Source organism: Protopterus annectens, chromosome 1.part1 (genome assembly GCF_019279795.1).
Source record: "Protopterus annectens isolate FY-2018-M chromosome 1.part1, PAN1.0, whole genome shotgun sequence".
Taxonomy (NCBI): Eukaryota; Metazoa; Chordata; order Ceratodontiformes; family Protopteridae; genus Protopterus; species Protopterus annectens.
The window spans coordinates 160,789,581-160,861,669 of NC_056726.1; positions in this window are offsets into that span (position 1 = coordinate 160,789,581).

Sequence of the window (72,089 nt, forward strand, 5' to 3'; positions counted from 1 at the left end):
ATCATAGGCATCATCATACCTGTAGATACAGAATCAGTACAGATTGCCCCAGTCCAAGAAGGACACAGGCAGACACCCTGTGTTGAGATGATGGTCACCCACCTAATCAGACAGATGTCATGTGCTGAGGTGCATTGAGATGCTCTGTGTGGCATTAGGTTGAGTTCTCTTCCAAGGGTGTGTTTCAGTCTGCTAGACAAATCTCTCCCACAAGCATGTAGTACTAATGTCACATACTAGGTTAATGTCCTTATAGTGAGTCATCCAGCTACTATGCTTCCTACAGATAGGCAGCATATGCAAACAAGCAGGGTCATACATTGCCTTGTATGCAAGGCATAGATCACCACCAATTAGTCTTTATGCCACAGGCAACAATGACACTCATTGCAGACAATCCCCATTGAACATATACTGAAGACATGAAGTGTTCTTATGAGGGACCATACTGTTGTGTGCAATTGCCTATACTGCTTGGAAAGGTACATCAACAACTGGCCATTGATCTCAGATATTGGCAGACTGAGGGAAGGGTACATAGAGATTACGAGTATGTCACTTACTGGTGACTGTGGCCTCAGCTATGCCATATGATCCCTGCCATACCATTATAGAGACATGGTGATCTGAGGTACATTAGGTGTAAACCGGTGTGGCCAGGTCTGTGTACCCAGTTCTTTCACTCCTTAGTATGAACGTCTACTTAGAGGTGAATCATCTACTTAGAGGTGATCTCTGCTTGACTTACAAAGCCATGTCTGACCCAGTCCTACTTGAAATGCTATACCTAAAGAAATCCCAATCCCCCAAGCCACATGCTCCAAAGGTCACAACCTCATTACCACAATTAACAGAACATGCTGGAGGGACAGGTTCATCTCCCAAAGTCTGCCCATACTCTGGAATAAGCTTTCCATTCATGTCAAGCAGAGTACCTCGCTGGCCTTCTTCAAGAGAAATCTTAATGAGTGAATGGGTAATAGAAAGTTTACTCCAGGGATCATTCCAGTTGCCCTACTGGATAGGGGCACTGTAAACTAACATAGGGTGGCATGGTGCCTGGGCAATTTTTTTGGGCTAGGCTTGTATAGGCTCCAGGGCCATTAGCCTAGTACACACCTATGAACCTATGAACATGTTGCGACTGATATGCTACTTACCAGGAACATAGGGATACCTGATGGACATGATGCCACATATCTATATTCGCTTGGGGATTTTGGCCATTAGTATGTCAACAGACATTTGTTCATCAGTACCCTCTTGTAGATCATTGACATAGCTCATAGACTCTATGAGTGCTCACAATGTGCAGGCATCAGTCAACATTGTTCACCACAGTCATTCAGTAGTCGCATGCATTGTGGTTACATGGACTCCAAGCAGTGGAGGACCCAGGAATGCACCCTGTTGAGCACTGCTGCTTACAGATCAGCTTTTGGAAGCAGATGCCCCTATGTTGTATATGTGTGCCATCAATGGGCCACCAGTGACCCCTACAATGACAGTATCATAGATGCCTAAGTGGGTGCTTTGTAAATGTTGCCTGAGTGGGGGATATAGACAAATGGCTTGCCTCCATCTGGGAGTTGTACATCCTGATGTACCCTCACCCAGGTCCTTGGCAACTGCCTCAGAAATGCCCAACACCTGTAACAGTTATGCAGCCCCGTCACACATCCAAACTGTGTACAGTAAATAGGGTGTAGATCACATATATGTGTGCTGAGCAGCTCCATGATGATTGCCCCTATGGTCATACAGATATGTATACTTAGACAAAGAGATCTATAATTATGTTGGTCGATGGATGCACCACCTCTGTGCAAAGGTGGAACAGTTGCCATTGTCCACTCAGCTGGTGTGCAGCCAGTGGTGTCAGCATGATTGCAAGGGTTTCCCAATGGTGTTAGTAATATTTGTGAGATCACATGTGGTAAGCAGCCTGGAATGTTAGCATGTGCAATAGATGCTGTGTATGGTCCATTGAGAGGCCAGTTACAAACTGTTCTGTACATATGGGAGTTATTGGACTGGCTCTAGGAATGTCATGTGTCACATGTGGTGGGGACAAGGGAGTGTAGTTGATGCAGACAGTGTAGGAGTACAGGTTAGGTATGAGTACAGACCCATCACATGTGCCATCATGATGTCTGAGGTCAGTGACATTCTGGGCCTGTCCTTTGAAGTTACACATGTAACTACACTGTGTGTTGTGGTTCTGCTTTGTGTGGGTGGCTAATGTTGTCACTTACCATTTCTACACAACATCACAACAACACAATGTGCTTCATTTATCTCAGGAGGTTGTGCCTGCATGTTAGGGAGCACCCTCACCCCAACTGTCACACAGTAATGTCCACCTGTTATTGCACAGCCTGCTAATGGTAGTTATCCACTGCTCACGGTGTAGTGAGCCATAACAAGCCTGTATCCCACCTGCCCCATATAGCCAAGCTCATGCAGTTGCAATGTTGCTGACATAATGCATGGGTGTAGAGCCCAGCATACCTGCCTGTCCCATCTAAAGGGGGATGTTAGGTCACACTATGTCAAGCATCCCATAGGAGGTCATACGTGGTTTTCTTCACATATATGTCTGTATTGTCTGCAAGGGGGGGTACATGGTGGTAGTTCTAAAGAACATGATCTGTGGCCAGATCCCACTAGGTAGGAATTCACATTGGAGGGGGCTGCAGTGGTCACCCATATTGGTAAACACATGATGCAATATGTTGGTTCCCCATATGGGGATGTCATGGCACTGCTCCAGGGCATTGTAGGTAAGCACCTGGACCATCTTTTGGGCAAGTGAGCCACAGCATGACTAAGCAGCACAGTGTGTACATATTACACTTCTCTAATGTGTTTGTGCTCTCTAGAGACACCTTGCATGACTCTCTTCCTGCAACATGCTGGAAGTAACTGCAATATTTACATGCACGGAAGACAGCTAGCATGTAGTGCAAAGCAGTGTCCCCAGATCTCTGAGTCCAGTCACCTGAAATGCCATGATAGGGATTAGCATGGATATGAACACTATCACTGTCATATACCTACTGACACTGGACCAAACACTGTTTCCTTTGATGAAGGCCAGATCTTGCCTACCAACTGTAACCAGCAGAGCCCATTGACTGTTACACTATACAATGGATGTCAGGCATATATCCCATCCCACCAACCATGTCCTGACAATGTGTATGACAATATTAGGCCAGCAGGCCATGCTGGAAACTGTGTATGTCATGTACAGAGTGTTATATCAGCTGGTGGGTAGGCAAGTGTCTGACAGTCATACTCAGGGAACATCGCAGTTGGAGACCTATGCTGCAACAATGCCATTCACCAGTGAAGTTCATTATTGGTATACCCTTCTACCTATTCCCTCTCTGCAGTCACAGCCACTGTCACTGACCTAACAGGTGAGTGCATATCAGGAGCTGTCACAAAATCCCACAGAGAACCAACAGTTATTCAGGATATCCTAAGACACAGTCAGTTGTTGTCTGAGCCACTGACAACTAAATGCCAACAACTGCACCATACTATCCTGTGGGGATTCATCGACCCCTGTAAAATATTGTAGTCTCCACACACCACATACAGTTGAGCCATTACACATGGAGTTATAGACACAGAGAATAATGTAGCCTTTGACTGTCAATGGTCAGACAGATGTGGATGCATTCACTGTTGTACAACCAATACCAACAAGTTTCACTGGTATACTGAATGTGGCAGTCATCATACCCATCATTGCCTGCAATAGCACCCTTGCCATGTCACTACACAGGTATATTGTACAACTGTAGCAGCCACACAGATTCCACAGTACACCAATACACAGTGTAGATAACATGTCCTATGGAGTCCATGTCAAAACTGTACATGTGTAGTCTGTCTCTGAAATGCTTTGGAAGGAATGTGTATGGCTCCATACAGGGAGGTGTCAGTTCCCACTGTGTACTTCCTGCGTATCCATGACAGGACTAACAAATGTCCCACCTGTTCTACACACTGACAACATCAGTGTGGTATGCATAGTACATGCTGGTGAGACAGGTATGTAACACAGGCTGTACAGCCTACATGAAACTGGCCCCCTATGCATGTAAAGCACACATCTGCTGTGACACACATCATGTGCAGGTTACACATTGGGATGCAGAACATGACAATCATAACTGTTGTCAGACAACTGTTAGTACTGGACACAGGATATATGTAGATAGGTCATCTCCATCAGCACAGCTTGTAGATGTGTTAGTTCCCAAAATCCTGGTGGCACTTATCAATGATAGCAGACCTTCTCACAGATTAGAGATGCATGAGTATGCTGAATGCTGCCATTCTCCTTGTTATTATGTTATACATCTATAAACATATGGAACCATGCATGCATAGTGATGTACCTTGCTGATGAAATATTACTGCTGTGCTGACATGCCATCCTGTGCTGCTGTACATCAACTGTGTATCCATAGATTATCCCAAAAAACTCCTGTAACAGAAACATAAACAAGTCCAGGACACACCTGCCATTGTGTAACTATACAGTCAATACAACATAAGGTACACAAATATATGTGGTGCACACATGACAAATGCCAGCATACAGTATATGTTGGTGACCACTACAAGTGGCATGGTGAACCAACACTGCATTACACAGGTAGATGTTTACTAAGATAGTCACCCTGTACACCAGATACATAGCTTCATTTCCCTGCATTGATGGCGAGGATGACAGGGATGTGGAACAGGTATCACCACTTGTGCAGGGTGCTGTGTGGGGGTGAAGGAGCCTTAGGCTGGCCCAAAAGTAAGACAGCATGTGTGTGAGTCAGGACAGGAGCATGTAAGATGGACCATGGAGAGGTGCTGTGTGTGTCTGTAGATGACCTGCATTTGACAGTGGTGTGTGAGCGTGTGCATGTACACAGTCAAGCTCAGTGTAGCCCTACATGTCTGTATGTTGGGAGGTTTTGACCATACACAGTAGAGTTTACAGTTCATTGTCTCCAGTCCCAAACACAGGAACTGGCTCTCCCAGGAGTTCCACTGGTGCCTCCATGCCCAAGGTCAGAAGCGGTTTTATTACCTGATGGAGACTGCTGTCTGCTGGGACTGTGTTCCCCCAGGACCACCCAGGACCATAAGCCCATGCCCTTCCACATCATGGTGTGGACAGCACACTCCTGTCTGTAGCACTGGATGTACTGCTACTACAGGAGCATGAGTGTGCATGGCTACATGGACTCTCAGCAGATGGGGTTGCTGACCTATGTCCAGAGGTCTGAAGCTCAACTCTAACCACCCAATGTGCAGTCCAAGACAGACACATTCTCAGCCTACCATCTGTCCACTGCATCAGTGAACTGTTTCAGGGTGTCTCCAGTGTGGTAGAGGTGGTCATAGATGTCAGTCTGTACTACATCCATAACCCTAAGCATACATCTGGTGTTCTGTTCAGAATGTGCCTGTGCCTCCATGATGGACTGAAACACGCGTCGAGTGACCAGTGATGTGACACTTGCAACAGGTGGTGGACAGACAGCAGGCCTCCTACAAGCACCCCTGTCAATCTGCCTGTGTGGAACCTCACCAGTTCTCTGGCCATGGCCAGTGTCTACACTCACTAGAGCCATAGTTGCTACACTTTCCTCTTCAATGTCCCCATCCCCTGACTGTCCAATATCTGTGGCCTCTGGGGATGGGGTATGTGTGGGCATACAGACTGCGTGTGGTGACAATGGAGGCAGAAGGGTCTATATTATCATGTTGACAGGGCTGTTCATTGAACACCCATAGGTTGGCACATGTACACTGAAATACCTAAATGCTGAATGGCCACAAAAGCGATTTTTTTCCCAGGGAAAATAAATCGCTGGGCCATTGTCAGGAATTTACAATTTCCACTGTACAGTGTTCTTGGAGTTGGTATATTTAAGTAGGGGGGTGTGGGAGGTGAAGCTCTCCACTTCATTGTGTCTGTCTGCTTGTTTTGTTTTTCTGGCCCAGTGATTTTTTTCCCCTGCGAAAAAAAAATCACTTTTGTGGCCATTCGAAATTTAGGTGTTTTGGTGTACATCTGTTGAAGTAAGGACATTCAATAAACAGCCCTGTCGACATGGTAATATAGTTCTGGGCAGAAGAGGGATGTCTATCTGTGGGACAGATTCAGCCTCTGACACCCCCACCTGTGCCTCAGTGTGGCCACCATCATCATCAGAGTCTGAAGTGACACTGACATCAGGTTGCGTAGGGGATAGACATCAACCGCCACAGTCACCTGCAATAAGAAAGAAAAAAGCAGTACATTAATACCTGCACTACTGTGTATGAAAAGCCTCCAAGACTCATAACAACAAAGACCCACAACTGGATTAGCAGTCAGACAACTTTCTTCTCCGCTTTCATCCAAAAAACACTTCCTAGGAACAAAATACAAATTCAACTCAGGACCTTTATAACAATCACTAGAAGTAAATCAAGTAAAACATGACCAGTGATATTTACCTTTTAATTAATTAGTATGACACTATACTTGAAAAAACAACACATAAAATCTCAGTACAACTCTTTTAACAAATATATGGAAATACATATTTCACTGCCTAATGTATTTACTTTCAACTTGTATTTTAAGAGACATTTTTAGATTCCTTGTCTCATTTAAACCAGGTGCTTTATCTGGTGTTAACTGTAACTGCCAAAGTGTATCTGTTTATTGAACTACACTTCTGTGACTATCCCTTTTAGAAACCTTAGGTACCTGTTCCAGACTGGTATTTAAAAATATTTTATGCTGTTTACACACATAGTTATGTTTACATAGGACATTATTCTGGCCCTTAACCTTAACAAAACAAGTGCCATACCTACCAGGAGCAGGACCATGGCCTTGGGCAATATCTGATGGACCTGTGAAAAGTTGAGAGTGGGGCAATGTCAGTACCACCACATGGTGCGGCACAACAGGGTAATATGTCCATATATCTCAAATTTACATTAGCTACTGTGTTACTTGTTGTATGTGTCACAATCTGAGTATGAGTATACAGCTGATTTAACCCCCCCAAAGTACAAAGACCTGCCACCCACATAAATGTATCAACAGCCTCACACACTGATTGCTACAGTATTACAATGCTGATCACAGCATGCTTACCTGCACGCTCTTCAGGTGTGGAAACTGTGGCATCCACCTCCATGATGTATGGTGTGATGAATGCCTGGGAGCTATTGTGTGTGCCTATGTATGCCAGGAATTCCTCAGTGGCTGAGAGTGGTTGTTCCACTGCAGGCCCTCCACTGGTTACAACAATATCCCTGGTTACATCTGCTGCCCTACATCTTGCAGCATTTATCATGCCAGTTGCCTGGTGTCGAACCTGCCCATATGTCCTGCCCTGCTGGCCCATGCCATTCAAACTACAAACAAGGTCTGCCCACGATGTGCCCTCTATTCCCTGATTTGTCTCCCCCTGGATAGTAGGATGTGATGACATTGCCTTAGTGCTTGCACTATAATTTCATTCTCTGATTCTGAGAAGGGTGCATGGCATCTATAGTACATAATTCCTAAAAGACAATAAAAGGGGAACACGTTACAGGATCACATATGTGGCCATACGCTATGTACAGATACAGCAAGGCAAAAATGGCTGGCACTAATCACTGCTTGCTCACACATATCATACTCCACAATGCGCAAACAAACAATGTGTGGATACAACTGAGATAGTAGCAATAGTCAGGTATTCCCATGTTCGCCATGACAGCTACTGCTGTATTATCATACACCAAACACTTAGGTCTACTGTGGTGTGTCCCCTATGGGCAGTCCCTCGATAATATGTCATATGAACAATGCTACATGAATAGCAGTGTGTTATTAAAAGCACTATAAAGGGACAGGCCAACTAGACCAGTGTGCCACAGTGTTAAAAGACAATGCATCCTTGATGTTTTGTATATCCTGTGTAGGTGCAGGAGGTCACTGAAATGTCATTATCACAGGTCTAAGACAGGCTTAATGCTGTAATCACTATTCCCTGTAAGTCTATTCACCCATCTTCACCCTATTGTACACAAAGACATTTACATACCTGATTGAGTGCAGTACTACTCTGTTGATAGGTGTTAATATTATAGTTGTCACAATGGCATGCTCTGTGTGAGGAAGGTCTCATATAGAATGATTCCCCATAGCCAGTTGCTTGCCTTTTAAACATGCTTCCCAGCAGCAGGTGATTACCTCTAAACCAGTATGTGGTTCTGAAATGCTAATTGCAGCCAATGCAGATTATTTGCACTATCATCAACCAATGACATGCAACCACTGTAGAATATATAAGCCTTCATGTAGATTAGGGCCCCTTTCTGATATGTTGTGCTCGAAATTACTGGGGTGAGGAGGCTACATCGTCACAGAGGGTAGGTCTGCAGTAGACACTTTACATAGAGCTGGGTGTGCTACAGGCTGCAGCTACTAATAGACATAGGCAGAAAGTGTGAAAACTTTGGAGGGCAACAAGCTGTAGGAATAACTGTGTGAACTGTGTCAGCCTTGTTGTAGAGCCAGGCCCAGAGTGAGAGTACCCTCTACACTCCAGTGAAGGCATGTGTTTAAGGTAAGTATGTTAGGCAACAGTATCAATAACAGAGTACTAGGCAACATGTTTGGTGTATCCTTGAGCAAGGTGGTGTGTGTGTGTGTGTGTGTGTGTGTGTGTGTGTGTGTGTGTGTGTGTGTGTGTGTGTGTGTGTGTATTTGGATATGTCTACCATTTGGTCATGTGCCAGACCATGTATTACAGTCTAGTAGTAATTTGCAGCATGTATGAGGGCAGTCCTTGTTACAAGCAGGGTCTTCAGATGTGTATGCTCATTATTCAGCTGTGGTAATCTGCACTGTGACTCTGAAAGGATTGTGTGGTGCACTCTGATGTTAGTGACCCTCTTTCACAGTACCTGAGTTGACTTTCTCTGTGAATTCATATTACTGCATGACATGACAATTTATGCGCATATACATTTGCTATAGTGAAATGTGAAGTGCGTTCTTACCTGCAGGCCTGTGACTTCCATCAGATAAAAGCAATCAATTCATTTGACATATATTGTGTGGATAAAGAGTGCATGACACTGTCAATAATTGCTGGCTTCACAATACTGAAAATTCAGTGCAACACACCACTGGATTTGAACCCAAGACTGTGTGTATGGCAAAAATTTGCTGCTTATGAGGCATTTAATAGACTGAGCTACTGAGTCACTGCTGCAGCAGGTGTATTTGCAAGACATGTATTTGCAAGACATATGTGCACATCTACAGACTGTGACAGTCATGTTCTACACCCATCAGTATGTGCAAGGCTTTATATGGAGATATTTCTGCACCAGGGTCCCATTTGCACATGTATTATGCCATTAATGCCTTAGCAGGTATCTTTCTACATATTGCTGATAAAAGGGTGCATGTACCTGTTATCAGAAGCCTCACTTACATCCATTCTTATGTCTTTGGCTTTGTAGTTTTGTACTATTTCACCAGACTCCCAGGAACACTCCCATGGTTTCCATTAAGTTTTATTCAAGCTTGCACGGCATGACACACAGATACACTGAAACGTACTTGACTGTAACTGGCAACTACTATGTTTTTTTTAAAGCACCTGTTTTAAGGAAGAGTTGTGTGGTGTAGCAGGTTAATGCACTGACCTGTAGGTGTGATGGTCTTGGATACGAAACATGGGGCAGGTATTTATTTTGTAAATGTGTAATAGAATTTTAAAGACATATATAATCAATATAGCTCTATTTAGCTGAGTTTTGTGAAGCTGCTCGGCATGTTGTGCAAAAAAAATATAAAGAAAAGAAAAATGGGGAGATAGGAAAGTGGTGAAATGGGGTGCAAGCAGGGGGAAAAACATAGTGGAAAGCAGGTAGGGATGTGCAGGAAGGGTGTAGGAAAGAACCATAGCTATTGATTTCTTGTACAGCAACAAAATGTGCACCTTGACAGAATATGTGCATGGATTTGAACTCTCACCCATAGAAAGAGGGGTGAGGACAACGTAACTGCATTGTCAAACCAATTGGACCAAATTACCTGTGTCCAGTGGACATGTGGGTGAAATGAAGAGCTATGTATGCGATGATATTTTTTTTGGGGGGGGGACGTGCCCTTTTTTTTTTTAAAAGTGTGAGTGGAATGCTGGGGAAGGGTGATAGGTACGTGTGGGGGAGGTAAGTTGGATAGGTGAGGATGCATTTGCAGACAGACAAGACAGACAGAACAGCAGACAGGGACAGTGTGTGACACATGAGGAGGGGGAACACCTTGGACAGGGAGGGTGTTGTGGAATCCAAGTCTCATGAGCCTCCAGATGGCAGCATTGTGACTGACATCCCCACCCATGGGACTGTCAGCACTGCTCCTTCACTGCTTGAAGGGTGGCAGTGCTGGAGGCTGGGCACTGGGGCAAGGCTGCCCCAGCAGGTCATCCAGCATTCCCTCAATCCAGTGTGGGCAGCGGTCAAACCCAAGGTAGACTATCCTGTGCACCAAGACCAGCAGCTCATCCTGGGTGACAACACCCCCACCACCACTGCTCCCAGAGGGGGTCCAGACCCCATCCTGTGGGGCGGTAGTACCCAACACTGCAGGTAGTGCAGGGGCAGCAGAAGGGGCACCACTGGTCTGAGACCTGGTGCCATGGCTGGTTGAGGCAAGGTAGGGGGATCTGTCAAAGCTGGCCTACCCTGATCTGCTGTGGTGATGGAGATATAGCAATACTTAAGTTTAGTAATAACCAAACCATTATAAGTACTAAGGGAATGCAACATCATTTTACTTCATACAAATACATATTAATATATAGTGTGTATAACACAACACTAAATAACATAACAGTCAGTATGGTTACAGCATGCCAATAAGAAGTAAGCCATAAGGGCAAGAAAGGGTGATAGGTACATGTGGGGGAGGTAAGTTGGATAGGTGAGGATGCATTTGCAGACAGACAAGACAGACAGAACAGCAGAAAGTATGTTAGTAGCGAATCATAATAACACATAACAATATTACATCACATTTTTCAAAAATATAGTTAGTTTAACAGGTCCATATTATCTAACTGAAGAAGCATTACAGCAAATGCCTCTTCATTGACCCCTAAAGAGTGAACTGCCAATTATGCGAATGGCCAAATCAGCAATTTTTTTTCCTATGGAAAAAATCACTGTTCTGGCCAGAAACAAAACATTACTAACAACACCTGAAAGTGGGGGGCTTTACCCCAGACACCCCACAATGTGGGGGGCTTTGCTACCCATGCCCATTAACTAAATATACCAACTCTGAGATTGCACTACAGTGGGGAAAGGGGCAAATTCATGCTGATGGCCAAGTGATTTTTTTCCCTAGGAAAAAGAATCACTGATTTGGCCATTCACATAACTGATGCTTCACTCTTTAAGGGTCGATGAAAAGCCATCTGGTGTAATGCCTCTTCGATTAGATAATACAGACACAGTTTAACAACATATGCTAGTATTAAACCATAATAATAAATAACAATAATAAATAAATGAAGATAAGTGGTGGGGGGAGAGAGAAGAAAATTCCATTAGTGGCATTGCAGATTATATTCAAGAAAGCCCTGATAATAAATACTCTACAAGTGTGTCGTGTCAGTTTTCGTACAGTGACTACAATTCTTCTATAGCTAATGTGGCATGTACACACCTCTCAAGCTGTTATCATGTGTCAGTATGGGCCAAGCAATGATAAATGCAGGTATGCAACTACAGGGAACAGTTTTACATAATGTGGACTTATATAACTACTAAGGTGTTCTGTAAGCAGATTTTGTAATATATTGCATTCCAGGTAGTCTTTCTCTGGTAATCCTGTGACAGACAGATTAGGCAGTTTTAATTACATTATGAGAAACTGTGACAGTTGAGAGGTATGTTTGCGTACAGTACATAAACTAGACAGTTGCTATGGCTAAGATGGGAGGAATGGGGATAGAGCCCAATAGCTATGATTGCAGGGGACATCTGCAAATAATGCAATAATTGACTGCAGCACCTTAGTACAGACATGCAAGGAATGCAGCTGTAATGCAAATAAACAGATTTATTTATGAATCAACAATGCTGGTGGACACTTTCTTACTATTGATTTGAAAAATCTGTGAAATATAAACACAATATCTACTTATAATAAGGGCTACCTCACCTTTTTGGTAATCGGGAGAGAGAAAATGTGAGCATTATGTGACTGATACTGAAGATGTAATGCATTACACCACTGGATTTGAACCCAGGGCTGTTTGTGGAAAATGCACTGTGTATAAGGCATTTAACAGACTGAGCTACTGATAATGACTGAGTGACTGATATTATCCTAGAGATAACCTGGAGCCATATTATGACCTCCGCAGTACAGGTTACAGGACATTCTTCTTGCATTCTAGAACTATTACAGTGCTATAATTGATTGCAGTGACTGTAGAACATACATGCATGAAATACAACTGTACAGCATATATTTAATACAGCTTTATTTTATAATCAGCAATGCTTTTGAACACTTTTTATTGGTATTTCTTTGAAATATCCGTGAAGTCCACACACAATATTTGCCCATGGAGTGGACTACCTCACCCATATACCTTTATTACCTGAAGTAGGAAGAAAAGAGAGCATTGTGTGACCGATATTGGCCTGGAGACAGCCTTGGGCAGTATTATGACTTAAGCAATACAGTTTCAGGCCATTAGTTTTGCATTCTACAGCTATTACAGTATTACAACAGGCACCCAGCATGGGACATGACATTGCACATTGCAAGCCCTCTCAGCTGCAGCTGTTGGGAGAGAAGCAAACCATTATGCATAACATTTTTGCAGACAGTCTTGCTTATTGGTAAAATAGAGGAAAAACTACTTAGAAATTTGTGGGGCATTCCCTGCTCTAGCTTCTTGGACCTAGGTGTTCAAGGTTCTTCTCTATCTCCTCTTTAGGTCATGATAATGGTGATAACACTGCTCACCTGTATGGGGGATACCAGTAACACTGGTGAGTTCCCTGGCCAATTGGTCCCAGGCCTCTGCCTTACACTCCGATCCCTTGAAGCCACCCTGTAGCAGCTTAGGTTCATGTTTTTTTACCAGGAGCCCAACCATGACTCTGGACTCCTGAATACCCCACTTTTGCACTTGAAAGCGCACACCTTCATCAGTACCACCTGCCATATCAACAGTCAATTGAACTCCAGTGAATGGTGCAGAATTCCCACCTATTGCACTTAATATAAGCTGTGTTCCTGCCCTTACACATTATTGGCCAACATTCAAATAAGTGCCATGTCACTTAGCAGCATGCAAACCAGCTTAGCAGAGCTAAGCAGCACGAAAACTCGTACAACCAAAGTTTTAACTAAGCTTGGCATCATGCAAACAAAAGTAGCCATTAGCATGTTTATGCAGTGCTTAACATGGGTGAGCAAAGCATAGCAGAGTGCAGCAGTGCCATATTTCTCAATTTTGTTATTAAAAAAAATGTACATTAAATTAAAACATGTTCTGTCTGCTTTGGACTTGAACCCAGAGCCTACTACAGATAAGGGCATAACTCTACTCATTTAGCTACTTGGATATTATGAAAACTAGTATACCTTCACATATACTACTAAGGTTACTGCCAGCATTGCTGAGTTCTGTGCCACACCATGCAAACACATGTAAACAAACCTATAAATGAACAATTAATTACATCTAGTTTCTATTTTTAGATGTCTGGCTGGTGTCAGCTATGCATGTATAAGCGGTGCTCAGCTCTGTGGTGCTCCATGCCATGTGGCGCAAACTGCAATTACAAAAAAATTACAACCTGCAAATAAAATAATTAATTATGATAATTGATAACGTCTGATTTCTATTTTTACACGTGTAGCAGGTGTCAGCTGTCTCTATGCAAGTGCAGCTTGGCATTGCTGTGGTCCATGCTGCGCCTCACAAATATGCATAAAAATAATAAAAAATATAAAAATAAAACTATATAAGTTATATATTACACATTTAACATAATTCACATCATTTCAACAGTGGCAGGGTGCATTACAGGGAGCCACATCCTATACATAACATCTGACCATGCATCCACAACCACAGGTAGCCTCTATACATCTCCCTACACTGATTCAATATCTCTCTTCCTATGCTCTCCCTCAGCAGCATGCCATCATTAATATGCACGGCACGCTACCTAGGAGGAACCATGGCCATATACATGGATACATTCCATGTAGGCTCTACATTGTGCCTACATGGAGCTTCTTAAATCCTAGAGTATTTATATTGTTATAAAGTTCACTTCAGATTTTGTTGCGTATTCTTCACCAACTTGCTAATAAAAATCAAGTTCAGTATTTTAGCTGGTGAGATGATAGACTAAAAATGTACCCTCAGAGACTGAATTTATAAAATAAGATCTGAAAGCTCTGTACAAATGCTGCTCACAGAGTAGAAGTCATTTTATAATCCTACATTATAGATTTCTGAATGTAAGCAGTCTATTATAAGTTTTAGAGATATCTGTCAAAACATCCATATGATTTTCTAGAATACATTTATTTATTTATTTGGCATTTGGTTACCAGGGTGGTCTTACTGGGTTTACAGAACCCATTTTCAGCAGAGGCCCAGGGAGAAAAGCTCCACATACAGTACAATACAAATACAGTATAATCCAATACAATAAAGATTGCATTAGAAATACTATACAAAAAATAAGTTAAAAGAACAAACTGCTACAAGATGTTGTAATATATTACTGCACATCTAAACAGTTCTATACAGTTAAAACATTACAGATGATAATAGTCACTCTCATCATACATGATGTAGAAATAGCAGCCATAAAGTTAGTGATGCAGACATACAACGATAGAGAGTTAAGAAGGATAGATATCAAAACAATCCTGTCTTGATTTGTGATTTGTTGTAGAATTGACTGGGTTGTGTCAGGTTTTGATTCTGTGTTACAAAAGGACTGATAAAAAACATTTGACTGAATTTTAATGGATCTTCTTTGGATAATTAATTTATGATGTCATTTATTTTTGAGTATTTAACATGATGAGTTATGCTTCAGCCCACATCTGATGAAGTTGTTGAAACAAAAACGAATTTTTCACTACGTTAATGGTGTTTTTTTATACTTCAATCAAAGTGTTTTGCTACATTAATTCCCTCCAACGCTTTATTGTTTCACTTTGCGAGGTAGTTCTCTGCTTCCTTGTTTTGATTTAATCACCTCGTTTTTGCCTTACTTTGGTTTAATGCTGCATATAGTATTTTTGGCAATAAGACCATTTTTATTAATTACAATCTGTCTTCAAAAGTTAATATAATTTTGTTCCACTTTTCTATATATATTTTTATTGTTTCAATAATGTTTTTATAATTTATTAATATTGTTTTGTTTATATTTTTGCATAACACTATTCCTAAATAATTTAGCTAAGTTCTTGTTTTCCTATGATGGATTTATCTGTAACTTGTAGTTCTTTTTTCTTATTTAAAAATAGAAATTTTGATTTTGATTTATTAAAGTGTAGACCTGAAATCTTATAAAATTTCTCCATTACTTCTTCTAGCTCTCCTAATGACTCTCTGGAGTTTGATAGGGTTAATAAAATATCATCAGCAAAAAGCATTATTTTAGATATGTACTGGTCACAGACTTCTATTCCTTTTATTCTTCGATTATTGGTATTATTTCTGCAAGTATTTCTATAGCCAAAGCAAATAAAATAGGAGAAAGGGGGCATCCTTGTTTAGTACCTTTCATTATATGGATAGATTCTGAGGCGAAAGGACCTAATTTAATGTAGGCTAAGTTATTAATCTATATGTTGTTTAGTAATAAGATGAAGGAAGGAGGAAATTCAAATAATGCTAAAGTTTTAAATAGATATTCCCAGTTGAGGGAATCAAAGGCTTTTTCTATGTCTTATCCAATTACAAATGTTTCTCTGTTTTCTTTATTCACATAATCTATAAGAGTACGTAACCTTTTAATGTTATCATGTGTGTGCCTGTTATATAAAACCCCAATTTGATCATTATTAATTGTCTTTGAAAGTGGGATTTTCATTCTGTTAGCTAGGATTGACATGAATATTTTGTAATCATTATTCAGTAATGATATAGGTCTGTATGAGGTGCAAAGGTCTGATGGTTTATTATCTTTTAGAATTGGTGCTATGAGAGAATATTTCCATGAGGGTGGTATTTTTGCTTCTGATTGAACTTCTAGTAAAGTTTTATGAAAAAGGGAGATTACTGTTGAAGGGAAGAGTATGTAAATTTCCGTAATTATATCATTTATCCCTGGAGCTTTGTTAAATTTACTTTCTTTTATCTTGCCAACAATTTCTTTGTAGGATATAGGTTTTTGTAGGTCTAGTTTTAAGTTTTTGGGATTTTTTTTATATTGATAAGGTTTGTATCTAAGTTTATTTGGTTGATATCTAAATCTTCTTTTTTGAAGTGTTCCATATAATGGAACTGCAATGCTTCAAGGATGTCTCCTATATCTGAAACTTTTTCCCTCTCTTTTCATGATATATTCTACCAATGTTATTTGCTTTAGATTGTATTTTAATTCTTGTAGATAAGTTATGTAGATATCTGGGGGGGTGGCTAATGAGTTTATTTTAAATTTTTCCAAGGCTAGACACGTTTTGTGTGTTAGAATTTCATTTTATTTTTTATTTAATTCATCTATTTCTTTTTTGACTTCTGGACAATTCTGATTTTTTTTTAGATTTTGCTGTCAAGAGTTTGGCTTACAAGTCTAATGATTCAGTTTCCCATTCTCTAACTTTGTTTTTGTACCAGCTAAGGGTCTTACCAAACAAATACCCTTTTAATGAGTCCCAAACCGTGACTCTACTGATTTCTGTTGTATTATTAATTTCAAGAAATAATTGTAGTTCTGACAACATCCAGGGTCTGAATTCTTTAATTTTCGTGATATATGATGGAATTCTAGTTGAGAGGATTAAAGGTTTAAACTCTATTTGGAGCTTCATTATCAGAGAGTCATGATCTGAGAAGGGGCATGGAACTATTGAGAAATTGAGGATTTTTGTTTGTAAATCTTGAACTACGAATAATTTGTCTATTCTGGTTTGTGTTCCAAATCTATGGTCTTTATGGGAAAATAATAAGGATTTATCATCTTTTACTTTAAAAGTGTCTATTAAATGAAATGAATCAATCCATCATTTTAAGGATTTTGAAATAGTTGCTATGCGAAAAGACTTCTTGGTGGTCTCAGAAGCTTCTAAGGTACAATTAAAGTCTCCTCCAAGTATAAGATTTCCTTTATAATTGTTGGAAATAAAATCTAGGTGTTTTTTTAACCGTTTTTGCTCCAATTCCTGGGAACCAATATAGATTAACTAAGGTCCATATTCAGTTATTAAATTTAATTATAACAAATGCTAGTAGACCTTCTTTGTCTTCATATTTATAAATAACTTTTGGAGTGATTATGTTTTTCTTCCAGGGAATTGATACTCCTTTTGTCGTTGTTCTATAGGAGGATTGAGCTAAGACTGTATAGTCCTTAGGGTTCCAAATAAAGCTATCATTAGTCTTAAAATGTGTTTCCTGGAGACATACTACTTGTGCCTTATTTAGATTTAAATATTTTAGTACATTTGATCTTTTATTTGCATTATTTAACCCATTAGCATTTAATGATTGTTAAATCCATTTGAAGTTATTGTTGGAAGAAACTTTTTGCTTCTTTTTTATTTTGATTATAGTAGTTATACCATATTCTCTGATAACATTGAATGTTATTTTTATGTGTGTAAACTTGGGAGTGTAATTTAATGTTCTTTCTTCTTTAAATACAAGTAGGGTAAAATTCTGGTCAGGCTTTAAAAAAGTACTTCTATAAAACATTAATTCTAAAGTATAAAATACAAGTAAATATGAATTTCCCATTAAACATGGAATGAAAGTCATTCCTAATCCAATAGATAAAGATAGATCTATTGGATTATCACTCATACCTTTAACCAACAATATCAACTGAGCTCCATATGTTAAATTATTATATGGAAAATTTTCTTAAAAGAGATATGAAATTCTATATTATTCTATTATTGTTCTATAGTATTTTATATATCAGGATGAATGTTAGTAGTGTAAACAATTATTATGTAGACTTAGAAAATATCCAATATTTAGTTATCCTTAAGAGATCCCAAGCATGTCAGATATGTCATTTTGGATAAATTAAATGCAAAAGAGGAGCATACACTAAATAAGCCAACAACAAATAGATTATTACTAAAATAATTTGACTAAAAGGACTGTGCAGGAGACAATGAGTGATTACCAATGAAATATGAATTTACTCTAGGTGTACTGTCTTCCTTTACTTTCTCACTCTTCAGCTCACCAACTTCAACTTACACTTATGAAAAGACATGGCTTATCAGTGGTATCCTTACTCTGAGTAGAGGTGCCCTACATTTTAGTGTGCAGTGCTTTTACATATTTATACAGCCATGTATTTTTGAGATGACTTTTAAAGAGGCTTTGAAATGGGTTAGGCCAGGAATAAACCTGGAAGCTAGTAGTAGTGAATTCCAATGTATAGAGACAGAGTATGAATACAGAGAGTGACCAGGTTTTCTTGTGGGTTTTAGATAGCTAAGAGATTTTTGTCTTCTGATCATAGGGATCAATTTGGTGTGCAAAGTGTGACTAGATTGACTAGTGCAGGGCAGGCAGTAGGCTTGAAAATAAGATTGTGCAAGGTGGATAACTGGATAAAGGCAAGTTGGTTGGGTAGTTCACACCAGTTTAATTCTAAGAGTGGTTTACAGTGGTGTGTATGATATTTAGAGTTTGTAACAACCTTTGCAACTTTGTTGTAGCATTGTCCCAACTTTCTTAGGGTAAAATTTTGTTAGTTAAGATAGGGGCACCATAAAGAAGAGAGGGAAGTAAAAATGTTTTTGCAAAAGTAGTTTTTGTTGCTCCAGTAAAAAAAAATGTTTGTTTCTATATAAAAGTCCCAGGTTTTGCTGAGTTTTCTTTATATTTTGTTGTATATGCAGGTCAAATTAAAGTTTGTTGTCAATGATAACACCTAGAAGTTTGATTCTTGCCCTATTTCTATAGCAGTGTTGTCAGATGCATGATGTTGAAATGATCAGTGACAAGGGATGTGTTTTTGGAATGAAAGAGTACTTGTTTTGTCTTCTTTGGATTAAGAAAGAATTGATCATTTCTTAGCCAGAATTCAACTACTGTAAAGGACTGTTGAGTTTTTGAGAGTAGTTCTGGTAGTGATTGAGCAGTGCAGATTATGGTGGAATCATCAGCATATTGAATGAGGGTCCCAGGGTGAGAGGCAGTGTGAAGGTTGTTTGTGAAAATGTTAAAGAGTAGAGGTCCTAGGATGGAGCCTTGGGGACTCCAGTAGGGTTGTAGAGAAATGGTGAGAGTTTGCTGGACCATTTCACTGCTTGTTTATAATCCTTGAGGTAGCTCTGAAACCATTTTACTGTGTTGTGTGAGAAGCCTAAGTTAGATAGTGTTTTCAAAAGTAAGGGGTGAGACACTGTGTCAAACGCCTTGGAGAGATCAAGGAATACTGAGGCTGCATAGCATCCTGCATCTCTGGCCTTGTTCGCGGTGTCTGTAAAAGATAATAGGGCTGTAGTTGTGCTGTGGCCAGGTCGGAAGCCATGTTGGGTTTTGGTTAAAAGATTGTTTTGCAATAGATATTGCATTACCTGGTGATGGATGCCTCTCTCAAGAATTTTGGATATGGGTGACAAGATGGATATAGGACGGAAAATGGATGGATCAAAAGAGTTGCCTCCTTTGAGGATGGGGGTGATGTGAGATTGTTTCCATATGGTAGGTACTTCTGATTCTGATAAAGACCTGTTTATAAGGATACTGATTGAGTAGGCCACTGAGTTAGCAGCCAGTTTGAGGTAGTATGGGGAAGATTGTCAGCTGAAGTAGAGCAGGGTTTTAGTTTTTGTAGCAGTTTCTTAATGGTGTCAGTGGGTATGGGCTGAAATGAGAATGGGGTTTGTGTAACATTTTGTTGAGTATGGGGGTTAGTAATGACAGGGTTAGAAGTAGTTGATATCCTGGGGCCATTTAAAGTTCATTAATACCTAGTGATGTCCCCAAGCATTTCTCTAGTTGCATCCTTCTGACACCTCTTGGCATTTAAGATTTTCTGTTCATATTTACATTAATAATTCCAAAACTGTGTTGCATATAAGCTACTGAATGATTTCATAGTAAAACTGTACTGAACCTTGCCTTTGTCTAGTGCTGATAAAGACATATTAATTCTTATTCATATACTATTCATTTATTGTTGTCATATATTTTATATTTCTCTGAATACCACTACAAGGTAAAACAGACAGAAATACTTAGCCTGCTATGAAAGTTCTCACCTTGGAGGAACAAAAATCTGCTGACAATATGTGTGTAGCTTGCGTGGTTGCTGAGGTATTGTAAGTTGTTTACAAAATATTAAAACATTAATATTTACTTTGTTAATTTTGACTTATAAAATCCAGTTTGTGGCCTAGAATGCCATTATGCCAAATAGAGTTCCATTATCCATTTCCGATCTCTGTTTTTTTCCTGTTCAGGACTCTGTAACAGCTGTAGCCAAGGTAGTGGGCACAGTCTATTGCAGGACACACACACATGCATTCACTTACACATGGCATGTATAACTATGGTCAATTTTGGACTCACCAGTTCATCTATGACATCTTTTTGGGAGGCAGGAAGAAAGCACACAAAATACACCAAGCTTCGAACAGAACTTGAGTGTCCTATACTGGGGGGGGGCATAACTCTAACCCCAGCACTAGTCTGTTAATCTCGAGTAGTGATCTTGTGGGTAAAATTCTCTTCAGGCCAAAAGTTGCAATATTTGACCTTAGGTGTCCTCCATGTGATCAAAGCCCAACCAAGTTCCCTCTACAGGGGTCTTGGACTTCAGTGAATGCCCTCCTCTACTATACAATCATATCTGAGGTCACAACACTTGGGGAATATCCCCTGACATGACAAATTCATGCTTTGACTATGTGAGAATTTGTGCATAACTGCTTGCTACACATTCTTTAAGAACCTATGACTGGTATGAGGAAGAGGACAGTCACAGGTCTGAGAACTATCACTCTGAAGATACTAAATAAAAAAAAATATTTATTCAATTTGTCTTAAGAAGGAAAGGATATCTCCAAACACTTTTCAGATGAAAGTGTATACAGAGGTAAACTAAAAAACAATATATTCCAAGAAAAAAAGAAGAAAATAAAGATCCAAGATGAATGACAATACTCAGAAACATTAATAAATCGCTATGTGCTGCTGTCTCTTTTAGAAAATTAGCTCTGAAGCTTCATCATACTGATTTTTAAATGCATTCTTTCCACATTATGTACCATTTAAAACTCACATGAACACATTCTAAAACCAAATGCTGCCTGGAGGTATAGTTACCCTAAACATAGTCACCATGTTTTAGTTAAGTTTTGTTTTGCTTAAATGGCTTTTAAAATCTGCACAGCCATTATAACCTGGAGACTTGCATGCATTTAAAATCACCTGCTATTTATATGCTCTGTATTCTAACTTTCCTTCTCTGTTTCCACATATTTCATACTCTCAAGATGAATTTAATACATAAAAATAAATCTATTAAAACTGCTACACACAATGCTATGTCTATATAATGAATTAGTAAAGTGCTTTTATTTGATGGCTCTATACATTTACACTAAAGATTACTGAATCAGAAATCGCTGAATAAGAAGTCATTAAATTATTTACTTTACCAACCTTGAAAAATGCCAAAATGGAGAAAATGAGTGACATGGTCAGCATTAAACTGGTCTTGTCAGGGGGCTATATCCCTGTAACTCTGATCAGAACCTAGTGTATGTAAAGCCTTGGGCATAAGAATCCCCCCTTTTCTAAAGTTGTGCACGCCCAGTCCTGTAATATTTGTGTGTGTGTGTGTGTGTGTGTGTGTGTGTGTGTGTGTGTGTGTGTGTGTGTGTGTGTGTGTGTGTGTGTGTGTGTGTGTGTGTGTGTGCGTGTGTGTGTGTGTGTGTGTGTGTGTGTGTGTGTGTGTGTGTGTGTGTGTGTGTGTGTGTGTGTGTGTGTGTGTGTGTGTGTGTGTGTGTGTGTGTGTGTGTGTGTTGGGGGGTATCCACCCTGAAAAACAAATAACTTTATTTATGAATATGTTACTCCATGTCTCAGATTCAACACATTACACACTTCAAAATTTAAATTTACTCAGTTGTGATTCAAGGAGCTGTAGTGGAATCAATGCAAACAAACAAAAAAAAAGTAAACTGATACTTGCTGGGCATCTGTAACCCCTTTGAAGGCAGTGTTTGGTAAGGTGCTAAGCTGTGCCATATTATAGTGTATATTTCTGGATTCCATGGTTTATTTTGCATACATCCAACTTCTTGAGATTCCTACCGTCTGTAAACTAGACAGGAAGCCCAGAGTAATAGTGTACTAGTCAGTTGTACACTTGCCTAATAGATTTTTCAGAGTTATATCACCGGCCAAATAATCATCTAGCATGATGAAGTTTATGATATGGTTATATATAATGCCAGTGAAGGCTAGCTTAGACTGTTTGATCCAGCACTGAGGATTGCTGAACTGCATAACTCGGACTTTATGAATTTTAGCAAGGACATTGAAATGATGTTTATGACCCTCCGTCCCCTTTACAGAATCAGCCTTTTTTGTCACTAAAGTTAAGGAATATCTGGAAATAATGAAAAAAAGGGACACCCTTATGTCTGTGGATGACTAGTTTCGGTGACCTTAACACTTTTTTTAAAAGATGCAAGGCGGGTGGCAGTGCCCGATGTATGTCAGGCATGACATATAGCAGTAAAACCAAAAGCAGTGTCATAGAAGCCCTAGAGCTTACTATCATTTTCTGAATGGTTGCAGCCTCAGAGGAAAGTGTCCTCTGCAGTTTTCAAATAGCCATCTCCATCCTAGAGATGATCATCAGCAGCAATGCTGAAGTCTTGCCTAAAGCAGTCAGATCTGCTAGCATACACATGCCTCACCAAAGACATTAAAATATGGGTAGTAATAGGGGAGAAGTCCCAAGAAAAGCTGAAGGCAAAATTGAATAAAATTAACCAAATAGCCTCACAGGTGGGTAGGTATACTGTTACATGATGTTGTTATGCTATGGATGCAGCAATCAGGCCAGCTACCATGTGATTATGAATTGGGGGATATGCTTGGCTGAGGATCCAACCCCTGCAAGACAATGTCCAGTCATAGCTCTGCAATGATGCTTTGGATAAAGGTTTGCTGTGTGTGGGGGGGGGGGGGGGTCTGTTTTTTTTCTGCTGTTTTGCTCCTCCACCACTATACAGTATAGTTAGCCCTGTCACTATACTCAGTATCCTACAGACTACTAAGAGGTGACCTGTGTCTGGGATATAAGGCTTCATCTGACCCATTATTGATGGATTTACTGCACATTGGCAAGTCAAATGGCACCAGAAATATTCAGACTAGGGATGTAAACCTCTTCTACAACATCAGCAAAACAGTGTGGAGGGACATATATTTCTCCCAGAACATACTGTTGCTGTGAAGTAGATGCCCCATTCATATAAAACAAGGTTCACACTGTCCATATTCAATGGCAACTTGGGTCTATGGATGGGAAACAGATAATTTACCCTAGGACTGCCGCCTGTGCTACTAATGGACAGATGCAGCTTTAAATGTTTTATCCCATGCATTGTTCCCCTGAAATTATCTGTGGTATGATCCCAGTGATTCTTGTTAGGAGTAATATACCATGAGATGGGTAAGGACAATTTATAACCAAATAGAATAGGTTATTTTGAGCACCAAAAGAGAAATTCGGTAGGCTTAAAATGGCTTGCAAGGGCAGCTAGTCTATTAATTATTTATAGGCTATTACTTACCCATAATGAACCTGTAATGGATCTCATTGACAGCAGAGCAGCAATTAACTTGATGGAGTATATTACAAACAGTGTTTCAACCATTGCATACATACAGTGTCATTGTCAATAAAATGCAGAATGTATTTACTGTAGTGTCAACAAAGTTAGTGACTTGTCAGAGAGAGATGGGAAAAGGCAAGAGAATGAACAAGTGGAATGAAGAAGTAGCAATAAGGAAGAAGACAGGCATTGTGAGGGCATATACGCATGAGGAAGTGGGAAAGTGACTGATAAGTAAAAACAGCAATGTTAGTAAGCAGGGGGGTTAATAGGAGGATGAGGGGGGACACTAACAAAACACAATGAGAGAAAGTTTGGTTTGACAACTGGAGAATTATTGAAAATAATTTAGTGGCATATGGTTAATGAATAAAAATGAAGGAATTTCAGGCTTAACATATTTTCCATCAAAACTGAAAGTAATCCTCTTTTCAGGACTAGACTAGCTTAGGCTGCCTTCTGGTTACATCTAACATTTATATTTACTGGAACAAATGACCTTCAGCTCTGTCATGCTTACAATAATGAATCCTGGAAATTCATTCTTGGGCCAAAGTACATTAAAGCTACTCAGTCATTTGACAACATTCAGTAAGGGACCTAACATAAGACAGAATAACAGAATAATAGAGAAAGGGGTATCATTAATATTTATTTATTTTTATTTATTTCATTTGTTTACCAGGTAATGTTCGACTGGGCCAGAAGCCCGTTTTCAGAAGAGACCCGGGGAGAAAAGTTCCAAGAAGGTTACATAGAATGTTTCAGATTTGAGATAATATTTGAGATAAGCAAATTTTAGCAAGAAAAAAAATAGAACATTAATATTCATGCAAATGCAAATAGAAACTGCAAATAGAACTTCAGTCTACAAGGTTCCTATCATAGTGTCTACAAAGCAAGCAAAATTAAACAAACATTTTTACCATGCACATCTCATTTAAATTAGAGGATTCAAATATAAGGTGTCCATAAAGTAAGCAAGAATTACAACAGTTTTAGAGTACATTTTTTTAACAAGTTACGTTTTGAGTATAAGAGGGCTTATAAAGCAGGAGGTATAGAGCAATATAAACAAGGGAATTGGAATCTTGGTGGGTTGAAATGATTAGCTTGGGTGGGAGCAGGAGCAAAGTCTGTGTTTTGAGAAATATTCCTTAAGGGTCAGCTTAAATGTATGTATATCATTAATAGACAGAATATGTTGTGGAAGAGAATTCCATTGTTTAGCGATAATATGGGAGGACAAGGAGATGCCATATGAGTTTTGTACTTTGGTAATGTTTAAGAGTATTTTATCAGCAGACCTAAGGGAAGTCAGATTGCAGCAGGGTTCAACAAGATTTGATGGTGATGGGCAGTTGTCAGGTTTGTATATGGCTGTGTGAGCAGATAGTAAATGATTCAGGGTAAGTAGATGATGAAGCTCAAACCAGTTTAGCTGCAGAAGGGTAGTACAGTGATGTGATTTATTGGATTGATTCATAGCAAATCGTGCAATTTTGTTATAGCAAGATTCAAGTCTATTTAGGTCGGATTTGCGAAGCTTGCTAAATATTTGAAATTAGTATAGAAGGGATGATAATAGATGGGTTCTGGATGTTGCGAGTCTAGCTTGGACAGTGAGGTATGCTTTGACCCTGTAAAGTGAGCCTAGTTTGACATGCACCTTTTTAATAGTTAGTACCAGGTGTTTGTAAAACTTCAGTCCACTATCAATTGTGATGCCGAGAAGTTTAGTATATTCAACGGGCTGTATTTTTTTGCCATTGGAAGAACTACAGATAAGGGCTAAATTATTGGCTGCCAGGGTATGCTGGAAAACCATGAGTTTGTTATTTTTGGGGTTTAGAATAAGTTGCTGGGCTGTTAGATAACTTTCAATGTTTTGGAAGGCTGCTTCAGTTTTTTCCTTGGAGCTCTGTGATTGTGGGGACTGAGCAGATTAAGGAAGCATCATCAGTGTATTGTACAATTACTGCTGGGTTTGTTGCAGTATTAAGATCATTAGTAAAGATTGTGAATGGAAGTGGCCCCAGGACTGAAACATGTGGGACTCCAACAGTTATAAGGAGTTGGAGGTAGAGTTTGTTGTTCCATAAAGTGGGTTGTTTCCTATCAGACAGGTAGTTATAGAACTACTTTAGGGATACTGGGTTGGAATGATAGAAAGCTACTTTGTTAAGATGTTGAAAATAAATTGATGAATAAATAAATAAATAAATAAATAGAAAATAACATGCTAAAATTTCTAAACATTCACATTTATGCTAACCAAATACACTACTATGCCAGGTTATTCTGAAATAAAGCTTGTAATGTAGGGGTTGCAATCCCCTTTTCCTCCCATTTGGGGTTATGGTTATAGTAAGTGAATAAAGGTTCTATTGTTCATTGAATTAGCTTCTACAGAATAAAATGGTTTGCCATCAAAATGTCGAGCGCACATTGCTCGACACCGCAAATGTGAACTCCGACCTGTGACTGTTGAAAATGCCGAACACTGATGTTCTGAACTGCAAAATCTCACCCCCTTTTTCATCCATGTTAGCACTTGTTTTTAGTTGTAGAGTGGTCGGAAATGTCGACACTCAGTGTTTTTGCAACATTTTTCAACATTGGCATTGTGGATTTCGCTTAAAGGTGTCAAAAATATGCACATTCGTGAAAGTGTGCTCGACATTTTGATGGTAAACCGAATAAAATATGTGGCCATGAAGTGGAACATAATCCTTCCCTGCATTAACATTTCATAAGTTCAAGTATATGATTTGTACTGCTTATTTCACAATAATTCATCATTGCAGTATATCCTGTTGCTTCAGTATTCGATGTTGTAAGAATTCATCACTTTGATTTCAGTTTTATTGTATTCCTTAAGTGCATTCTATCTTATGCTAGGTACCTATTCATTGACTTTATAATCATATATAATTGTTCATTTAATTAGTTTTCAGGTATCAAAACATAAATTGCATTGATGATTCTCTATAGGTTCAGATGTAATACAGCTAATACATACATTAGTTGTTGTGTCTTTCAGCTTTTCCTGGTTCGGGGTCACCACAGTCTGCTAATGATTGGCAGTAGATTTTTAGGTGCTGAGTTGCCAGCTCTGACGCATAACCTTCAATGAAGGTACGCCCATTCACACATGTCTCCACACAGAAGACACTCTAGCTGAGAGTTGAACAGGACAACGTCTTACTGTGAGGCGACAGCGCTACCGCAGCACCACCACCGCAGTATCTAATACATACATTAGTACGGTTCTCAAATACTGTTCATGTACTTTCATATTTTTCTCAGACAGGAAGCAGTATAAAAGTAAGGAAATCAGGGACAGTAATAGTACTACATGCCATATCAACATTATTAGAACCAGGCAAAATGCTTACTTTTAACTCAAATGGGTTCATTTTTTCAAATATTCTAAAATAGATGCATTTGTACAGTGTTGTTCCATATCACTTTGGAGTCCTGTTAAATTAGAGCATGTTTTACTGTTTTTGAACACTCCCCTGTTAAAAACACATAATAAAGCATTAAAATGTCATAAGCTAAATGAAGACTCAATGGCATTGGATAGATGAAATGGCTTATTAATAAGGAATTTGTGAGGTGAGTATTTTTCTTTTTATAGTAGAGTTACATGACTATTATCAGCATTTATTTTTGTTATAGTATGTAATGTGTATTTATTTTACATGACTGTAATGGAAAGTTTGCTATTTATTCCCTGTCTGTGTGAGACAATCACAAGCTTTTCTTGTTTCTCTGTAGTGCAAAGTTGCTTTTAGTCTGTCTGAATGCATTTAGGTTATCTCTTGAGTGTGAGTGCTGCAGTTCTTAAGTACCCATGAAATTATATATTATTATAAGCATTCAGGCTGTTATGAGAATACCTTTGATGGAGGATAACAACTCATGTACTGGTATGTTATTCTAAGCATTCAGTCTTGTAGAAGGGTACATTTAATAATGGCTAACAGCTAATGCACAGATGTATTATTCTAAGCTTTCAGGCTTGTGTGAGGATACTTATAACGGTGGCTAATAATACTTGTCAGCAGGTTAGGCATGTCTTGAATGTTGATAACAGAAGGTACATTTTAATGTGTTTCATACAAGGACAACAGCAATTACATTTTATATCAAACTAATAATATATTGTGGTGTGATCTATATATTGTGGTAGAGATGTTTCATTCTGCTGGCATTGACTGTGTTGGATTGTAGTGGCCTTGTTTTACTGAGTGGCTCTTTCTTGAACACATTAACAAGTTACTGAGAAGGTGATATGCTAAGAATGTGGTTGGGGATATAATAGTGAGGACTTACTGTTAAATGGAACCTGTGTTATTTTTGTACTGTGAGTGTATTCTTTGTGAAGAACTCAGCTAGTATTTGGGGGAATTGAGGCATACTTTTGTTTCAAAGACTGCTACATGGGGTTTTACATCTAAAATGTAGAGGGAGTTAGCATACCTCTCAACCTCTCACAGCAAGAAATCTGGACAAAACCAAAAATAATGGGGGATGGGGACAAAGGCCTCAAAATAGGGGTAGATTTTAGATACTGCTTTTATAAACTTATAAAGTTGCTAAAATAACAGGTTTTGCACCAATATGCATTTTCTGAAGGATATGAAGTCTAAAACACCAATATCTGTTATTATTTAATGACTTCAATCATTAATGATTTGCCAGAAAAATACAAATTTTAGAAGAAACTGACCAAAAATATGATGCAAAAATCAGAACAGTCTGAGAAAATTTGGACAATTCAGAGTTATGGGAACTAGTAACATTGCTGTCAAACTCATGTGACCGGGGCTTCTTTAGACCTGCATTTTGTCCAAGAATCATAGTAGACCTTAAGTGAAAACTTAGGAAACAAAGCATGAGGGATGACTGACTGAATTACTCTAGCTCGTACCTATCTGCACAATGAAGTTCTCCAATCTTAGAGAAATCAGGGCATCAGGCAGGAAGTTCTAGTGCATGCTCCTCTATTTTATATATGAAGAAGGTGTTAGCATAAGCTTGAACCAAATGTCCAGCTACTAATGAGTGAAATCAGGAATAGTGTGCATAATGACATTTAGCAACTCTGATCAAGATTTGGGAGTGTCCATGTTAGACCAAGATATGTGCTTTTTGAGTCTATATGGTTTTCTGCCTGCCTTATCCACAATTCAATGATGGATGTTGTACTCAAAAAGTTGCCCAGTGCAGTGCAGTGCAGTGATACCCACAATGGAATAAAACACCCACCCACATGCAGACTCTATCATTAGCAGCATAACCTCTACAGGATGTGGCAAAGTATTAAACAATTGCCAGGAAAGCACAGCCATCTCTTTATACACACTGTCCACATACTGACATGTGTTGGAGTCTAAGAAACACATAAGATGTATTGGAATAAATGTGACATTTGCTTCTCTGGGGTCTGACAACCTCTGCAGACATTATGCATGAAGCAGGCCATTTGCAGGACACATAAATCCAGATAGTGCATCTATCATCACTGAGCATTGCATACTATAGAGTCGCACATGCACCATTCTATATGTTCATTATGTATGGTAATCCTCCTCCTGAATGCAGCTGAGTTAATCTGTGTGATTCATGTATGCATGGTACTCCACAGCAGTGAAAGGAAGTGTCACATCTCTTCTGTAGTATCACATTCTAATGTACAATGAACATACATGTGGGCAGCAGCCATCAGATGATGTACCAATATGATGCTGCAAATGCAATGATGTGAACTATATATCAGTCTGTCTAGACTGACATATCATACACTGATCTCCCATGACAAAGATGTTATAGAACACTTCAGTGGTTTGCTGCCAGATATATATGATGCTTTATCACTACATCATTTTTACTGCCATTTGTTGGACTTCCTCTCACTTGTATGTCCTGTTATTCATTTCTTTTGCACAGTAAAGCAGACAGAGGCACACACACACACACACACACACACACACACACACACACACACACACACACACACACACACACACACACATACACACACACTTTTAAACATGTTTTCAGTGATAGCAGCACCACTTTGCATCTTTAGCGCAATAGACTTGCAATATAAAATATTGTTCTCCATTCTTATTGGGTAAAAGATGGCATGTGTTGCTATCATAAGTAAGTACAAAAATAAGTTTATCTGCATGCCTTCATATTTATGACTAGGCACAATGGATCAAACTACATGTAACCCCAGATAAAGTGAATGCCCCTGAACTGCTGACCACATTGTCCTAATACTCTACCTCAATTCCATAGTAAATTAACAGGTGCACAGTATTTAAACCATTACTGCAGGGGATGGCTATATCATTTGCACACCCAGTATGGGGACTCCGCTCACACACCTATGTTCTCCTGCACACAGGAAAAGAAATATCTTGAGTTCTCATTAGTACAGCTAATAACATCAGAGTTAGCACATTTAGAGATTGGGGTTATGGGGCAGAACATCCACATCAGGGTTGAAAGGATGAAACTTCCTTGCAAAATCAATTTGCATCAACAATATAGCCAGTTTAATGGAGCATAAAAGTCTAATTGGAGATAATAGGATCAGGGACAGTAGATCACACCCAATCCATTCATTTTCTGTAAGTCAGAGTAGACCAGTAGCATGCATAGTATTGTTACATTATTTCCATTGCCATGAATATCTAGCACAAGTACTTCCACGGAGCTGACTTTTTCATTATGAAGGTACATTGCATGCTTTTGAAGGAAGGGAAATGGTGCATTAGTACTACTGTTGTGAGCATTCTCAATGTAATGGCTAGAAAAGAAAAAAAACTGCACCAAGCTGACACACCAAATATTTAATGAAATAAAATAAAATAAAAGGGTAAGCGCTTTCATGACTGTACTTGTCGTTTCATCAGACACATGAATGAAAGTAAAAACAGCATTTATAGTCTATCTAATAGTCAGCACGATATTAAAAAGTCACATGTCTAGTTTAGCAGCAATCATAAATATGAGTAGAAACCTATTGTAGGAACAGTTTAAAAACAAAAAAATTAATATACTATCCAACTGGAATAAAAAACACAAAAATATATATAAAACAACATATCATGTGTGGTCAGATAGGACTTAATAAATAACACATTTGGGGCTCACCATTGCAACCCAGCCACCGGGATTAAATGACCACATTTCCATTAAACCTTATTTAATTAAAAGAGCGGAGAAGTTATGAAAAAAGTACATTTTGTTGTACAACACTTTTATAATACTTTCACAAGGTTTCCTAATATTACTTGTTATTTATGTTTTGTACATATATGTACTGATGTATTTATTCATATATATATTTATTTTACTTTTTTGAAGGTTTGTGGCGTGCACAGTGAAAGTTGTGCAACTCAAGGGGTTTAAAGATCTGATAATGAACTGAGTGTTTCACTTTAAATATTTTAAATAATTTTGGTGCCTTTTTTTATGAATGGGGGTATTTAAACAAGGGTAATAAATGTGTTGTTTGTTTACACACTTGAAAAAGCCCTGCAATTGAGTCAGGGTGAATGCGCTTGTGATATTTAACTTTTAATAAAGTTTCATTGGACTACCATCCTTGCTTGCCGCCTGGACAATTTTCTTGGGATCAAGCATATATAGGTTATACAACAAGTTGGAAAAAAGTAATATCTAAGAACAAGAGAGAACTAACTCAGCAGAGGAAGGACACCCTCCACAGCTTGAAAAGGGATATTAGCTATCTTGAAAAGTCCTCTAAAGTCATGTAAAAACCTAAAGTAGTATCACTAGCTAAGGATATCAGGAGGCATTCTTTAGCTATGTCAGACATCTAAAAGTGGAGGACCAGCTTTGGACGGTACCACTCATACTGCCCCTGAGACATTGCCAACCTGCTACCAGATGGTTTGGGCAAAGCTTCACCCCCCTGTCCCCACCAGACATACCCCAAAGCATACCTGTCACCAGTTCTCCACCTAGTAACTTCCTATGAATCTAAAGTGACCTCTGCCTGGGCTCCAGGCCAGTGTCTGATCCTGGCTTGACAGGATGGTTGTATATGCAATAATCTGATATAGCTGATTACATCAGCATTGCCTGTTGAGCATATGGTGATAGTGTTCTGCACGCTGGTGTAAAAGGATCTCTGTAATGTCAAGTAACATCTGTCATAAACACACTCAGCTGACTGCAGTGAGAACAACCCCCCCTACCTATCTAAGTACACAGATGACAGAACACAGTACCATATGCAAGCTCCATGGCACATGTCTGACTTTTTACATGACTGCAGGTCCACTTATAGTGGAGGACATCAGCAGGTCATATGAAGACAAGATGTTGGGAGGGCTGCATGAAATGAATGTGTAGGCTTCTGCAAGTATGTAAAGGCTAGCAACCCATGCCATTAGAGAATTAACTGTTGGATAGCACATCTACTCTGCTGAGTAGACACACACACAAACACACACACACACACACACATACACACACACACACACACACACACACACACACACACACACACACACACACACACACACATATGCAGTTGACTGCAGTGCAAACAGAACCCCTACCTATCTAAAAATACAGACTATAGAACTCAGTACTTTATGCAAGCGCCTTGGCACAAGTCTGATCTTTACATGGATGCAGGTAAACTTATGGTAGATGACATCAGCAGGTAATTTGGTGGACAATTGGTTGTGAGGCCTGCATAGGCACATAGATTCATAGGTTCATATGAGGCCAGTAGCGTAACTGTAGAGTGTGCCCTAGGTATGTAGAAGCATAGCTGTGTAAAAACACAACTACCCTTATTGAGCATAGTTGGATGTATGAGTTTAGCAGAGCAAGGTTATCAGCACCACTGACTGGCCCTGTCCACGAGGGAGCACACAACATTCTATATATTGCACTTTGTAGTGTGGTTGATATATGTGTGCAAAATATACTGAGGCCCTAGGGTTTTATTGCTTTGCAGGGAGGACAATACATCTATGTATTGTCAATATATGATGTATACTGAGAATGTGCCCTGAAAAAAGTGATTATATGTACAGAAGATTAGCTGAATTTGGACTGTCACCTCCAGAGAGAGAGGTGACAACAATGTAATCATGTTTCATAGCCAATTGGACCAAATCAAGTATGTCAAGTGATGTTTTTTTTTTTTTTTTGAAGAGAGTGAAGAATATTGGGGAAGGCACACAGATATGTCTGAGGCAGGTAATATAGCAAGGTGAGGAAGCAATTGCTGACAGATAAGACATACACGACAAGAGACTGGGATGGTAAAGAAGACAAGAGGCAGGTGAGCAACATGGTTGGGGTAAGGGTGTGGAGCTTGCCAACCCATTGATGTCAAGTTTGGTGACAGTGAGAAGTGAGTCCTAACCCACTGGACTGTCATCACTGTCACCTCACTGCAGCAATGTTTGCAATGCCTGGCATCTGCATCTCCTTGTATTATTCAGTACAGTGATCAAGAGCAGTGCCTCCATCTAGTGTAGGCATGTGGCCAAAGTGTGGCACACAATTCTATGCACCATCCCAGGCAGTTCCTTTCAGGTGATAAAATCACACCTCTGCCACTGCTGCCAGAGGGAATCACAGGCTTGTCCGCTGGGGCAGAAGTATCTGAGGGGCCAGGTAGTGCAGTGGCAGGGGTGCTATCAGGTTGTGGGTCAGGCATGCTTGGCCTTGATGCCATAGCAAGTGGAGTTGGGGCAGGTGGATTCTGTGGGCTGGGCCTACCCTGCTGTTTTGTGCAGAAAAGAAAAAAATGAAAAAAACTAAAAAAAAAAAAAAAGAGAGAGAGAGATCAAATAAGAGTTGGTGTTAGAGATTGCACATATTGCCTTATTTGCTTGTTTAAGCTGAGGATGATGGTCTGGGTTCTCACTTTTGTATTGTAGGCAGCAGCTTCTTTTGCTTACTGTATAACCTAGTAATGACAGATATATGTCTGTCCAGGACAACATAACAGTGTCCCACAGGCTGCTGTAAAATGCACATTGTAAAGTCCAGTAGCAGCTCACATACACAAATGAACCCCCCACCCCATTTGATTGCAGTGAGACTAGAAGCCCTACCTATCTAAGAGCACACAGTACAGAACACAGTACTTAACATAATCACCATGGCTAAAGTCGGACTTGGAGTGTGTCAAACAACACTTAATAGATGATGAAATTAGCAGTGTCTGTTGTAGATGAGATAACAATGTCCCACAGGCTGCTGTAAAAGGGTCACTGTAAATTCAAGCAACAGCTCACACACACAGACACACACACACACACAGAGACACAGACACACACAGACACACACACACACACACACACACACACACACACACACACACACACACACATGCACACGCACACGCACACACATGCACACGCACACACACACACACACACACATGCACACACACACACACACACACACACACACACACACACACACACACACACACACACACACACACACAAAACAACCCCCCATTTCACTGCAGTGAGAATAGAACCCCTGTCTATCTAGTACATACACTACTGAACACAGTACTTAACGCAAACAACACAAGCTCAAGTCCAACTCGGTGTGTGTCAGACAACACTTTATCATCAGCAATGCTGTAAAAGGCTTACTGTAATGTCCAGCAACAGCTCACACACAAGGAACCCCCCTCCCCATTTGACTGCAATGAGAATAAACCCCCTACCTATCCACATAGGCTACAGAACACAGTATTTATCACATGCACCATGGCACAAGTCTGATTTTTGTCAGGACTGTAGGTGAATTTATAGTAGATGACATCGGCAGGTCATGTTAGAGAGAAAAGGTTGGGAGAACTGCATGAAATGGATGTGTAGGCTTGTGAAAGTCTCAACTGGCAAGACATGCCATTGGAGAAGCAACTGTGGGACACCCACTTCTGCTTTTCTGTGTAGGCACACACATACACACACACACACATACACACACACACACACACACACACACACACACACACACACACACACACACACACACTCACACACACACACACACACACACGCACACACACACTCGCGTGGTTGGCTACAGTGAGAATAGAACCCCCTACCTACATATCTAAGGACACAAATTACAGAACACAGTACTTATTGCACACACCATGGCACAAGTCTGATTTTCTCAGGACTGCAGTTGAACTTATAGTAGATGCATTGACAGGCCATGTGAGAAACAAGAGGTTGGGAGGCCTGCATAGGTACATTGCTTCATAGTGTCATCTAAGGCCTGTAGCCTAATAGCAGTAGGCTGTTTGGAAGACTAGCTGTGTAACAACACAAGTACCCTTACTGAGCATACTTGGCTGTTTGAGTTTTGCAGAGCAAGGCTGTGATGTTTATGAGTGAGCACACAACATTATATTTTACACTTTGTATTGTGGTTGATATATATGTGGAAAAAGAACTGAGACCCCAGTGTTGTAGTTCTTGTTTGGGGTGGTTTGGGGAGAGTAACAAATGGATGTATTGTAAATAAAATATATTATTATTATTATTATTATTTATATTATTATTATTATTATTATTATTATTATTATTATTATTAATACTATTCTTTAACATAACAATATTATTATAGTATATGTAATAATATGTTATATATTATATTATATTATATTATATTATATTATATTATATTATATTATATTATATTATATTGTGCCCTTAGTTTGCAATGTTTCTACATGTAGTTTTATACTACACAAAGGAAGTGGTCAATAAACACCAATAATAAAATATCATATATTAAATTCCATAGCACAATGGGCGTTGGAGTTGTGTGATGGTTAACAAAGTGCACAAATATGTGAGCTAGGCCTGTTTGCTTACAGGGAAGCAGAGCGCAAATGTGAGGCACATTGTTAATGCTTGCCACTTTATTCCAGTCCCATCTTTACTCCAGGCTGGCTTTTCTTGATGGGTAAGAGCATTAATTGAAAGCATCTGTTTTCTATTTTAGGATGTCTGTTTTCTATGAAATCTGTTTTTCCCCTGTTTCTGCAATGTTGCACATTGTACAAACAAGATAAGTTTAGCCAAATGTTTTTTTGGGAAGTGGCACTTTGCACAAAACTGGAATTAAAAGAAGACAAATAGGAAAATATACTAAAACTAAGGAACACATAAGGAAAACTTGTACAAGCACAGTAAGACCTGACAGTACACATCACAAATTTCTATATATCTCAGGATTTGAACCCTCATACTAATACAGCTTCAGAAAACAGGACAGATGCCTTGGCCCTCTTGGCTACACAAACAGCTTTGCATCAACAAAATGGAAAGTCATTCTTCACCCAACAAACTGCATCAGAATGTACGCTGCTATCAAACCATCACCTGAGATTTGTACATTTAATTATTTTTACTATATTTGGACATAGAGCAGTTAGTGATCACACAACCTGTCATAATTGTGCTTACAAATATACATCTATGTATTACCTGTCTGTGTTTCTTGATCATTCATCAGTTATCTAACACATGCAGTGTATAAGTAATGCTATATCACTGACCTTAACATGTGAGAGGATATTAACTGGAAATAATATGATATGCAGTTGCCAATAAATGAAGTCCAATTTGCACAAACACACATATACTGTTCTTTTGGGGGTAGCATAGCTGAGTTACTGTTATGGCAGGAACAAGGGTACATTCCTCTTTTGGAGGGGAACAGAGCTCGGCTACAGTTATGCCACAAATAAGTCTGAAGTCTGAAACTGCAATGTGTATCATCACTTTCTAACTTCTGTCTTCAATGTTTTACCAGAACAAAGGTATGGTACTAAACTGATACCATGCAGGGAGCATCAGAATTCATCAGTGGTATGACTCTGTGAATTTGTCTTGCTGAAGCCTACTAATTACTAATGGAAAATATAAGAAATATAAGTGTCTGGTGTCACATGTTAAGGTACTTTCTGAACAAATATACCACCATTTACTTGTGTACTGTATCACTTTAGGAAATACAAGGATATGTCATAATATTATTAAAGAATACACTCTGTTTCAGGACTTACCTTGCAAATGCAGCAGTTGACATACCTTTAGTTCAGGGCTGACTCCATCTAACGCAAGCAGTAAACAACCAATACATTTGGAGGTAAGGGTTGTGTGAGTTACCTGCCATCAATTTTACTATATGTATGTGAGTAGGAGAAAGGTATTAGGTCCTTAGTTGGTCAGTGAATGTGCTATGCATTATCTCTTAGCCAAAGCAAGGGCATACTGAGCACGCCTACATCTGCCTACAGGGACAGCAGCTGGGGGTTCTTCTACCGAGTCCTCCACTGACTGTGGCTGTGGTGACCTAGGCATTGGTGGGGAGATGTGTGTCCCTTCCCCTTGCTGATCCCGTTGCAGCAGTTTCCGCAGGATCAGACTGTGGAGCGTAGCACATACTGTGAATATTTGTGTACATGTGAATGGCTTATACTGCAGGGCTCCACTAGATATATCTAGGCATCAGAACTGTGACTTCAGAAGCCCAAACACATGCTATATGATGTTTCTAGTTTGAGCATGGGCCTCATTATGGTGTTCTTCTGTGAATGTGTGTGGACTTCTTATAGGTTCATAGGTTTATACTAGGCTATCTGCCCTAAGGCATTTATAAGCCTAGCCCAAAGTTTTGTGGCTTACGCCACCCCTTATGTTAAAAAATATTGTGCCCATTAGTTTGTTTTGCCTCTGTCCAGCAGTGACACAGAGATGATTCCCGGGGTAAACCTACGATCTCCCATCCACCGGTCAAGATTTCTCTTAAACAGAGCCAGCGTGGTGCTCTGCCTCACATGGACCGGGATTTTATTCCACAGCATAGGGAGTCTCTGAGTGACAAATCTATCCCTCCAGCATGTCTTATTTATATCCGTGCTAAGGTTTAAGTCGCTTGCTCTAGTGGATCTGGTAGATTTGGATTTTTTGAGGTGGAGCATGTCCATTAATTCCGGGTTGGACATGGCCTTGTATGTCAGGCACAGGTCACCTCTGAGCAGACAGTATGCGACTGAATAGAGCTGGAGTTTCTTCAGTCTGGCAGCATATGATAGATTTTGGAATCCCTTTATCCTTTTGGTGAGGAACTTTTGGGGTCTCTCCAATTGCTGCAGGTGTCGGGTGAGATACATCCCGAATGGGGCATTGTACTCGATCATTGGTCTGATAAGTGAAGAGTACAGGGAACAATGACCTCACTTGATCTGGATGTGAATCCCTTCATGATCAGGTGGGCAATGTAGAAGGTCTTTCTAACCACTTTAGCAATGTGAGTGTCAAAAGAAAGGCCACTGTCAACCTGGGTCCCCAGGTCCCTGATAACCTCTTCTGTGCTTAGTGGATTGCCACCTATATGGTAGCTTGGGGTTACCTTGTTTTTCCTGAAGGGTATGACTATACATTTTTTGGCATTTAACTTCAGGCCATGGCTCTGGCACCAGCTATCAGTTTCCATGAGACCCCTCTGAAGGATATCTGTGTCCGATGTACTTTCCACTATGGCGCCCAGTTTGCAGTCATCTGCAAACTTTGTCAGCCATAGTCCTCCTATGTTTGCCTGTACTTCTGAGAAGTAGATGCCGAACAACAGGGGGCCAAGGACTGAGCCCTGTGGGACACCACTTGTGACCGGCTTGGAGTCTGACATGGTTCCAGCAACTCTGACCCTGTGGGTTCTGTCCTTTAGCCAGTTTGCAACCCATCTTGTGACATATGGGTTTACATTTAAGCTGGTAAGTTTCTCTATAATACCTGAGTGGGGTATTGTCGAAAGCTTTTGCAAGGTCAAGGTAGGCTGTATGGACTGCCTTTCCCTCATCAATGGCCTTGGTGACTGTTTCGAAGAAGTCAACCAAGTTCAAAAGGCATGATCTGCCCTTGACGAAGCCAAACTGGGTCGGGTCCAATGTCTGCAAGTCCCCTATGTCTTTGTTTATGAGTTCCATTATGATCCTCTCCATAGCTTTGCAGACCAGGCTTGTTAAGCTTATGGGGCGGTAATTACCAGGGTCCGTAGAGGCACCGCCTTTGTGGAGTGGGACCACAGTTGCCGTACACCACTCCTTGGGCACGTATCCTGTGGTAAGGCTGAGATTAAACAGCTGCCTTATGTGCGGGTTTAGTTCCTCATTGAGTTCGTGTAGCACACAGCCGGGGACACCATCCAGTCCCATTGATGCTGTGCTTTTAGCTTTAGAGAGAGCAGCTTTTACCTGCACATTTGAGATGTCTGGGAGGCAACACTCCGCTGGGATAGTTATCTCTCCTTTTGGGGGGGAGAGGGGGGTGAAGTTTGCACTGAACCTGTCCGCCAGTATGCTGGCAATGTCTGTGGTTCAGTGATTTTTGTATCATTTTGGACTAATTCTGAGCATATCTGGGAGATTCCACCCAGGTTTCTAACATAGCTGAAGAAGGCCTTATGATTGTCTTTTGAATCTATGGCAATTTTTCTCTCAAAGTTGGCCTTGGATGATTTTATGAGTGCTCGTATTTTTTTACTAATAGTGATCAAGGGTGTCTTCTCTTTTATGGATTTTGCTCTATCATGTAACAGCTTTCTCCTCTTATTGTAAAGTTTGTTTATGGCTGGGGTCCACCAGACTGGACGTTTGCCCTTGGTGGAAAGAGTCTTGGTTTTATTAGGGATTGCCTGATCCATGCAGTCCTGGAGGTGTTCGTAGAAGGCATTTGTAAGGGCTTCCGCAGCTTGGGTTGTGGTTTCCACTGGCTCGGGGGCCTTGAAGGATACCACACCAGTCTTGAGTAGTGTGAAGTTTGCTTTAGAGAAGTTCTTCACTGTGGTCTTTTTGTTTGGGGTGGGGGCGGGATGTGAATTTCCAGTGAGATTAGTTTATGATCTGATCTCACCAATGAGGGATATACTTCCAGTGTGGAGCATTTTGTCCCCATGTTTGTGATGATGAGATCTAGTATATTTTCTCCTCTTGTGGGAATGGTGACTAGTTGTTCCATGGCATTTGAATTTATGAACTCCAGGAACCTTTGGGCTAAAAAGTTGGGGCTTGAGTAATGTTCCCAGTCTATATTCGGGTAGTTGAAGTCACCCAATATAATGGTGTTTGGAGATACATTTATACCCTCCAGTGTCTTCAGGAAGGCTGTGTGGGGTTCCTGAGTTTGAGAGGGTGGCCTGTAGCATGCTACAAATTTTAGAGCAGTTTTGCCTATGGTTAATTGCACCTGGATGGTTTCTGATGCTTCGTGCGTTGCCACCAACCTGGAGGTGTGGGTATCCTTGATGAATATGGATACACCCCCTCCTTTTGTGGTGTGGTCCGGGTTTTGGGGCGGGCATGATATGAGGTAAAACCTGATAGTGCCGGGGTGCTCTCAGGAGCCTTGAACCAGGTTTCAGTTACAGCACAGACATCAATGTTCTCCATACTGAGAAGGGCCTCGAGTGCGTGCATTTTGAGATTTAGACTTCTGGCATTGAGCAGCATTACCCTTAGTTTCTTCCCATTTTTGTTTTCTATGGTGGTAAGTTTAGAATTTGAGCCTTGCCTAAAAAAGGCACTATGGGGGTGGCAAGAGCCTTAGCCAATATCCGGAATCCCAGGGGTGACAGGTGCAAGCCGTCCCTTGCAAAGCAGCGTGGCTTGTCAAGCATGTCATCCCAGGCAGACAGACACTGGATCCCCTTTGAATGACACCAGAAATTAAGCCAATTGTTAAAGCTGATCATCTTGTCTCTATGTTGTGGCATCATTCTTGGTGAAGGAAGGATACTGCTCAGGGTTAGGGTCATACCTGCCTGGGCTACATAATCAGAGAGCTCCTCTATGTCTCTTTTCATGTAGTCCAGGGAGGTACGTCTCAGGTCATTCACACCAGCATGGACAATGACTGTGTCATATTTGTACTTGCTGTGGAGTGACCTGAGTGCTTGTGTTATGTGGCGGATTCTAGCGCCCGATAGGCAGCTTACTGTGACCCTCTCCTTATTCAGCCTGGTGAGTGGGACGTCAGTGTGTCTGACTATGGAGTCAACTATGACAAGTATGTTTGGTGTTGTATTTGGCCTTAAGGGCTGTGACTGCTTTGCACACTGATTTTGTGGTTTATGTGTTGCCTGTGGTGTGTCATGAGGTGGCAGTTGCTTGGGTGTCTGCTTTGGAGGCCTCTGCTGTTTAGGTAAATTTTTGCTCAGAGCCTCCGAGTATGTCTTTGTGTGTTTATGTGTTTGACTCATTGTTGTGATAGCTTTATGTGAGACTGGTTTTGTGGTGTGTGTAGTTGCCTTCTCCTCCTGTCTGGTCTTGCCAGTCCTGAGTTGAGAGAGCTCAGCCTCCAGTTTGGCCAAATAGCTGCATCTCTCGCAAGTATTTGTGTTATGTGGGAGGAGGAGAGGGTTGTCTGTGTACATGAGGCAATTGTAACATTGCTTCAATATTCCCAGATTCACCAACTGGACAGGGGAGGATGCCAGCATCTGGCCCTTCGACATGCTAGAGAAATTAAGAAGTTAGGGGTGTAACTGAATAAGAGAGGACTTAGTAAGGAAGTGGGTACTCCTGGGGGGGGGGGTTCGCTAGTGAGGGACTTTGTATAATACAGAATTGCTAAACCTGAAAAGAAGATGCTTTTAAGACAAGTGCTGAGCTTTTTTTTCTGATGGGTATCATTAGCCATGGTTCCAGGGCATAGCCAGCATCCCCCAGTAAATGGCCCTGTGGGATGTCCCCCGCCTAGCAAATATCTGGTAGAGATGTGATGTGTGCTAGATGTGGAAGTCATGATAACTGTCACAGTTGTCAGCACACATATTCAAGATAAATCCCTGGGCACTACACACAGTTTGGTAGTTGATGAAGTGGTATCCCTTGTGGTTAATGTAAATTCTACCTTGCTCACCAGGTGGTGCATTAATGTATACATGAGTGCAATCTATGGCACCCAGCATTTCAAGGTAGTGCACTAAATGGAAAAACAGTTCCATATTGCTGGCCCTCTCTTCAGAAGTATGGGGTAAAATATGTGTTCACTGGCATGTATGAGCATAGCATCCAGGCATTTGTGGAGGATCCTGGAGGCTGATGCCTGTGACACACCCATCATGTCTTTGAAAGGTACCAGTAGCTAATATTCCAAGGGCTACACATACCTTAGTTTCCACTGGGATGGGTTCCCCTCGGTTGGCTCTGGCTCTGAGTTGAGGGTGGAGGAGCTCACAGAGTTCTTGTAATGTGTCCCTGTCCAGCCTGTAGCGTTCTACAATCTCCAGCTCATGTAGCACCAGGAAAGGTACCCTGGGAGTGAACACTCATCTCCTTCTCAGCCTAGTCCTATTGTCAGCAGCACCAGCAGCATTGGCTTCAGCCTGTAGCACATACCGATAAAGAATAGCTGCAGCAGCCCCTAGCGTTGTGTAAGTTAAAATTTATTTGCCTCTACTCCAATGGTATTAAAGGATAAAGGAAAAAACAGAATGTAGGCTACATGGATACTTTATGCATTATTGAATATCTCCACCATGTTAGCTTGGTCGATTAACATTCAATTCACCTGTTTATATTATAAACAGCATCTATTAAAACACCTGTTGCTTGTTCATTAGTGTGTGATGCACAGCTATATGCACCTTTGTGCAGGTCTGCACACCTTCGCTTAAATAAGTTAAGCATAGGCAAAATTGATGTTTCCTCTGCTCTCAGGATATCATGCAAACATGGACCATAAAAAGTGAAGGAAAGGTTGCACACCCTGCAGTCAAACACACGATCATCTGTAGTCCAGCCCTAACACATATATATGCTGCCACACGAATAGTTACATAAAATCACAGAGAAACCTGCCATTCATACCTCTGTTTCTTATGATTGTGCCAAATGTTGCATCACACAAACAAGGACAAAAATTAAAAAAATACATTTTAAATTAATGCAAACAGATCCAATACATTTTAACAAACAATAAATAGGATGACACAGAACTTAGGAATTGTGCACTGCTTGCATGCACTTTCACCCTTCGTAGCCGTACATATTCACCTCTGCAAGTGGAACCTGACACACACCCCTGATGTCAACATTCACTGTTGTCATGCATTCAACACACTGTGGAACTGTCTACATGAAATGAACATCCCTACATGGTTACTTATTTTTGTGATTCAACAATTGTAGTGAGTTTGGCCTCGTTTGCATCTAAACCATGCGGACAGCCTGGAATCTATACAGTTAGTAAACGTGTAGACAGGGAAACTGAACAGGAGCCCAGTGCTGTAACAGAAAAATACTGTAATCCATCAGCTACATCCTGCATATGCATACCTTACAGTATAAATACTTTGTTTCATGGAGGTTTACACATTTTAGCAGCCTGCATTTCTTAAAAGTATATTCTTCATCTATGGGTGGGGGAACAAAGCTGCATTTGTGTCATGGCACTTAAAATGGAATTATTATGACTGTTGCACTGATTTTCTAGCATCCACCCTGTGTAATTTGGTCAGAATATGTGTGGCATTACATGTTAAGGGCAGTTCTGTACAAACGAAAGAGCTTTTACTTGCTCTTGTTTCCATGTATACTCATTACCGTGGCTTTATTTGGAAAGATTTGGAATACACAGCCAGCACAAACATGGAGTCTACACGGTTTCTTTACAGGTTGTTGAATCACTCCACCATGTTGATTTGCTTCATTAGCATAAAATTCAGCTACTTTTGCTGTAATATGCATGGCACAAAAGTTTCTGTATTTCTGTGTGCTTGCCCGCTGCTACATTTACTGAATCTAAAAGTTTTCACACCCTTGTGTGAATCACACCGTGATGTGCACACAGAAAAAAATATTGTGTAAACTTTATTGAATCCCCCTGAATAACTCTATATATATATCTCTGTAACTGTGTAAATATTTAAAAATACAATATGCTAGAAAAAGCAAAAATATTATTTCATAATTTTGATAACAGCTATCTAAAATAACCGTTATTATACATTTACAGCTGTCATCATAAATCGATATCTAAACAGAACAGATAACTATTCTAGAAGTTTTGAAATTGTTTCACATAGATTTTATACTCATAAGCATATAAATGTTTCCAGCATTTGAAGACAATTGCCATAAATATTAAAACAGGAATTCTCAACCAGATGTTCTATATCATTAGAAGAAAACAGAGGTCTTCCATTCCCAACAGTTATCTTATTTTAAAGAGCTGAACTACTCCTTTGACCATATGAGACTACACTTGCTACCAACTGCTTTTGCTAGTACTATTACAAGTTCAAATCATGTGTAAATAATCTGTGTCTGGGGCTTCACTTATCCAAAAGGTCATATTACCAGTCACCAGATTTTTCTTTCTTATTGAGCATGGAGTAACCTGTCAGTAGTGCATCATCTTAAAACAAGCAAAGGTTAAAGGTGGATACAATTAGATTGTTTCATAGAAGAGACTATGCCATGTCACTTAGCACATGAATACTATGCATTTATTTCCTGTCATGTATGCCTAAACTGATGGAGAGATACATAACCCAGGATTCATGAACCCCTACATTAAGTTTACACCATTTTGAGTGAACAGACAATCCAAGTATAACTCATATCTTCTTCATCCTAATTTTAGTTTTCCTACTGATTTTCCTGCACTCTTAAATACTGATGTAGATTCATAAAGGTTACCACAAAATTTAGACTATATGTACACTTAGTGTAATATTTCTAGGTACTAGAATGCACAGGCAATGTCGCAGAGATTTTCCTGAATGCAGAACATTTATACTTTGTATGCACTTAGTTACACTTAATGTAGGTAGTAATGAATCTGGCCTATAATGCTTTTTAATGAATGTTTTATAATATTAAGATAGAAGTCCCTGGGAACATTTTATTTCTGTAACTAAATGTCTTATGCCATGATTCTCAAAACCTGGCATCTTTGTTAAAAAAATGAGCTTAGCTTGCCTAGGATAAAGAGATGGTAGTTGGAAGTACTGCCAAACCTGAATAGGGAATTAAGGTTTGATAAACACAAAAACAGAGACAATAGATATTAGAAAGGGCTAACAAATGCTGCCAATAAATGAAACCTTTGTTAACCCATGAGTCCCAATGGATGGATTTATGGTCAAAGGTATATGGGTAGGAATCCCATATTCTATCCCAAATATCCAAGTCAAAACAGTGTAATTGCCATCAGATTCTGCCTCAGTTTTTTTCTACATGTCCTGGGTCCCAAATCTTGCTTTTGTCCTCTAAATGTATGGACAATTGCCTGGACAGTGGAATCGAGCAAGTAATATCTCCTATTCAGTTCAAGAATTAACCAGATGGGTTGGTTTGTATTAGATGACAACATGCGACTACTATAGTGTATGCTTGAAAGTCAGGACATCTTAGTCCTGAAGCAAACATCTTAGTCCTGAAGCAATCATTTTGTTTTTATAGTAACCATTGCATGTCGTGCTTCATGGAAGAAGGAATCAGCTATCCTCTGCACCATATTTGAATGAGATGATCTGCACAGGTCAGTTGGACATCTGGCTAAAATATATATTTTGGAAGATAAAACATGTTAGTTGCAGACATCTTGGTTAACATGGCAATTATAGAACTTTCCATCTTTGTCTGGAACATTTAAGATCTTTCACAAAGGGTTTGATCTTCAGCTTCAAAAGATAAGGTAGGTTATAATGAAGTCATATGTCCATGTATTAAAAATGAAACATAGGTAGGAAATCTACCAGCTACTCAGTTTTGAAGAGAATAATTCCTTACATCAGTTATTTAAGAGTACAAGTGTGAATTTTACATTTTGCTCAGATATCCTGGCAAAAACTTCAAAGGTTTCTAAGAAGTTTCTAAGACTTGTTGAAAAAAATAATAAGGTCAGCAACCATAAGTGTCTCCATAATCTGTAAACTAAGCAGAAGTGGGGAACATACATGATGAAACTGGAATACTACAGTGTTGTGTTAAATAAGCTGAGAAGGTCTCAATAGCAAAGATAAAGAGCATAAAGCGATAGAAGACAGCTTGATCTACTGCCTCTACTCAGCAGGACTGAGTGGTTACTTACCACTTGGAATTTTTTTTTTTCATATTTTTATATGATTTTTGCTTTTAGATATGGCTAGAAAGGAACATTTGATACCACAATCTTCAAGAGTATTCTGCAAAATGACTGGCACAGGGAATCAATATCTTTTGAAAGATTCACAAAGAATTCTACCACAAAAGAATGATTAAACAGGCAGAGATGAACCATATTGAGCCAGATATGAAATAATAATGACTAACTGACACTGCTTTAAAAATCCTTGCTGTGTTTTATGTACTTGTTTGTCAATAATTCCTTGACATTTTCTGATCTCTCAAATATTTGGTTAGGCTTTGAATCAACTTTGGCAGCAAAAGTTAAATTTTTTATCAGTTTCCAGTTTAAGTAATAACACATCAAACCTTCGAAGAGGCATTTGGCTTGTTGTCTGTGGATTCAACATGTCTAGTAAAACATACATGTGATTCTACTGCTACAACATCATGTATTTTAATAGAACTGATAACAATATAATTAAGATGGCTAACTGGTCCAAAGGCAAGTGCAAGAAAAGTAAAAGCTCTGCTGGAAGGCTTTAAGGCAGGCCACGAGTCCACTAAAGCCAGGCCACTTACTTGTTCTAAAAAGCTTAGCAATCTTGGGCTTCTTACTTTTGCTTTGTTGTGACCTGCCTAAAGCAGGAGTTAGGACTGCTTCAAAAATTTCCTCCAGTGAAAAGGGGAATACTTGTCCTTCTTAACCCATCAAACGTTTTTTTAAATGTTTCCTCATTTGGGTTATAAAACAACCAATAATATGGTTTCCTTTGCTTGTATGGGCTTTAACTATAATCCATTTCCGTTGGTTGTTAGTTAGATAGATTCCTATTCTAATTGCAGATTCATGCACCCTAAAATAGTAGCCTTCCCTGTGGCAGTAGACATGCAACTTGATACTGCTAAGCATTTTCACTTTTTGAAAAAAAAAAGCAGCATTTACCTTGATCATTTTTTTTCCTCCCATAAAAAAGAAAACATTTATTCTTACCTTAAGCAGGGCATCTACACACATCCTTTATTTTCATGTGTCAACAGGCACCTGATATTCCACGTAACAATCCTGGCTGATATGTCAGCATGGGAGTGGATGATGGAAGGTTTCTGAGTCAGCATATTGACTGGTTCAACATTCTGATGGGCATTCACACTATTATGTATTTGCACATAAAGACACTCTCAGTTATATAATGTTATACTTTTGAAGGTACTACTGCCACACTGAGAGAGCCATTAACACATATACTGTAAAGTGTGACATATTAGAAACAGGAACGGCCTACATTGGCTACTGTGTTGACTAGCACTCCACACCTACCTGGGCCCCCCCGGATCTATCCTTCCACTACTAAACATGAAAACAATTGGCCTAAGGAACTCTTTAAGAATAATACTAGCTCTACATATTAATATGCAAACATATTACGGTGAGGGAAGTATAACAAAAAAAACATTACAATTATCAGTTGAGCCAACTCACCTAAATCATAGCTATTGTAATTATTCTACAGACTATAAGATGCAGTTGTAACAACTGGTATGCAAGTTGTTGATGCCAATAAATCATGAATCTACTACTATTCAACAGTGTGACTCATGATCACAGAAAAGATTTATTGAAGCTCAAACAAAAAATAACATGCAAACATGCCATGTATTCTAACTATTCTATAAATCCATATGAAATACAATAGAAAAGAAAGTTTTTTAGTAGAACTCTTGATGATTGTATATAATCAATCACAGCATAGCTTTAAAGGCATACAAACAACTTCAATACTTGTAAGCATCTCAGTCTGTCTCCTTTCATCTTACACCAACACTTTGGAATTCTATCATAACTGTATATTCAACTATATCCTACTTAAGGAACTTAGGAACACAGGAACAATACTAGGCACGCAATCGCAGGGACGACAAGTGGACTAGTCATATACAGCTTTATTTAAATAGCCACACTTACAAGGTCTTCCACCCATTGTGAGGACTTAATAGTGCCCAATTCCCAAATCAGGCTGGACAGTGCACAAAACCATCATGCTTACTTTGTGTTATATTGTATATCTTTCTGTTTACATGGTATATTTTGGTATTGTCTCCCTAATGTACTTGTTATTCATTATATTCCTAATAAGTTGTAATTTGATTGTTACTAACTTGTATTACATGTAACCTTTATTGTTGTAAACATCCCAGACCAAGACTGAAGATTTTCAGCCTGGGTGAGTGCCCTCCCCTGTTAACAAATTCCAATAAATAGACTCTTGAATGAATTATGTATGTAGTATGTCTTAAAACAACAGGGATAGTGAACCATAAGCCAGCTGTACATGCAAAGATACCATATGAAAGATAGAACTTGCACATGAAGGAGTCTAAATGAATTAAAGGAAAGATTTCACATTTCTTTTGTCAGGCATGAAGGTTTCCAATTGTAATGGCCATGATAGCCTGAAGTGCCATTCCCATATTCTGTGATTTTTTTTCCAGCTGTTCAAGGATAGCCTGGTGAATGATCTGGTAAGACAGAGTTCATTCATTCATTTTCTTGTGAATCAGCAAGTAGACATAGAAAACATGGGCTGAAACAGTGCCTGTTTTGTACCCACCCCCCAGGTGGATGAGGAGAGAGTGGCCAGCTTTAGGAATTATACAGGTTTCATATATTTTCTTGGTGGAGATTTTGTGGGTGACTGGGGTTAGCATTTGCTATCCTTTTGCACAGGATCTACTTCCATGTCTTGGAACCAGTCCTATTACAAACATTCTGCTTTATGTATATATTTATAGGTAAGTAATAGGCTAGCTGCCTGTACTGGCCCTTTTAAGCTTAGTTAATTTCCATCTGGTAAAAATCAAATCCTGCATTTTGTGTCTGTCAGGGAAACATTTTAACCATTATGCCAACTCCAAATGCAAACAGTCTACACTGAAATTCAAACCCACACATATTCATGAAACATTTACATTGCCCTATTGCTTAAATATTTTATCTAATGGGTATCACACAGATTAAATCACCTCAGATAGGACTTAAACCCACAATCCTAAATTTAGGAGGCCATAGGACTTAAACCCACAATCCCAGGTTTAGGAGGCCAATGTCTTACCCATCAGGCCATTGGGGAATTAAATAAATGAATTTCTTCATGCAGCTCAAATAATGTTTTCTGACCTGCAGAATTAATTAATAAAGATGATAGAAGTCACAGATAGTAAGACAATCTATGTTCGTTCAATCATTTAATATGGGGATGATAGCCATGTGCTTAAGAAATAAGGCATTGCTATAGTCAAAAGAAACTTGGACTATGGCTTTTACTATTTTGCAAAGGCCCCTTAATTCACCATATTTCCTAAGCACCAGCTCTCTGTCATTATATACAAGCCACTGTATTATAAAATACATGGGCACACTGAGCATATTATTGTCTGGGTATACTCAGTGCAACCTCTTTAATATGGACGGTGCAGTGGTGCAGCGGTAGTGTTGTTGCCTAACAACAGGAGGTTCTTTGCTTTGATTCTTGGCTGGGGTGCCTTCTGTGTGGAGTCTGTATGTCCTCCCTGTGTTTATGTGGGTTTCCTATGGGTGCTCTGGTTTCTTCCCATGTCACAAAGACATGCATCTGGAGCCTTTCTCTCTGGACCTCCACTGAAAATTGGCTTTGTTCCAAGTCAGACTTTCCCAGTTAACAAATGTAAAATAAATATTATTGTTTAGTCTCAAAAAAGTAATCACGTCTTTCTTTGCAAAGCTTATTTGATCAATCCCAGCCCCACTTCTGGTAAGCCAATGATCTGAAGGCTTCTTCACAAATTATAATTTTCCAAGTTATTCAGATTTAACTCCAGTCTATGTATTCTTAGATGGAAATCAATTATTTGATGTCCTACTTGTTAACAATTTCCTTCTGGGCATCAAGCTCTTTTTGTTGCTTTTCTGAGGTGTTTGAATTTGCAGCTGATTATCTTGCTTGGAGCTGGCTACTTCATAATTGCAGTACCCTTTAATGCAGTGTGTACTAAATGATGTCAGTGTATCAACTGCACTGGAAATCTTGAGTGGCTGTCTGCTGTGGTGTAATAGCATAGCCACATTTTCCAAGCCCCACACTGACATGACAAATTCAAACAGAAAACTTTAACAAAAACTTAGCTTAATCCAAAAATTAAAATAAAATCATGCAGTGAACCAAACAACAAAGTAAGAAGCTATCACTAATATGTCTGTATTAGACTGAAAGCCATTAAATTATTTTCATTTTATTGGGATGACCCATGGCACAATCAGTGCATGTTGTGACAGCACATTCCTGCTTGCACTCTCAAAAATTAAAATACTAGCTACTGGGCCTTTTAGCTGTGTGATTTTTTTTTAAATGTATGATGTGAAAAGGACAATGGTTCATAGGTGTTTACTAGGCTAATGACCACAAGGGCCTTTTCAAGTCTAGCCATGCATCCCGAATCTCTGACAAGTTCAGACACCCTTGATAAGTGTAAGCATGGGCCTGGGAGATGAACCATTTACAGGTTTTCTGTTTGCATTAGAGACATAGGTGATAAACCAGGGATGAATTTCTGGTTTCCTATCCATTTGTCCAAGTTGCTCTTGAATTGGGTTAGGGAAGAACTCTGCTTCACATGGATGGGGAGCCTGTTCCATAGATGGGCTAGTCTCTGGGATACATACCTATCTCTCTAGCAGGTCCTATTTATATCACATGCAAGGTTTAAGTCTTTAGAAGAGGAAATTCTGGTATTGTTTGCATTGTGGATATGCAGGAGGTCCATCAGAGTGGGTTCTGACAATGCCCTGTATGCCAGGCATAGATCTCCCCTCAAAAGCCTGTAGGAGACAGAATAAAGAGATAGGGCCTTGAGGTGGTCAGCATATGACATGTTACTTATGCCCTGTATTCTTTTAGTGAGGAATCTCTATGGACATTCCAGTTGTTGGATGTACCTGGTTAGGTACATACCAAAGGAGGCATTGTACTCAATGATAGGTCTGAAGAATGCCAAATACAGTGGAACAATGACTTCCTTGTCTTAGATGTCATACCTTTGTTTATAAGTTGTGCAAAATAGAGTGATTTTCTCACCACTGTAGATATGTGATGATCAAAGGCTAGATTGCTATCTATGTGTGTCTCTAGTCCCTGACTACTGAGTCAGCTCTAAGGGGTGTTTTGTCAATGTAATAGTTACCAGGGATAGATGACTTCCCAAAGGATACTATTATGCATTTCCTGGCATTTAGTTTTAGTTTATGGCTCTGACACCAGTTGCCTGTCTGTGTTAGCCCCTCCTGGAGAACATTTGTGTCAGCATGAGAATAAATGGCTGCTCCTAATTTGCAATAATCTGCAAATTTAGTCAGCCAGAGACCACTGACATAGGCGTTGACTTCTGAGAAGTAAATGCCAAAAAGGAGTGGTCCAAGGACTGATCCCTGAGGGACTCCACTTGTAACTGGCCTCTTTGTAGAGGTGGACTCCCCAGTTCTAACTTCATGGATCCTTTCTGTGAGCCAGTTGGCTATCCACTGGGTGACATATGGGTTTGTACTTAACCTCTTGAGTTTTTCAATAATCCCTGAGTGGGGTATTGTGTCAAATGCCTTGGCCAGGTCAAGGTAGGTTGTGCGGATGATTTTCCCCTCATCCATTGCTTTGGTGACCTTCTCAAAGAAGTCCACCAGGTTGAGTAGGGATGATCTGCCCTTGACAAAATCAAAATGGGTTGAGTCCAATGTCTGGAGGTTTATTATATCTCTAGTGATCATCTCCATGATAATTCTTTCCATGGCTTTACATACAAGACTAGTGAGACTTATGGGTCTGTAGTTTCCAGGGTATGTAGATGGCCCACCTTTGGCAGAGGGATGACTATTGCCTTTCTTCATTTATCAGGCACGAAGCCTGTTTGAGGATACAGTTAAATAGTAATTTCAGAGGCCCTGATAGGCCGTGTTTCATGCTATTTAGTGGGCATCCTGGGATATTGTCTTTGCCTATTGATGCAGTGTTCTTGGTCTTAGAGAGAGTATTAAGGACATGTTCTCTACTGATAGTAGGAGGAGATATATTTGATGATATTTCCTGAGTGAAGGTTGAGGGGGAGGGAGGATTAAAATTAGAGGTGAATTTATCAACCAGGAGGTTTGCTATATCTTCTGGCTCAGTATAGGTGGCTCCATTCACAATGAACTCTGCACACAATTGTGTATTGCCTTTGAGGTTGCTTTCAGACATAGCTAAATAATGCATTTTGGTTGTCCTTGGCCTGGGAATCCAAACTTAGCTCAAATTTGGCTTTGGCAGACTTTATTCCTCCTCTGAGTTGTTTCTAGTCAAAATAGTTTTCAAGGAGAACTTTACTGCCACCTCCTACTGGTAGTTAAGAAATTGCTTCCATAATCTAGTAGTAATACTTGTCAGGAAATCTTCTTTATGGCTCGGCAACCCAGTTTAATACTTTGAATACTTTAATTCATTTATTCAAGAACGTTGTAAAAATTATTCATAATATTGGACATTTTAAATATGTTTTCCTCTTGCTAAAATTGCCTGTAGTATTTTAAGTGGATCCTTTTTTGATCACTGTACTATCCCTGCAAACAGATAATAAATAATAAATTAATTATAGATTTACCAATTGTTAGGCTTAATTACCTGCTTCTGGGACTTATCTATGAAGACAACTGTGATCTTATTAAAATGCAGTGATGACAGAACTTGCATAGAATTTTAGAAGTTTTAGTGATGTCTTCTACTGCTTTCGATTTACTTGGAGAAAATGTTTGATATACTATTTTTGGTATACCTACACATTACACTGAAAGTCATAGATTTTTATTGTTACAGCTTCAGTAACTTATATATATATATATATATATATATATATATATATATATATATATATATATATATATATATATGGTTCCCCTTCAAACCATCGAATGTTTAAAACATCGAAGTTCAGATCATCGAGACCAGAACATCGAGTTTTAAAACATCAAAGGTTTGAAGGGGAAGAAAAAGATAAGTGTAGGTGGGAGAATGTTTGTGTTTTTGCAGGGCACCAAATGGGAGATTTCCCTTTACTCCACTGTAGTGCAGTCTCAGAGTTGGAATATTAAAGTAGGGGGGTGCACGGGGCAAAACCCCCTTGCATAAAATTGTTACAATTTTCCTTTTTCTTTCTTTTTTTTTTTTTTGGTTACACTTGTTACCTTCGATGTTTCAAAATTCAATGTTCTGGTCTCGATGATCAGAACTTCGATGTTTTGAAATTTCGATGGTTAGAAGTGGAACCATATATATATATATATATATATATATATATATATATATATATATATATATATATATATATATATATATATATATATATATATATATATATATATATATATATATATATATATATATATATATATTTTTTTACTCCCTCACCTCCCATTGAACAGCTAGGTTTAGCTTCTTCACTATTAATGTAATATACTCATTCACTGAGAGGTACAAACCATATGACAAATTTATTTATCTGAGGCACAACCAAGTGAGCCAGGAGTTGGAGCCATTATCCTCACATCGGGCATTAGGTTCATCAAACTAACCTATCCTCACACTTTCTTGTCAACTGTGTGATGTTTGCTCCTAGAGGGCTTACACATGGTACAATACATAAAAGAAAAAAATAAACAAAATAAAAAGCAGTGTAATAAACCCAGAGTTGTATCCAGCACTTGGTGACCTAGGCAGTTGCCTAGGGCCTGCTGGATGGGAAGGGGGAGGGGGCAGGACCTTTCAGGGCTGTCACAGCATGTCATTTTTTACTTAAACAATTATCAACCCTAACAATTTTACATTTTCCATTAATAATCCACTCTGCATCTGTGTCTTTAATACAATGCACAAAAACATGAGACTTAAATACATGTTGGAACTTCCTATTTCTCAAATGCTCTTTGGTTAGACTTCTACATACCTACCATCTAGTCTTTTGGAATTTCAACCAGAGAAGTTGGAGCTGTTATGGAACTTACAGGCACTTACTCAAAGAACAGAAAAGTGTGTGTGAGTGTAAAATGCCCTAGTTAGTGATGTCAGGTTAGTTAATTAGCTTGCTTAGGCTCTAAGCCTGCACATTGGCTATAAGCAAACAGGGGCCTTAATCCTCTAACCAACTACCAGACTGCTGACTTACTTAACAGAGTTGACTGAAATGTTCTGAAATGGATAATCTAGTATTTTATTGGTTCACACATTTCTTTGCATTACTTAATGAAAAAAAATCTTCAAAACCACAGGAGTACATTTTTACGAAATATGAATTTCAGTGAATTTTCAAGGAATATGAATTTCAGTGCATTTTCAAGGAATGGAAGATTCAAGGGAAGAGAAGTTTGCTGTTGCTCATAAGTCTGTTTTCAATGTGCAACTGTTTTGTTAGCAAATGACTATCAGTGTTTGTACTATAGCATTTCAAAGCAGTATTAGTGGCACAATAGGTAGTATACTTGCTTTTGTGCAGATGACTGTGGGTTCTACTCCTACAGCATACAGTTGATTTGGAGTGTTGCACTCCTGAGTGTGTTGTCCATTGGAAGAGATGTTAAACTGAGGCATCATGTATCTTTGTTAATAGTAGGTGTCAGTAATTGTTCTTGGAATAAAAACAGTTGATAAAGTAGTTTTCATGTAAAAGTGTACATAACAGAAGATGATATTATGTTACACGCAGCATTGTGCTAGTTACTTATAAAAGTAACACGTTCCTATTACTAGTTACTTTTCAGTGAAAGCAGTATATTACTATTACTTATTACTTTTCAAAAAAAAGTAATATATTACTATTACTAGTTACTAGCTAAAGTAACACATTACTTTTATATAAGCATAGTTTATCAATTATAATACTGGGATTTACTCACACAAGCATGCAAAAGGCTATAAATGTATTATTAAAGTTGCATACACAATGTTACAGTGATGATGATTAGCATTTAACAGTTGAAAAACTCCAGCAGGCTAGTCTTTATAGCTGGGTGGCAAAGTGGTGCCACTTCACAGCAAGAGGGTCTCTGGTTCGATTCTCCGCTGGAGTGCCTTCTGTACGGAGTCTGCATGTTTTCCCTGTGTTCATGTGTGTTTCCTCCCACATTCCTAAGACATGCTGCAGGTGGATTAGACATTCTAAATTGATCCTACATGTGAGTGTGTGCTTGCATGTGCCTTCTGAGGAATGTTGGGCACCAGGCTGGCAACTTGATACCGGAAAACCCTACTGCCACTTGTTCTGCTAACTGATGATCCACCGTGGTGACCCCTAACAGGAGCAGCCAAAAAGGAGAAGAAGAAGACTAGTCTTTATAGCTAGAGAATGACAAATAATAATTAAACCAAACCATACACAGCCAACAGCACAATACATATAAAAAGCTATCACATTGTGTCTATTGTCAGCAACTAAAAACCAAATCCTGAAAATAATTTTTAAATAGAACATAACAAAAAAATTGTCAAGACAAAAGTTGGTTGATCATAGATGTACTCAAAGAGTCCTGCTTGGTCCAGTGGGTTGGGGCATCAGGTGTTAAACTGATGAATGGTGAGCTTGATTCTGATTGATGGCAGTATGGAGAGCCAATGCTGTTTATTATATGGCAAGGTAAGGATATGATCTCTAGCAGGCTAGAATTGTCCCAGTGATAGGGGGTGTTCTAGTGGGTGAGAGTCCCACAGTACCAGGGTAGGGCTGGAGTGTGGTCGTCATTAGCTTTCACCTCCTTGTAGTGCTAAAAAATGAAGTAAATTTTGCTCCTGATTAATTCTAATGATCTATTATCAATGCTATATCCTATGAGTTGTGCCAACATTATGTTGTAATTTTTTATCCAAATTGTCCCTTCAAAGTCCCTATTACCTCCTAACATCTGATTACTATCCATACTATCCAGCACCCCGAGATGTTTTCCGTTGCTCATTAGGGGATAATATTGCCCACATTGAGAACCACTGTTTTAAGGAAAAGTAACTCAAACGTAACACACACTTACATTACTAGCTACTAAATAAGTAATATATTACTATTACTTTGTTACTATTTTGAAAAAGTAACTAGTTATATATAATATATTACTCCCATCACTGGGGCTTTGAAAATGATTTACATTCAGATTGCTTAAATGGTTTGTGGTTTATTTTACATCCTCTTGAGCTATCAAAAACAGTGTGTGTGTGTTTGTGTGTGTGTGTGTGTGTGTGGGGGGTCCACAATGTCTTGGTCAAATTTCTCCTATTAGTATAAGGTCAAATTTCTCCTAGCAGTATAAATACCACAGAGGGGAGCCCCCTAACCTGGCCAACAAAGGATATTTAAATTAAATGTTTTAAATGAATTCCATATGTCTGCCTTCATTTCAAAACTAAAGAAGAAAATGGTCTGCACACGTACAGTTTTGAGCAGTGTTTATGGTAACGGGGAGTGACAGAGACAAGTAATGGGATACCTGAATGGTTGCAGAGGCAGGCGGCTGGTACATTCCCCTGCCTAGAGCCCCATTTCACCATTATCCAGCTCTGAATAAACCACAAAAAGAAATATGATAAAAATACTAGTCAAATTCTTTCACAACACTCAAATACCACAATCCAAACATCTTTATTAATACCAGAGCATGCACTTTCTTCTTTCAGTTGAATGCTTTATCTTCTGAGAACTGTTATATGTACATGAGGAAAATAGGGTCTCACAGAGTCTGACTATAAACCATTCTGAAAGCTCCATGTAACATAATGTTATCCCCTGTTTTATATACATCCACATGGAGACTTCTTCATCAACTGTTTTTGATCCTAGAATAATTACCAAGATGTTTCTAAACCCACTTATTCCTAGGTGGCACTTTTATAAAGACCATTTAATTGGTAACACTCCTTATTTGGGTCATTCAATTTCAAATATAAATTTCTTTGCAGATGCTCTGCAGTAATAATTGCAATTAGTGACCCAATTTGCATTACGTTATGGCTCTGCTCCATCATGTGCAGATAGTATTTGATATCCTTTCCAGAGGAGGCTTACTTGAGTACAATGCAGAATTATATGACAACACGATAAAAATCAGCACACTTTCTTGGGGAAATGCATTATTTTGTAGACAACTGAGAGAGCTAGAGCAGTAGACATCATCTGGATTTTGAAAAAACTTACAACTTTATGAGTGTTCTTAAAATATCCTGAAGAACTAACAGATCAGAATTTCCTGACTGAGGAACGGGATTTGATACTCACTTATATGTAGATCACTAAGCTTGTTGTAATTCCTCTTTACCTATTAGTTATTTAACATCTGTAGAGGGTCTTCTATCACATTCCCCTTTTTGTGAGTGAAGTCTGCAGCAGTGGCAGTTTCATCATAGGTTCATAGGTTCATAGGTTGGTACTAGTCTATTGGCCCTGGGGCCTATACAAGCCTAGCCATAACAATTCCCTGGCTATTTCTTCCCAGAGTATTTACTTCCCTGGACCCCTGTTTAGCAGGGTGACTGACCTGATCCCAGGGGTGAATTTCCTATCTTCCATCCAGTCATCAAGGTTCCTTTTGAAGAGGGCCAAAGAGGCGCTCTGCTTGACATGTATGGGCAGTCTGTTCCATAGTTTGGGGAGTCTCTGGGTCAGGAATCTATCCCACCAGCATGTTTTGTTCATTGTGATGAAAAAGGTTTAGATCCCTGGAGCATGTGCCACTGAGGGATTGGGGTTTCTTTAAGTGTAGCATGTCCAACAGCTCTGGGTTTGACATGGCTTTGGTTGTTAAGCAGAGATTGTCTCTAAGTAGACAATATGTGACAGAGTATAGGTGGAGTTTTTTTAGATGGTCAGCATAGGGCATCTGCTTTAGGCCTGTGATTCTTTTAGTGAGGTATTTCTATGGCATTTCCAGTTGTTGCAGATGTCTTGAGAGGTACATATCAAATGGGGCATTGTATTCTATAATGGGTCTAATGAAGGATGAGTACAGTGGGACAATGACCTCCTTTTTCTGGATAGAAAACCCTTAGTGATGAGGTGTGCAACATAGAAGGATTTCCTGATTGTTGTGGTAAAGTGGTTATCTAAGGTGAGACCACTGTCCACCTGTGTCCCTAAGTCTCTTATCACACTTTCAGTGTTTAGTGTACTGCCACCTATGTGGTAATTCACGGGTACATGTTTTTTCCCAAAGGGGTAACTATACATTTCTTGCCATTGGGCTTGAGCCCATGGCTCTGGCACCAAGCATCTGTTTCTGTAAGGCCCTTTTGTAGAATATCCACATCATTTTGGGATTCAGTAATGGCTCCCAGTTTGCAGTCATCTGCAAACTTTGCTAGCCAGAGCACCTTAGTGTTGGCCTGTACTTCAGAGAAGTAGATGCCAAACAAGAGCGGTCCCATGACTGAACCCTGACGTGCTCCAGATTCAAACCCTGTACCCATCCTTGTCACTTGTCTGGAGCTGGATTTGGAGTCAGCTACTTTTACAGTGTGAGTTCTGTCAGTAAGCCAGTTGGCAACCCATTGAGCGATGTAGGGATTAATGCCCAGCTTAGTAAGTTTATCTATGATTCCAGCATGGGGGATGGTGTTGAAGGCCTTGGTGAGGTCCAGATAGGCTGTGTGGACCATCTGGAGACTGATTCGAAGACGTCAATCAGATTTGAATTCAGACAGTAATTCCTGACTTTACAAATTCATTTAGTAACTTTATATGTAGGTATGCTGGAGCACATTTAGGACTGTGCACATGTGCGTGTGTGTAAGTGTGAGACAGAGAGATGGACAAGGTTTCAACTTTAATAAAAAAAAAATAATTGTAAAACATGTACAAGTAACATACAGGAATCTTGTGAAATGTCAGCCTCAATGAAGCAATGATGGCATGGAAAATATTACTAATTATCAGTGATTTCAAAGAAAAAAAACATTTCCATATTAACACTTGTGTCACAACCATAAGTTGTAAAATGATGAATGATATCACATGAAAGCTTAGAAAAAGCTGAATAATACTTTCAGTAATAGTAGCACTATAAAAACTCCTTGAAAACATGTATACAGCCTACAACCTTGAGTTTCACACTTTGAACCCCAATTTCTAAAATTTATTAGCTGTATTGTTGTAAACTTGCACTTTTTCCTGTGTTGCCTTATCCATTTATGTATTTTTGGATTGTGCCTCATGCTTGTTTTTGGTTCTAAGTTTTGATTAGCCATATTGTCAGTAAGCATTTCCTAATCATATTACATTTATAAATGTATAATGTATTCTTCAACTCAGACATTCTGAAAAGTCTTGTGATTTCAGATTTGTATGCAGGCAGCACTGCATGCAACTTCACAGAGTAGATTTGGGCTAAATAAAAGAGCTGGTGGTTCCAAGGCTGTTACATCCTGTATGCATAACAGGCATGCACTCGTATAAAACTCAAGTTTTTAACAGATATGGTTTTATTGGGAAATGAAAGAAGGGTTATGAGGCTCTTTGTTAGATCTAGGTCAACAATATTAATAAATGAAGAATCAAAATTTGTACCAAAAATAATGACAAATGGGCTAGAAGAGGTGTGGATATCTTTACTAAGATACGCATCAGTTTCCTTAAGTAAATTTAGCATCACTACAGTTTACCATATAGATAACATTCCACTTAAATTTGACATAGTCATCAGGGACTGAGTTAGATATGTTTATGACAGACTCTCCTTTGACCACCATGTCTCTGCTGTGATTAGAAAATCCTTCTACTGCACATAACGTATCCTACATGGTATCTTCTCAAGATCAAAAGAAGGTATAGTCGCACTTTATCATCACTTATTACACCCATTGTTGAATATAATGCACCCTTTAGCATGTACTTTACTAAGCACCTAAGTCAGTTTGAGAGACCTCATTTTTTCTCCCCAGAAAGATCTCAGTTCTTAGTACCCTTACCTACTCTGATGGACTAAATACCATGTTTCTCTATCATTCAAAAACCTGTGAGGTGATCTCTGCTTAGCCTAACATACTATGACACATCACTTTTTGAACTCCTTTATTTACTCGGTCCTTATTGGGACAATCATTGAATACAATCCTTTGTTTATGTATCTGTCCAGACATAAGTAACAACTGGAATGCCCACAGAGATACCTTATTAAAAGGATACATGGTCTAAACAACATGTCCAATATTGACCAACTCAAAACCCTATGACTATACTCAGTATCCCACAGACTGTTAAGAAGTGATCTGGCATAAAAACATCCTCCTACCCAATACTGATTGATTTTATTAAATCAAATGGTAGCAGAAATACTTAATCTAGGGATCTAAACTTGTTGTGCAACATCAACAGAATGGTTTGGAGGGACAGGTATATCCTGCAGAGGATACCTCTGCTCTAGAACAGACTCCCCATCCACATAAAACAAAGTTCATCCCTGTCCATATTCAAGCGCAACTTGGATCTTGGAAAACAGAAACTTTTCCCCAAAACAGCCCCCTCTTCTACTAATAGACAGGCAGCTCTTAAATGTTTTATCTCATACATGGATCCCCTCAAATTATCTATGGTAGGATCCCAGTTATTCACATTAGTGGTAATACAAAGAAAAATAACGGTCGAAATGGCAGAAAAGACACCAACTGTAAGAGACCTGGAATAATCACAGCAATAGCGTATAGCAAGTTTAATATCCGCTTTTGTCACTAAAACTTCATCAGAAAATACATAATTACCAACCATAGGATGGATAAGGCTAATCTCTAACCAAATGGGAGAGTTTAAATTGAGAACAAAAAGGGAAATTGGCTAGGCTTAAAATACCCCACAAGGGCAGCTAGCCTAGGACTTGCCTATGAACCTATAAACCTAAATAGAGTCACCAGTAAAGTAAGCTCACATTCTAGAGACTGAAACCTGTACTACAACATCAACAAAACCAGATAGCATGACAGATGCCTAACCCCTGTTTCTGAACTAGGTGTCCCTTACATATTAAGCAGAGTATTTCCTTAAGCCTAGTCTGGATGGGTTAGTGCAAATTTTCACTGGCTATATGTGGAAAAAGTCTATGTAATGGTGGACAATATTAGTCTTACACCAATACTTAGAGATGTGGCTGAGTTTCTCAGTGGTCTCCTTGGCTGTAAGCTTAGTAAGAATATATGAACCTGCAAGTCAGATGCTTTTTGAGGAGCTGTAACTCCATATCTCATTCAGAAGTTTTGCCTCACTTTTTTCTGTGCATCTGTAGTTGTTGATAATGAGTGGGTGAGGGTCTGTTTTGATTCCACTAAAGAGGATAACGGGCAGGTCTCAGAGTATAACCAAGCCGTATATATTTGGGAAATGGATATCAGGAGACACACCACAAGAACAAAGGTGAATCTTGACATCGATTTGGATAAGATATTACTACTTGGTTATGATAAGATAGACTGGATCATCAATTTTTTTGTTTTGCAGTCCAAGGAGATTTTCTTGATCTATGAAGTAGTTGTGATATGCTTATGGCTCAGAGTTTTGTATACTGAAAGAGACAGCAATATGAAGAAGTTGTTACACTACAGACTTTTAAAAAATATATAAGAGCAGCTGAGAGGCATTGGAAACATGAACCACAAAAGTCTGCTAAATATGAATAAGTAGGGATCATGTGAGATCATCCAATACCAACAGTTAAGAAAGTTGAAGCAAGAAAAAGAGATATTGCAGTCAAAGAGAAAGGGACCAAATCAGCATTGATAATCAAAATTGTTGCACTAATGACCATTATAATTTACATACAGAAAGGCATAAAGTTATAGATTATAATTTACATACAGAAATGCATACAGTTATAAAAATCTAGGCATGCAAGACAAAACTAGAAAAATGTGAAATATGGACTCCTAGATAGTTTCAGTAGAAGTAGTATGAGCAACTGGGCTAATAAAAAATAATTTCCAAGCATAATTAATTATGATACCAAAAAATGAAACCTAGCATGAGCAATGGAAATCAATTCTGGATACATTGTGGGTGATAAGAAGAACACAGTTAGCAAACATCAAAGACTGAAGCAAAACTGATTTAGTAACTTTAATTATGTCCTTCTTCAGGAATGGAGTCTATAGCTATCATTGTATCAAAAAAAAAAAAACTTGAAGAAATTAATGAGAAAGAGAGAGAGAGAGAGAAAGGGCTAGATAGTAAGTGAGAGGGAGAGAGCGAGCAAGAGAAAGTGCAGAAGATCCTTACATTCTACATGTTTAAAAGCTGTAATACAATTAACTCTGCTGCAAAAGTCATAAAACCCATGGGGCTTTAACTGCTCCTATATACTAAAAAACAAAAAAAATGAACAAAGGAAACTGTAAGTGCATGACATGTTTTACAGCAATGAAAGCTGTAATAAATCTAATGCTGATTCACAGAGGCCAGAACTAAGTGTATGTTTTTCTGCAACAGCTTTAAAAACTGCAATACAAACTGTGTTGTACCACAGACACAAGAATTGTGTCATCCTGCAGTGTATTACAGCTATTAAAGCTGCCTGGGTTTCTCAAAGCTCTTCCATGGTGGCCATTGCTCATGCCATATTCCAAGAGTGAGGGTTAACAACACTGATAGGTGCTTAACAACTTAGTTGTGCATGTTTCTTTCATCAGGAAAGCCATTTAAAAGTCTTTTTTTTCCCTGAATGCATAGTATAATTGTGGCAATTAGGGAAGACGCATATTTTTGTGACATTTTGTGATCTTAAAAGAAAATCCTCTTCATCACATTCAGTTCAGATCTTCCTGAATACTGATAGTGCTATCAATAGGGTCTTTCTATGGTATGGTATATTATTAGACTAAGGGGCAGTGCTAGGGTTAGCAAATATTATATGGCAGGTGGGCTGGGGGACTAAATATATGTAACAAACAGTAAAAACAAATGAAAGTTTCATCATTATTATAACTCTAGGGTGTTCCTCCACTAGGATTTCATCAGAATTCAGCATTCAGACAAGTTCCAGATAATTAATGGTGACTTTTAACTTTAATTTAGAATACAAAAGCCAAAGAGGTCACATAACAAACTTCATATTAGATTTGACACCAATTATGTAATTTAACTCTGGAGATCTTGTGATGTTTGTTTTAATCTGCTAAGATGACTCTTTCATTTCAAGCAGAGCTTTAATATCTCTTCTTCTTAAAGCGGAAATAAATACCTCTGAACTAGGAAAAACAAATGTATTAAAACATGCGCAAACAATAATGTATTTATATAAAGCATTTTCTAAACATGATAAACTCTAGTATGCAGCATCTACAAGTTTTTCAAACATAATAATTCAAATAATTAGTAAATGACAGAATATGTACTACACACTGAGTACTTCAGTAAACATATAGGTTCACAGGTTCCTATTATACTAGGCTAATGACCACTGAGACCTTTATAAGCCTAGTCATGCAACCCAAATGTATCCCCTGAGTTATTGTGCCATAAAGGTTATTTTAAGGAGGTGTATAATAGTTAGGGCATGATTTAATAGCTAACTCTGTCCATCAGAAACATAAGTGTCAGACCAGGGGTGAATTTCCGATTTCTCATCCACTGGTCCAGTTACACTTAAATAGGGTTAGAGTAGCTGTCTGCTTCACATGGATGGGAAGCCTATTCCAGGGAATGGGCATTCTCTGAGATACATACTTGGCCCGCCAACATGTCCTGTTGTTAAGAAAGCTCTTGTTATTCTCTGGGTGTATATAAGTTTACAACATTTTAATTAACGTGGAGCACCCTGACACACACTGATACACACACATCTTATAAAACATGGCCTTGATAACACAGGATAACTTTTCAAGGATATCTTTCAAGTTGAAACTTCTATTAAACCAACAAAAATGCTTTGGGTCCAATATTTGTACAACATCAGTCTTTCCTAATAGCATTTTTCAGTTATTCTCCATAACCTTAGTGCAATTCTCATCACTACACTGCTTAATACAGAAACCCTGCCTATAAAGAGTATAGAGGCCAAATTGTATCCTATTCTGCATTATTCTTTACAGTTACATAAAGGTAAGGGTGTACAGGGCCTTTGTCATCCAGTTTAAGCACTACACACTATATAATTTACCATATATCTTTTAGAACTCCCTTGCATTAAATATTTTTCAATTGTATAATATAAAAGCATTGTCATCAATACTTAGCCTGTATGCCCTGATCATCTGGGAGTTAGCAGCATTAGCCTTTAATGTAAAAGGATAAATACTACATGAATGTAGAATCATATTAAATTTTAGAAGCTTCCTCTGTCCATACTACCATTAATATCCTTCTTAACAGAAGTAATATTTAAGAAGTTAATTGATATATGATTAAATTCCCAAAACTTCATTAAGAATGTACTCAATTAATATAAGAACCAAAGACATTTGAAGTCTCTTTGAGGGCATGATATGAAATAAAATTAATGATAAAGGATAAGAAACATTTCATAAATTTAAAGGGAAAACTGAGAACTGTAGATATACTGCTTTTTCTAAACTGCCATGCAGCAGAATGCATAGCTTGACCCTTTTTTATCCCTCTCTGGCAGTACTACTCAGTTGTTGATAGCACTTCTGATTAAAAACAAAATGTTACATTTCAGTATTATTGACAATAAAATGCAAATGTTAATCTCTTTGTTAGATCTGTCTTCCTGCTTAAAATAACTGTGACTGTATCAAAGCTAATATAGTACTGAATGATTACATATTATTTCTCATTATACAACGCCCCCCCCCCATTAATATTCCAAAACATGCATGCTGATTGGTCAGCGTGCACTTTGTAAATCAGACTTATACTAATGGAAAAAGGTCCGGTCGCCAAAACTTTTTCCATTAGTATATGTCTTTTTTTACAGCAATGGAGAACGCAAGATCTCCGTTGCTGTTTAGACACTATCTCGCTATGTTAAACTCCTTTAACATAGCGAGACAGCTTTAAAAAAAAGTAACAGAGATTCTCCGTTGCTTTTTTTAAAGCTGTCTCGCTATGTTAAACTCCTTTAACATAGCGAGACAGTTTGTAAAAAGCAATGGAGATCTTGCTTTCTCCGTTGCTTCCACCCACAGCTCTGATGTACTACATAAGCATACGCATGCGCAGTACATCAGAACTGCTGCAGAATACCAGACAGCTGCAGAAGGGCAGCAAGGAGGCATTATACAATGCCATTATTTAAGAAAAGTAAGTATTTTTTTTCTTAAATAATGTCATTGTATAATAGCAATAACTCACTTCTGGGTGTGGGTAATGCTGGATTTACCCATGGTTTTCTTTGTTTGGCCACTTGGGCTTCGCCCTCGTGACCAAACCACACCAACCGTGGGTAAATCCAGCATTACCCACACCCAGGCATGGGTTATTGCTATAATATCTACTACAACAAGAAAAAAAACTCTAAATATGTTATATGTATAACAGGTTCACTCATATCAAAATATCTGGCCCGGTCACTAGTCATATAACCAGACATGACTAAATCATGAAAAGTGTCACAAATATTCTTAATATATAACATCATTTTAAATCTCTTAGTTCGCTTGTATACCTCCTGATCATTTAAAAAGACAGAAATTGAAATCTGCTTCTCTTCTTCCAAACCTACAACATCACCTTCTTTAGTAATATAAATGGAGTCATTAGATATTCACAGGGCCTCGTGTTCAGAAACAGTCATGCTAAAATAATAGTAGGAAAATCTTTCATGTAACAATTATCTGTTTTCACACTCCCACCTTTTCCACAACCCATGTTATTATTAGTTATCAAAATAAATACACTCAGCATTTCATTCTAATTAAAGCTCTCTTCATTATATCCAAACATAACAGTAACATTTTATTATTAAAGCTCTTTCTGTCATTGTATCCAAACATGACAGTAACATTTATCAGTTATATTATAAAGATGCCTAATAAAAGTGCATACTAGGTTTTCCTGAAGCACATTTTGTGTTCTTCCTGGGAGCTAGACTTACATTTATTTTTACTATTTATGTAATAAGATATCAAGTCTGTCCCTGTCCCCTTCAATAAACACACATCACACCAAATGATGTTTGACAACCTTTTATTAAACTTCCATAAACATAACTGTATTGACCCATATTTTAATGCATTAATCACAGTATAAACATCTGTATAACTGTTGACTAGGCAGCATGACCTCACTCACCCTGACCCAATAAGGAGTGTCCTTACCCCTCTCACTTATTTTACTTATCAAGCAACTTCCAACCACTCACTATATTTCCCAAGTCATTGAAATGAACATCCAACACCTGAGGGGGAACAGAAGAGGGACAAGCCTGCCCCTTTTCGCACCCTACTCAAACTTATAAAATAACTATACAATCCCCAGTGTTCCAAAACAACAGGGAGGGAGGGCAGGTAGCAAGTTCACACCAAAATGTGATTCCTTACAAAGGTACACTCACATAAAACCCATTAAACCCCATCCCTACACTTACCTCATTTCCTCCCAGTCATCCTACTTTCCCATTAACCATTTCATCCCCCCAACTAGCTTTCTTCTCCTACTCTCTGAATTCCCATTACTATTTCTACATAACCCCCACCTGAAGATATCCTTGGACAAATTGGTTTGTTATCAAACCTCATTTGTCCTGGTCCCCTTCAACAAACACGCATTGCACCAAATAACATTTGATGAGCTTTATTAAACTTTATTGACCAATATTTTAATTTATTCATCACAGCATAAACATCCATATAACTGTTGACTAGGGCAGTGTGACTTTGCTCATTCTGACCAAATAAACTGCGTCCTTACCCCGCTCGCTTATTTTACTTATGAAGCAGCATCCAACCACTCACTTTCATTTCCCAACTCATTGAAATGAACATCCAACACCGGAGGGGGGTGTAGAAGAGGGACATGCTGGACCCTCTTCTCTGCCCACCACCCAGACCAGGCTGCTCCACCTCCCTTCATATCAAAATTTCCAACTAAACCTTTCAAAATAAACCTAACTGTACATTAAAAAGGGGTGAAGCCAGACATTTTTTGGTGTACCCCATTCTCTCTGAACCACCTGGATCCCTGTCATTAACCTCCCAAAGCCCTATAATATGTACCCAGAAGCAGCCAGTTGCCAGAACTGCTGAAATTAAATGAATGATTCCTTTCCAATGCCAAAGTGATACCCATACACTTGTATAACCTCTGTAAATCAAATATATCCTCACTTATCCTACTACCAATGGTAGCTTTGTAATTATTCCCAGGTTATTACCTGCCAAATGTACCACCAAAACAATAAACATCCCAACACCATCCAAAACAAAGCAAGCCTAGCTGCATGCCATCCTACCTAACCAAAACATCCTATTTCCTCCCAAGGATATAATACTGATCAAAATGAGATTTCCTTTTCTAAAAGATCAATTTAATAGTAATCCAATCTGCTGCCAACTCCAATAGAAAGCAGTGCTAAATTCTCAAAGTAGCACAAGCCACTGAGCAACCCATCTTCATAGCCTTGTCACAGGAAAATTTAAACCAAACTACCACACCCACAACATCCGACCCAACCTCAAGTTGCTGTGACTCAACCCCATCTGTGGACAACCTCCAACTCACCATGAATAATCCCCAAACCTGCTTTGCCCTGCTTTTGACATACCTCATCTTCAGCTGTCCACATGCTACTCCCACATTGCATCGACTCTGACATGCCTTAATGAACATCCAATAAAGTAGGATTACCTGCAATCTCATTATGCACCACTCCAGTGGTTGGAGCATCCACCACAGCAAAATCCAGCACCCTTCAAATCCACTTCCTTCAGGCCACCAGCAGATGAAAACTCTGCACTTCCATCTGTAACCTCGTTGCATACCACTTCCTTGGCCAGAACATCCACTGCAACAACAGCCATAACTTTTTAAGTCCACTTCTTTCAGGCCACCAACTGAAGCAGCTCTGCACTTTCCCATCTAAAAACCAAAAGAAAACTGTAAATCATCTGCATACCCTTAACCCAAAACTTCTTAATGACAACATTAGATGCTGTCAAGGGCTTACCCTGTTCATCAATTGCTCAGCCACTGCAATGCCTCACATCCTCTATCCTCAGTAACCTGGCCACACTGCATCCCTCAACAAATCCTTCAGCAGCCAGCAAGGAAATATACTACAGCAAAAATGGTCTTATGATACAAGCAGCAGCAACTGAACCTATGTGTTTAAACTACACCTATTAAAACACAGAACATAAAGTGAACTACAAACTGAAGTATGATACAACTAAACCTGTGATGAGGAATAACTTGAGAGGAGTGACTGGAATCGCTCACTACCACTTAGTGAGTCTAAGAGCAACATGCACACAGCAATGAAACTTAATATGCATAATACAGTAGTAAAATACATCCATAACACCTCTCAAGTGTACCTCATTCTGAGGAACATTCCTCATTTAGAGTCTTAAAAGTCCATGTTCCTCAAAGTTCCACACTGAAAGAGTCTGTCACACATTCTGTGTTAGCAATTTAACTGATATCAATGATCAATGGTAATTAGATCTGAAAATATTATTTCATTAAAAGATCTGTTCTACAAGTAAAATATCACATTTTAACCATCCTATGAGCTTCCTAGTTAAAGTTGTTAGTGAGCCATCTTCTCCCATTTGTTCCACATTATGAGAGATGGCATTCCTTATTTTGGAAATGGAAGGTTGAGAGCTATGAACATATCCCTAGACCATTTGATCACTCAAACTGCGATAAAATGCTGGAGCACTGCTTCTGACCAGCACTTTACAAACCTCCCACATTCTAAGACTACAATGGATGCAATAACCAGGGAAAAGAATATTTAAACCATCCCATACTTCCTGCCCATACAGCAGATTATGGAGCCTGCAACTGCCTCTGTGTTCACAGGAATGCTTTACCCAGCATAACCCCCCCAATAACATTACCAAACTTACCCCAGGCTTCAGATGGGAAATGTGCACAGAGCAGCAGCACTCACCACCATGGAAAAGCCACCATCTTCACTGAACCATTCGCTCTTACAAGATACAAAAATATGCAAGCCCCCTTTCCTGCTCCCATTTACTTACCACTTCAACTCAATGCACCCAGTATAATAATCTTCTGGGGAGTACCTTAATGAATCTTCACTTTATAGTCCAGACATTTTGGAGCAGAAATCAAGCACTAGGGTACTGTCATCCCAACCCCCTATGGAAATTAATTTCATGCAGCTAGCAACCAGGGCATCCCATCGCTCAACCACAGTACCCAAACAAACGACTACAATGAGTCAAACCCAAAACCTCCCAATTACAGATTTGCATTAGCATGTATATCCTGAAGGAACTGTAATCTGAACCTCAGTGTATGCCATTAGTAGAGCCTTCTTACCTCTCAAATGCACCTCCTGAAAAGGAAACGTACCCCCCAAGTCTTAAAAGTTAACATTTCTTGAGTTCCACATGAAAGACTCTGATGCCCATTCAGTGATGTGAATTTCTAATATCCCTGGTAAACAGATAAGCATGATAGTAACTCTTCAAATGATTTTTTTTGTATACATAAATCAGCCTATTTTAATCCTCCTCATGACCTCCCTAGTTGAACTGATAGTAAACTCTTCCAATGCATTCCTGGTAATGCCCATTCACTCCACCTGATGAGACTAGTGTTACCTACTTCTGAGAAAAATGCAATGTCCTGGGGTCATGTGCTACCCTATGATCACAACGCTGCCTCCCATTCTTCTATTCAGCTATCCATTGTTCATTTGTTGTATTATTTCGATTTATTTCTATTTACTTTTATAATTATTATTATTATTTTTGCAAGCCTGCAAAACTCACCACCCAAGACTCGCCATCTTACTGCGAGCCAGCCCAGGAGAACCCCCCCACCACATTTTTTTTTCTTTTTGGACATATGCCCAAAATAAGGACAGATCTACCAAGGCTTGCTGCTATAACTTAGAAAGTTACCAGAATAACATGATTTGTATCAAAATAACCTAACCACTGTGTTATCTCTCTCTCTCTTTTTAAATACAATAGCAGTTTCCCATACATAAACGACCCATTTAAAACATAGCTCCATAAAACTGGGAAGCTGCTGGCATGCAGATTTGAAGTCTGAAACTCAATTGTATGTCATTCTTTAGTGGCTGTACTCATCAGATCCCTTTAGTGATTCACCAGAAAACTACAACTTTTATGAAAAATAGACCACAATATGCCTCCCCCCAGCAAAATTCTGGACATCCAATGGAAAACTGTACCCGTAGCTCCCAACCAATCAGGGATAATCCTTGACAAAATAAAAATCAAGGTCACATTCCAAATATTACTGTCATTCACGTGTGACCTTGATAGAATAAAAGAATGGGAATTTATACATGTTCTGAAGCAAAATAAGTCTATAGCCCTCATTACTATTATTATCTAACAAGTGTATTTCACCACCTTTTTTCCCACCACCATGAGTTTAAGGCAGGATTAAAACAGAACTAACCTTTTGACCCAGAATCAGAGACATTCCTGAAACTCAGGGACAGTTGCGAGGTATCCCGTACCCTTAACCATCCACTTTCAGTTTTTTCATCCTTTGCAATATTCAGTATTTGAAAAGTAATATAACTGCTGGTACAAATGCTGCTCCTATACCTATCAGCCCCTTAAACAAATAATCAGGACAATCAAATGTAAAGCTTTACTTTTTTTTTGAGCTACTGCCGAAGCTTCCTCTCCCCCTTCCCCCCAGAAAGGCAGCATGACATACCCCCCATCTATTAACAATGTGTGCGCAGCCAAAGGTCGTTAGTACATGAGCATCTCACAGCCTGCAAACACAATCAGTATTGTGCATTTTCACAAATCACACCAAAAGACAACATGCACCTCAAATACAGAGACCAGGCTTCACACTACCAAACTGTCAAACCACAAGCCCTCAACACCCTAGGCTGCAAGCTTCAAGCAATACCATTTATTTTCCAAAAAAGAAACCGTGAAACCCTAATGCCTGCAAGTGTAAACACTTCAAAATATATAAAAAGAGCTGTTAAAATGAAAGTTAAAGCTAAACCAATCACACTTCAAAATATGAGCTCGCCATCCTGTAATTAAATTTTGGGAGTTCACATCAGAACCCTTCTCCAAATGCCAAACTTCCTCCAGGTCTCCTATTGCCGCCTCCTCTCTCAGACTATCCTGTAATTCCATCAGTTCATACAAATCTGCCATGCCTCTCACAAAGTTTGCTACATACCTCTCAACCTCTTAGTGCAAGAAACCTGGATAAAGACTAAAATAATATGGGGACAAAGGCCCAAAAATAGGGAATAATTTTAAATATTGCTTCTTTAAATTTAGAAAGTTGATAGACTAAAATGTTTTGTGCTTTCATGCATTTTCTGAAAGATATAAAGTTTACAACTCAAATGTGTGTGATGATTAAGTGAATTCCATCCACATCCCCTGCGCCCTGAGGTCAAGAGCCATGGTTAATATGGGGTGACTAACCACATGCTACAACTAAAGGAATTTTTTTTTTAATTCCCAAACAACTTTAGCTGCCTGTGTTGAGATGCACTAATTGTACATGTACCTCATTGTCCGCAAACCCTAAGACATTTATAAGATTAAGAAAGAATGCAACATAAAACAAAAAATTAAATGTAAGCAAGACAATACAGCAGAACTTCAA